The sequence below is a fragment of the Harmonia axyridis genome, chromosome 1, assembly GCF_914767665.1.
Source record: "Harmonia axyridis chromosome 1, icHarAxyr1.1, whole genome shotgun sequence".
In the NCBI taxonomy this organism is placed as follows: Eukaryota; Metazoa; Arthropoda; class Insecta; order Coleoptera; family Coccinellidae; genus Harmonia; species Harmonia axyridis.
This window is the reverse complement of record NC_059501.1, coordinates 6,290,920-6,351,867: the sequence shown is the minus strand read 5'-3', so window position 1 is coordinate 6,351,867 and position 60,948 is coordinate 6,290,920. Positions and strand designations below refer to the sequence as shown.

The 60,948-nt window shown below is 37.7% G+C and overlaps 11 non-coding genes across 11 annotated transcripts; 5 read left to right on the top strand and 6 right to left on the bottom strand.

Moving 5' to 3' along the window:
* Positions 1-19,324: 19,324 nt before the first annotated feature.
* Positions 19,325-19,397, bottom strand: Trnaf-gaa. Its single transcript has one exon. It is a non-coding gene; the product is annotated as a tRNA-Phe (tRNA).
* A 568-nt stretch (positions 19,398-19,965) lies between these two features.
* Trnaf-gaa lies at positions 19,966-20,038 on the bottom strand. The gene has a single exon. It is a non-coding gene; the product is annotated as a tRNA-Phe (tRNA).
* A 1,516-nt stretch (positions 20,039-21,554) lies between these two features.
* Trnaf-gaa lies at positions 21,555-21,627 on the bottom strand. Its single transcript has one exon. It is a non-coding gene; the product is annotated as a tRNA-Phe (tRNA).
* Positions 21,628-30,963: 9,336 nt separating this feature from the next.
* Positions 30,964-31,036, bottom strand: Trnaf-gaa. The gene has a single exon. It is a non-coding gene; the product is annotated as a tRNA-Phe (tRNA).
* Positions 31,037-31,573: 537 nt separating this feature from the next.
* On the bottom strand, positions 31,574-31,646 carry Trnaf-gaa. Its single transcript has one exon. It is a non-coding gene; the product is annotated as a tRNA-Phe (tRNA).
* Positions 31,647-32,122: 476 nt separating this feature from the next.
* Positions 32,123-32,195, bottom strand: Trnaf-gaa. The gene has a single exon. It is a non-coding gene; the product is annotated as a tRNA-Phe (tRNA).
* A 1,338-nt stretch (positions 32,196-33,533) lies between these two features.
* Positions 33,534-33,606, top strand: Trnaf-gaa. Its single transcript has one exon. It is a non-coding gene; the product is annotated as a tRNA-Phe (tRNA).
* Positions 33,607-33,992: 386 nt separating this feature from the next.
* Trnaf-gaa lies at positions 33,993-34,065 on the top strand. The gene has a single exon. It is a non-coding gene; the product is annotated as a tRNA-Phe (tRNA).
* A 385-nt stretch (positions 34,066-34,450) lies between these two features.
* Positions 34,451-34,523, top strand: Trnaf-gaa. The gene has a single exon. It is a non-coding gene; the product is annotated as a tRNA-Phe (tRNA).
* Positions 34,524-34,912: 389 nt separating this feature from the next.
* On the top strand, positions 34,913-34,985 carry Trnaf-gaa. Its single transcript has one exon. It is a non-coding gene; the product is annotated as a tRNA-Phe (tRNA).
* Positions 34,986-35,519: 534 nt separating this feature from the next.
* Positions 35,520-35,592, top strand: Trnaf-gaa. The gene has a single exon. It is a non-coding gene; the product is annotated as a tRNA-Phe (tRNA).
* Positions 35,593-60,948: the final 25,356 nt, after the last annotated feature.

The window sequence follows — 60,948 nt, the reverse complement described above, 5'->3', positions numbered from 1 at the left end:
TTTCCTAGCACCATATTTAGTGATAACCAAAAATAAACACTTTACGAGATATTTGATTTCTTGTGATGTTAAAAAGATTTCTCACCTCACTTTACTTTTCGTCAATTTTCTCTACGTTGACCAAATTTTATTATAATTTTGTTCGGATCTAAAACCGTTAGAATAGATGAAGCAGCGAGAAAATTTAGAGTGAATTTCAGGCGGAAAGTAACAACTAAAGAAATAAGAAAGAGGGAACGTGCTTGCATAAGGAATAGTGGAGGTCATTTCAAACATAATTTATGAATACATTTCAAATTTAAAATCAAGTCAAGCTCAAGCCAAGTAGCTTGAAAATCAAGCCAAGCCAGAAATCCCTAATATCAGGCAATGGGCAAGGATGACGATCATTCAAATATTCAAAGATTCAAAGGAGCTGTCAGTAAAGTCATGTGGACCAGCATGATAGCCAACATCCACAGAAGAAGGGAACCATCAGAAGAAGAGAAAGGAATTGCATACGTTTGTTTTTACGACACCTTAAAACTTCAATAAAAAAACGTCAAATCACCGATATACGTCCCCTTATCAAACCGGGACCGTCCCAGATAGCTAAAGGCTGGAACCCACCGCCAGACCCCGCCGGAGCATCCTAAACGTCATAATTCACCCCCTTAATTAAAACGGTAGTTTAATTGGGGTACCGGAGGGGTAGAGGGGGGACGTCTGCGAGACGCCGATATAAGTTCGGCACTTGAGGAGGAGAACCGGGGGGGTGGTGGATTTCTCTCCCGGATTGCCGCTGCGGTTTCGGAAACTGCGACGGGGCTTAACCGGTCGGTCCTACATGCATAATGAATGCCCCCGAACTTGGCGGAGAGGCAGTTAAACTTAAATGCCGGCTGGGAGGTGGCCCGGGTCTTTTTACGCCGTTGATTGGGGCTCTTCTGGAGTGGAATTTCATTAACAAGACTGAAGGATTCGTAAGCTTTCTCCCGGCAATTAACGTTTATGGTCGGCTGGTTCGAATTTCGGGAGGCGGGAGGATCGGCGGCGGGGGATTACGGTTGGCGGCGTGAGGTTGTTGCACCTGCCGTATCCGGTTCGAGGTGGTACTGTTAGGGATTCATCTAGCCAAGTAGCTTGACATTTTAACCAACTACTTGACTTGAAAATCAAGCTCGTGAAAAATTAAATACTTGAACTTGACTTGACTTGACTTAAGATATCAATAGCTTGACATAATATCAAGCTACTTGATATTACTTGAGTTTGATATGCAAGCGTCGCACGGCATATATTTCTGTAATCTCGTGCGAGCTCAGACTGAATAAGGGGATTTTTCGAGCGCCGAAAGACTGAAGCAATCGCCAGTGTGACTTTATTAGTACTTTTCTCACATTTTTAGGAAATCTATTGGTAGATTTTGGTAGTTTCAGAATTATTTTTTCAAACTTGGCCGAATTGGCCAAGGATCAACGCCAAAAAACGCAGCACCTACTATTTGAAAGAAATGCAGAAAAAAGAACATACCTAATGCTGCCTGGAGTGACCTTATTACCTGATCTTCGATTCAGTTGTCATATTGAGGAAATTAAGAAGAAATTATCAAGAGCTGTTTTCACTGTGAGAAGAATAAAACAAATAGGTGGGAAAGATTCTGCGTGAATTGCAGATTTCAGCCACTTCTACAGTGTTATCTCTTATGGTATCCTGTTCTGGGGAGGGAGTCCTCATTCGGTTGATGTATTTGTTAAACAAAAACGAGCTGTTCGAGCATTGTGTGGAAAGGGATATCGTGACAGTTGCAGTTTTTTATCCGAGAGTGTAAACTGACCTTGCCTTCTCTTCTTGTATTGGAGTGTGTTCTTTTTGTTAATGATAATATGGAGGAATTTCAGAAGAACAACTTTCACCATTCCTATTCTACCCGAAATGCGAACGATCTTTCCCTGCAACATCATAAAATGAAGGCCTCTCAACAATCTCAACTTGTTATCAATCACACAGACATGAAAATATAGAACAAGCTAATCGACTCATGCCCACCGCAGATTTCAGGAGCTCTCTGACCCGGGAAGCTGAAACCTGTCGAAGGTTCCCTGTCCAGGGTAACGGACGAAGCCGTGTGGAAAGCAGCTCAAGAATTCTCCCACCGTAGCTCTGCGGATCGTAAAAAGCGATCAAAGGCCGTTTCCCCCACGACACGGAGGAACCCATGAATGATGGTGAATTTAAGGAATAGGAATATAGAGCCGCTGCCTGAGGTTCGTCAGGGCGTGTCTGGAGCCGGCGCTGGACATGACAGTATGCGGGACGTCGGTGACAGAGTGCTAAGGAGACGGGCGTCTGTCGAACAAAATGCTACGCCTCCACAATCTCAACATTCTAGGAGAAGAATAACATGAGTTTCTCCGACCGCTGAAGGTGCTGCGCAGGATCCCCAACCAGCACTCACCCAAGCAGGTCTACCAAGAAGACGCATGAAATGGACAAGTTCGATAAATGAAACGATCATGTGCATATATTATGAAGTGACTAATATGGAAGAGAACAAGCTATTATTATTATTATTATTATTATTATTTGAACTGGGGTCCTTTTGGTTCGGTTAGCCTTCCGGGAACTGCGATCATGCAGATCTTTTGTTCACTACCCTACTCATTCATAGAAACCCAGGGAGGTCGTCAACGACGTTAATAAAATTGACAACCTCCTTGGGGGCCTTGGCCGTTACCTCTCCGGTATCCAGGATCGGCTTATCCATGCGAATGGTTCTTAGGCCAGCCAGCTCCGGACACTTGCATATCAAGTGTTCGGCTGTTCCAGCTTCCGATCCACAGAGCTTGCAAATCTCGTCTGCTGACTTTCCCATACGGTACAAATGATGTTTGTACCCACAGTGCCCCGTCAGCAGTCCCACCATCACCCGAAGCTCGGCTCGCGTCAGCTTCAGGAGCTTTTTGGCGTAGGTAGGTGAAATCTTCATGAATTTCTTTGCCTGAACAAGTCTAGGAGTGCTAGTCCAGTGGATTGTCCTACTGTTCAACTACCATAGCTGGACCGCATCTTTATATTGGTCTTTTCCTATCCCACAGAAAGGCTCAGGTCCAGCAGATCTTAACCTTGATGCACTTTTTGCATGTTCATCCGCTCTTTCATTTCCTTCAACCCCATAGTGCGCTGGTACCCATAGTAGAGTCAACTTATTTCCTCTGGCCAGTTGCTTTATGGTGTTACGGAACAAGCTACCTTTAGAGTTCAAAAATATGAGAAGAATAGTACTCAAAACAAGACTGAAGGAATTACTCAAAAAGAAGGCTCACTACAAAATATATGAATATCTTCAAGAGAAAATTACTATTTAATGTGGAACTGTTTGTTATAAATGTATTCTTTATTTTGTTTTATTTCATCTTATTCAAGGAAACATATGACACCCATTTAATTTTGATGGGGAATAATAATCCCCAAATTGAATATCTTGGTGGATAAATAAATAAATAAATAAGTAGCTTGGAAATCAAGCCAAGCCATGAATTCTGATAAAGCTGAATTTATTACTGGTTTCTTCAAAAGAAACATTTAAGGATGAGATAAATTGACTTTCTCCTGGTACTTCCAATTGGATACCTAAAAAAAAATTCTATTGTTTCTTTGCAACATCTTCACCGTTTCAAAAAACAAAGCCGACATCACTTCGATTATGTTATAAATCGAACCTTGAGACGCCCTACGCCCCATTCCCCGATTTCGATTCGTGAATCGCTTTCTCTCTACCTGACATCCTGAATTATTACGGACCCCAGTCGGCCACCGAGCGGTCCCGACACACAAAAGTAATAATTCTCTCACGAAAAAAAGCCTTGATACTAACGACCATTCCAAACGTCATAACCGCAACATCGGATACGTATAACGATTTCGTAAGCATCTTTTTCGATGCGCATAATGGGATCTACGTGAATTTACGAGATACGTGTCTTTCCCCAGCATTGAAAAATTGAGTCGTTCGTTTACTGCCGGACGTCATGTTAATTATTATTTTTTTTGTTGTGTTATGGCCGACGTTTGAGTTGTGGGTTAATCTGCAGTTTGGGGTTTTTCGTCTTGTCAGGTTGGCCCCGACGGGCGTGTTGGTACACCGTTGCGTGATCTAGAGGCGTGGGCCGATGTTGTATAGATTGTCTTCTGTCGTTGTCGTGATAATAGAAGGTAATCATATTATGTAAATGACTTACTTTCGTTCGTTTTCGATAAGGTTAGTTACTTGTTACGTTATCTGGTGTTGTTTTGGGGGAATTTGGGTAATTATTTTTATGTGAGGATGGTTTTGAGATACGAAACGAAAAGGAGTGGATCCACCTACAAGGTGTTAATGGTCTGAAAATTTTGCTGTGTCTTTTTATTATGGCTTCATTTGGTTTTTATTATCAACTGGTAAAACGAGGAATCGTTATTCTAACCAATGATCTGCAGACGTGACACCAATATTTAAGTGGAGAATCAATGAAAGTGATACTTTTTTGTGGAAAAGCATTCATCCATATTTATAACTCGAAATTTAACGATATTCTTTCTATTTCCACTTCTTAATTATATAAATGGTATATACTTGAAAGATCCAATGCACACAAATGTGACTTGGCGGACGCCAGTACGACGTTGCCTCTGTGTGCATTGGACCTTTAAAGTACCTAGAAGAGCAACATAAGTTTGTGCCACGTCCTCGCCTGACGTTTTTTCAGTGTACTTTTTCCTCATCAGCATAAGTTAAATGGTCTTCGGTTTGGGATTGAGTTTTGCCTTCTGAAGACGTCTCTCTTTGCAGCCTGTCAAACTCTTAATTCCATTTCGTAATGTTGATTTGCTATGAAGTACAAATGTATAGGGTGTTTTTTTTCGAGGTATATAACTTTAAGTTGGCATTACTGTTCAAGATGGCGACAGATTTAACAGCTGTCAAGTGATTTATTCTCAGTTGGGTTTGGCAATTCCTCATGAATAGACTCACGCCTGAACAACGCTTGCCAATAGTGCAATATTATATCGAATATTTCCCTCCTGTCAAAAATTCTATGTATCTGGAGAACAATTATCGAAAATTACAGCGATAATTGCATTGTAGGAAGCGAAACTGCACTGCGATAATTGTTCTGTTCATAGACGCTTAGTTTCTATGCATCTTACACAGTTCGAATCTAAGGCAATTCCATTCTAAATCAGTTTGACAGGTAATGTTAAAGTTTATTCGGGAAATATTCCCCCGAATTACACTCGTGCATCAAAATTACCGGATAATTTCGCATTCCAGCGTGTTTTCTTTGAAAAACTGCATTCGGTCATTTTCAAAAATGAAAATGAACTCATGCAGTTTTTATGACAACACGCTGTCATGCAAAATTATCGGTAATTTTGATGCACTTGTGCAATTACCTACGAAAATAATGGTTCTGAGCGAAATACGTATCGCGCACTGCGTCCATTAGCGATGAAGCGCACTTCTAGTTGAATGGCTACGTCAACAAACGAAACTGCCGCATTTGGAGTGAAGCTAATCCTCAACATCGAAACACCGTTGCATCCAGAAAAACTGACTGTTTGGTGGGCTTTATGGGCTAGTGGAATCATTGGTCCGTACTTCTATAGAAACGATGATGGCCAGAACGTTACAGTCAATGGTGATCGGTATAGAGCCATGATTACTAACTTTTTCATTCCTGAATTGAACAAACATTATGTTCAGGAGCTGTGGTTCCAACAAGATGGCCAACATGTCACACAGCTTTTGCCACAATCGATTTATTGAAAGACACGTTTGGTGACCGCCTAATTTCACGTTTTGGACCTGTGAATTGGCCTCCAAGATCTTGTGATTTAACACCGCTAAACTACTTTCTGTGGGGCTATGTGAAATCATTGGTCTATGCGGATAAGCCACAAACCCTTGACCATTTGGAAGACAACATTCGCCATGTTATTGCCTATATACGGCCACAAATGTTGGAAAAAGTCATCGAAAATTGGACGTCCAGATTGGACTACATCCGAGCCAGCCGTGGCGGTCATATGCCAGAAATCATATTATAAATGTAATGCCACAAGATTATCTTGCGGATAAATAAAATTCATGTCAATCGAATAATCCATCGTTGTTTTATTGCAATTTAATGTTCTATAGCTCTAAAAAAACCCTTTATCTTCTTGGCCTTTTATAGACATTGACTCTTATCCCAGAAATTCCAGATATTTGCCTGGGTTTTTCAAATACGGTACCATATTTGACATTATTGAACGTCGGTCTTTTATTCTAGAAAATAAAGCTTTAACCATTTCTTTACTCAATATAGAGTTATAATGTCTTTCCAATTAGCTGATTATGAATCGTAGTTTCAGCAGTAACTAGTGTTGGATCTTCGTCTGTAACTTATGAAAGGTTTATTGCTTTCTGGGACGTTTCGAAAGACGTTTGCGCTTTTATCGTCTAATATGCAATTTCAATATTGAATCCCGCATGGAAAATCCCGCAATTTTGGCCCGCAGAATTTCAGAGGGATCTCGCATTTGTCGTATCAGATTCCCTAGTTTCGTTGCTTGTGTGGCAAGTGGCGCAAATAAACGTCGTCCACATCAAAAAAATCATGAATCATGGTTCGTTAGCGTTATACCTTCACTGTAACAGTTGTACCAACCTGATTTTCGAATAAGTAAGGTCCAATCACACCATCAACCCACTTTGAGAATCTCACATCGCTAACTTGTTCCAACAGCTAAAATTTTTCCAGCATTTTGACTAATGTTGGTCAAGAAGATGTTTCACGACAACCCAAAAGTGTTTCGAGTTATGCAAACTGTGACTGCAGTGTTGTCACCATTTTTATAAGGAATTTCAATGCGTTGTCGGAACTTTTCTTCGTAATGGCATAATCTCTACTTGTCAAATGTACAAAAATGTGGGATTATGAAGCGTCTAATTTCTGCTTTCGATGCATTGGTGGTAGCAGTTTTGTTGGTAAAAACCTTGCACTTGCAAATGAGGAAAAAATAACAAGAAAATAAGAAAAAATCCAGAGATGTCAAGTCTCATGATTTCATGGATTCTTAAGCTAAGTAAAAATACTGAATAGCTATCGATATTCATGAAAAATTTTCTGAAATTCTTATAGGTAACGAGGGATGTATAATATATACATATATATAACCACCGAAAACCTCGAAAATACCCCTGTATACAACATTCTGCTCAAGGGCATGTGAAATTGGTATAATTACAAAATAAGTTTCATTATGTGGCGATTACAAAATTAACTGCGGTCATTTCCATCGAGCTCGAGGTAAGCAACGTGTAAAATTACATAATAATTTACTTAATTCGCGTGAACAAAACGAATAACGTAATTAATTAGTGCACACACTTGTTTCGTTTAGTGAAATGGAAACTATTTGGTTAACTGAAATTGGTGGCGGTTTTATCTACACGAGTTTTTGGCATGTTTGGTTGTTGTTTTATTTTTCTGATAGGTTCATGGGGCATGTCGAAAGAGTTATTGGCATTTTTAGCTTTACGAGTTTAAGAGGTTCTTTATGTTAATTTAAAAAAAATACATTGATGAGAAGCAATGAATTTCCAGGAAATTTTTTAGGAATTGTTTTTCTCTCGAAGTTAACATAACTTCGGGGTATAATAATGTAATATTATAATAATGTATATGTAGCTGAAACTCTGAAGTTATGGCATTTAGGTATAGGGAACATTACATCGAAAATATTCGGTATTTCAAGAAGATTTCAAAAGGGAAAAATAAAGGGTGTTTTTTTTCGAGGTATATAACTTTAAGTTGGCATTACTGTTCAAAATGGTGACAGATTTAATATCTGTCGAGTGATTTATTCTCAGTTTGGTTTGGCAATTCATCATGAATAGACTCACGAACATCAAGTAAGGCGTAGATTCGTCGAATGGGCTTAAAATGAGATTGCCGTTGTTCCCGAGTTTCATAAGCGAATTTTGTTTAGCGATGAAGCGCACTTCTGGTTGAATGGCTACGTCAACAAACAAAACTGCCGCATTTGGAGTGGAGCTAATCCTCAAGTGTATGTCGAAACACCGTTACATCCAGAAAAACTGACTGTTTGGTGCGCTTTATGGGTTGGTGGAATCATTGGTCCGTACTTCTTCAAAAACGATGATGGCCAGAACGTTAGTCAATGGTGATCGGTATAGAGCCATGATTACCAATTTTTTCATTCCCGAATTGAACAACCATGATGTCCAGCAGCTGTGATGTCACACAGCTCGTGCCACAATCGATTTATTGAAAGACACGTTTGGTGACCGCCTAATTTCACGTTTTGGACCTGTGAATTGGCCTCCAAGATCTTGTGATTCAACACCGCTAGACTACTTCTGTGGGGCTATCTAAAGTCATTGGTCTATGCGGATAAGCCACAAACCCTTGACCATTTGGAAGACAACATTCGCCGTGTTATTGCCGATATACGGCCACATATGTTGGAAAAAGTCATCGAAAATTGGACATCCAGATTGGACTACATCCGAGCCAGCCGTGGCGGTCATATGCCAGAAATCATATTTAAAACGTAATGCCACAAGATTATCTTGCGGATAAATAAAATTCATCGCAATCGAATAATCCATCGTTGTTTTATTGCAATTTCTATAGCTCTAAAAAAAACCACCCTTTATTTGATATCAGTCGTCATCATTCTGAAAAATATTTATCAACAATGTGAATACCACCATACCACAAGATTCTTGCACATAAAAATCTAGAATAATTGATCGATCCGTTTCAGAGATAATTGAGGCATTCCATACTTTAAACTCAACTTGTGTGGCATGATCTTGTCAAGGAAATTTGTATTCCTTATTCTATAATTGTATAAATTACATAATTGTATGAACAACAATGGCCAAACAATGTAGATAAACTGCTCGATTTTTCGGGTTACTACTAAACTTTAATTGTCTGAATATTTCCCTCTTTATGACCTATTTGAAATCTTAGTGAAGAAACACCAATTTTCTAGAACAAAATAGCCTCTGATATTAACATCCCTTCTCATTTACATCCCTAGTGCTTCTTAGTGAAATTAAGCAGAGTAGGTAACGAACAAGCTCTGATAAAGTAAAGTCTCCTCCGTTGATTGAATTAATCAGCTAATGGTCGAAAAAAAACAACTTGCCAGAGTTGGGTCGTTTGAAAATTGCTTCGCGATATCCAATTTTCTCCTCGACATAAACGACTAGAGATTTCTTTCTTATTATAGAGCAGTTTTAAGTATTGCCAATCTCTGAAGTAATTTCGGCATAATTAGTTCGTCTAATTTCGAGGAAATGAATTATTTTTAGAAAGGAATTAGTTGAATGGTACTTATGTAACCTAGCTTTCGGATGTGCTGTCCTACTGTAATATTCTACCAAAGGTCCTGTGACATCATATATGTTGGGAGGAAATAAGATATTTTTTCTTAAAGAATCGACAATATAAAGTGTGTTTTTTTTAGAGCTATAGAACTTTAAATTGCAATAAAACAACGATGGATTATTCGATTGACATGAATTTTATTTATCCGTAAGATAATCTTGTGACATTACATTTTAAATATGATTTCTGTCATATGACTGCTACGGATGGCTCGGATGTAGTCCGATCTGGACGTCCAATTTTCGATGACTTTTTCCAACATTTGTGGCCGTATATCGGCAATAACACGGCGAATGTTGTCTTCCAAATGGACAAGGGTTTGTGGCTTATCCGCATAGACCAATGACTTTAGATAGCCACACAGAAAGTAGTCTAGCGGTGTTAAATCACAAGATCTTGGAGGCCAATTCACAGGTCCAAAACGTCAAATTAGACGGTCACCAAACGTGTCTTTCAATAAATCGATTGTCGCACGAGCTGTGTGACATGTTGCGCCGTCTTGTTGGAACCACAGCTCCTGAACATCATGGTTGTTCAATTCAGGAATGAAAAAGTTAGTAGTCATGGCTCTATACTTCTATACCGATCACCATTGACTGTAAAGTTCGGGCCACCATCGTTTTTGAAGAAGTACGGACCAATGATTCCACCAGCCCATGAAGCGCAACAAACAGTCAGTTTTTCTGGATGTTACGGTGTTTCGACATACACTTGAGGATTAGCTTCACTCCAAATGCGGTAGTTTTGTTTGTTGACGTAGCCATTCAACCAGAAGTGCTCTTCATCGCTAAACAAAATAAAATGGACGTAGTGCGCGATACGTATTCCGCACAGAACCATTATTTTCGAAATAAATTTGCACTATTTGTAAGCGTTGTTTACGCGTGAGTCTATTCATGATGAATTGCCAAACCAAACTGAGAATAAATCACTTGACAGCTGTTAAATCGGTCCCCATCTTGAACAGAAATGCCAACTTAAAGTTATATACCTCGAAAAAAATCACCCGTTATTTGTCAACACAGTCACCTTTAAGAGTGATACATGTACTTCAACGCTGAATGATACTCATCAAGCCATTGCTTTGTATTTTTTTTAAGCTTACTTGGAGGAAAAAAGTGGTACTCGAAAGGAATTTAATGACTGCACAATTTACTCAAGATATCTTATGAAATCAATAATAACTTCAACAGGGCTCTCCCACTGAATGATGGTCTACAAAAATATACCTTTGTTCACAATGAGAGTTAATCAAATATAGTTTATAAATTATGAATACTCTTTTATTGTACACATCTACAACAAAATCCTTACAGTTAGACGAATTAATTCCAGATGCTAGATATTACTAGATATTTTGCGAGTCTAAACATCTTTTATGGATTAATATCTTTAAGTTGAGGCAATATTCTTCGATGTAAGGAAGACATATTTGTTAGAATTGTCACAGCCTTCAAATATTGACCAAAGGACAATGCTCCTGCTCCACAATCATAGTAGTTGTGCATGGGAGTATTGTCGTTATATTATAATTGAAAAAAATATTGAACATTACTCACCACAACACCATCACTTCCATATTAAGCTGAAAATAAAAAGATCTTTTAGTAATTTGCAAAAGAATGAAAAAACTTTTGAGAAGTAGGTAATTGACTTTCGTGATGGTCCTTTACTTCAATGCTACATTTTTGTTCTGTTTTATTATAATTTTTTGTATTTATAAATGAGTTATTATGATTGTTGTTGGAAAATTGCCTTTTTTTTATTATTTCATCAATCAGATTGTGTTTCTTCAATCGAAATGTAAATGAAAGTTGAATTACAATTGACGTAAAATTTGTTGAAGTTCACTCATTAAAAAAAAATTTTTTTCTTTAAAAAACATTCTTCAAGAATCGAAAATTAAGATAGCTGCTTTTTTTTCAGGACGCATCAACCAAAGCCCATATTTTCATCACAAAACCCATCTAAAACCCCACCGGCATCACGACATAAGGGAAAACAATCAACCCAAGCACCCATATCGAATTATACTCTCATCAAGCAACCCCTCTCAAACAGGCAGATGGGGGACACCGCCATCTATCACAATTTTTTCCATATCCGCGCCTAAAGACGTTACAGAGCGGCACCAGTGGCGCACGGGGAGCATCCCCCAACTGCCGCCCCCTGGTAAGATTTACACTGTTTTCTTACGGTCCTTTGGTACATGTGTTACTGGCTCGGAAACGGAACAGAAAGAGGCCATTAGGGTGATATTGAGGGCCGTATTGCCGATCGCAGGAACTTTTTGTGCGCTTATTCCAAAAGAACAAACTGTAGACTATAATTTTGCCAGAATGGATGTAATTTTCGATTTTTGATCAGAGAGTTTGCTCTCTCGAAAACGGTAAGACTTTTATAATAGGAATTTTGTCATAGCAGGTGGGTTATTCTTTGATCTACATTTTCCCTCGGTTTGACGTGGTCTTTACGGGACACCCTGTATACGAGTACACTTTAGCTTCCGCCGTAGTTTACCAAGATTTGAAGCTTTATTGTAAAAAAACTGGTGATACATCTATGATTAATATTTCAAATAAATAAAAATTGTGTCTCACTGAAATGATTGTAATTTTTTTTTAATTTCAAATTGAGTGGATCGAACCTTATGTATTGGAAAAATTCTAAAATTACATTTAGTGACGAAATGACAGATTGGTTTGTTCGTTGAAAAATATTGATACTACAGAACAGTGTTGGAAAATCTCCATGTTCAGAATGTTCAGTCATGTCTCTAGACTCTACAGCAAAGTGCTCTTGAAAATATTCGGTCGAAAAATTCCCACAATTGCAATAAATCGGTTTGAATCACCCAGTATAAATGCGATATAATCTCTCTGTCAGACCGAAAGGCCACCTTAATTAAAATGCCTTCCGATCTGACATTTTCGTCGTATTTGAATCGAGGAATATTTTCGTTCTAGTATTCCAAGAATTATCACTCACGAATGAAATGTCAGTGTCTAACCTTTATCTGGTTATTTCAGAAATAATATATGATACTCTGGGCTGTCGGGCGTTTCTACGGAATGACCTTTGATAGGTTTTAGATTCTATCTTCGGTATTGATTGGTGGAATTCTTAGATTCGGTTGTAGAAGCTTGAAGTCATTAAAGTGGTTTTTGATGGGTTAAACTAAGCTTTTAGATAAATTGAAGATAGGTGTGATTGATGATTTTATAACTAATGGTTTGCACATAAGGTTAATAGAAGACTTAATTGATTTGTCAAATAGGCTACTATATTTGTTGAAACGTAAAAAGAAAACATTTACAAGATCATTTAAGGTAATTTGAACGAATTATACTGATGAATTTTTTCAATAAAATTATCATTAATGGGTTTTCCAATGGCGATGATAAAAATTAAAAAAGTACAAAAACTATTTAGGGAGGCACAATTTATTTTTCGATTGAAAGATTAAATTATGCCATTATGTAAACAGACTTGACTCCTGACTTGTGGGCCTATATCCTATATATGTCTCTTATCAAGACGCCTTACCAAGAGTATTCGGATTTCCTCGAGACAGCCAAAAATGTTACAGAATGAAATGTCATTTTGTTTAAAATAAGATCACGTTTATAACGAGTATTTTTTTTCGAGGTATAAAACTTTAAGTTGGCATTACTGTTCAAGATGGCAACCGATTTAATAGCTGTCAAGTGATTTATTCTCAGTTTGCTTTGGCAATTCGTCATGAATAGACTCACGCCTGAACAACGCTTGAAAATAGTGCAATTTAATTTCGAAAATAATGGTTCTATGCGGAATACGTATCGCGATTTTCATTAGCGAATTTTGTTTAGCGATGAAACGCACTTCTGGTTGTACTGCCGCATTTGGAGTGAAGCTAATTCTCAAGTGTATGTCGAAACACCTTTACATCCAGCAAAACTCACTGTTTGGTGCGCTTTATGGGCTGGTGGAATCATTGGTCCGTACTTCTTCAAAAACGATGATGGCCAGAACGTTACAGTCAATGGTGATCGGTATAGAGCCATGATTACTAACTTTTTCATTCCTGAATTGAACAACCATGATGTCCAGGAGCTGTGGTTCCAACAAGACGGCGCAACATGTCACACAGCTCGTGCCACAATCGATTTTTTGAGAGACACGTTTAGTGACCGACTAATTTTACGTTCTGGACCTGTGAATTGGCCTACAAGATCTTGGGATTTAACACCACTAGAATACTTTCTGTGGGGCTATGTAAAGTCATTGGTCTATGCGGATAAGCCTCAAACCCTTTACCATTTGGAAGACAACATTCGGCGGGTTATTGCCGATATACGGCCACAAATGTTGGAAAAAGTCATCGAAAATTGGACGTCCAGATTGGACTACATCCGAGCCAGCGGTGGCGGTCATATGCCAGAAATCATATTTAAAATGTAATGCCACAAGATTATCTTGCGGATAAATAAAATTAATGTCAATCGAATAATCCATTGTTGTTTTATTGCAATTTAAAGTTCTATAGCTCTAAAAAAAACACCCTTTATTATAGTAAGAATAACATCATTCAAATGACCACCACAACTTCTGCGTACATACCTAGTGCATTCTGTTCACCAAATTTCTCACTTTTTCACATAAATTTTGCTGAATATCACTAATAGTATGAACGGTCAATGCTTATTTTTTATTACTCAATTGAAAGAAACTCCAAAAAAAGAAAGAAAGATCACACGACCGTATAGTATACTCAAGTAGAGAATTTCTCGATGAAATTTTATCAACAAATTTTGTTTTTAACAAATCGATTATTAATGTGGCTGTGTAGGAGGTGGCACTGTCTTGTTGGAACCACATATCCTCCAGATTATTATCAACAACAGCAGAAAAACAAATCATTTAACATTGTTCTGTATCGTACTCCATTGATTGTTTCTCTTCGAACATTTTCTTCAAAGACATATGGGGCAATAACTAGCATGATCTGCACACCACACAGTGATTTTATCTAGATGTAATGGTGTCTCAACAGTTTTGTGTGGAATTTCAGAACGCCAAATTCTGCAACTCTGTTTGTTCACATAACCATTTAACGAAAAATGAGTTTAATCACTGAATAAAATTTTTCCTTTTTGTTCATTTTCAAGATGTTCAAGAGCACGACGATTTTGAATGACCGTAAAGTGAAGTTGCTCGAGATAACAAACATTGTGAAGATATCATCTGAACGTGTACATCATATCATTCACGAATATTCGTACATAAGAAAGCTGTGTGCAAAATGGGTGCCGCGCGAGCTCACAATCGATCAAAAGCAACAACGTCTTGATGATTCTGAGCAGTGTTTGAAGCTGTTTAAGTGCAATAAACCGGAATTTTTGGGTCGATATGTGACAATGGATGAAACATGGCTCCTTCATTTCACTCCGGAGTCCAATCGACAGTCAGCTGAGTGGACTACACACGATGAACCGAATCCAAAGCGACAAAAAATAAAACAGTCAGCTGATGGCAAGGTTATGGCATCACTATTCTGGGATGCGCAAGGTATAATATTCATTGATTACCTCCAAAAGGGCCAGACCATCAACAGCGATTTTTATATAGCGTTATTGGATCGTTTAAAGGATGAAATCGTTAAAAAACGGCCCCATTTGAAGAAAAAAAGGTGCTGTTTCATCAAGACAATGCGACGTGTCACAAATCAATAAAAACAATGGCAAAGTTGCATGAATAGGGCTTCAAATTGCTTCTGCATCCACCGTATTCGCCAGATCTGATTCCCAACGACTTTTTCCTGTTCTCAGACCACAAAAGAATGCTCGCTGGATAGGAATTTAGCGCCAATTAAGAAGTAATCGTCGAAACTGAGGCCTATTTTGAAGCGAAAGACAAAAAAAATGGTATCGAAAAGTTGGAAGATCGCTATAATCGCTGTATCGCCCTCGAAAGCAACTATGTTGAATAATAAAATCGAATTTTGCCAAAAAAACGTGTTTTACTATGGTAGACCGAGGACGTTTCAATTGGCCTGTTATAACCGTTTGAAATTCTATAAATTCTTTCAACAATTTATTCTTGAACATCCATATTTAAACTGAATCTAACGAAGCTCATCTCATTTGAAATTCCCCCTTTATGTAAGCCTGCAAATCAAGAAAAAAGTCAGATTTTTCCGCTCCGACCCGCTATATCGCGCGAATATTTGCATTTAATTTATTTTTTAATGAATTTTAACTACCAACCCCTCCAACCCCTCCCAACTTGTACCGCTCGTCGTTAAGATGAACATTAGAATTTCTTCCGAGCCATGTTTAGGCATCCTAATGTATCTTGTTGTTTGTTCTGGCGCTCGGGGCGAATCCGAATTTGCATTTAGAGTGGGTACAAAGTTTCGACAACAAATTCAACTTCGCACAGTCTTATTTGGGAAGTTTTGAATTCATCGCCTCTAGCGGCGTTTTAGTCACTTGGGATTCCGATGGAATGAGTTTTGTCGTTCGTTTCATTGGTCCAACGGATACGGAGGAGATACACGCTGTTTCCGCCTTTTATAGGGGATATTTTCGAGCGCTCGTTCACCGTTCAGGACGCTCTATCATTCCCTGACGAAGGTAACGGGTGTTTTTTTTCGAGGTATATAACTTTAAGTTGGCATTACTGTTCAAGATGGCGACCGATTTAACAGCTGTCAAGTGATTTATTCTCAGTTTGGTTTGGCAATTAATCATGAATAGACTCATGCCTGAACAACGCTTGCAAATAGTGCAATTTTATTTCGAAAATAATGGTTCTGTGCGAAATACGTATCGCGCACTACGCGATTTTCATAAGCGAATTTTGTTTAGCGATGAAGCGCACTTCTGGTTGAACTGCCGCATTTGGAGTGAAGCTAATTCTCAAGTGTATGTCGAAACACCTTTACATCCAGAAAAACTGACTGTTTGGTGCGCTTTATGGGCTGGTGAAATCATTGGTCCGTACTTCTTCAAAAACGATGATGGCCAGAACGTTACAGTCAATGGTGATCGGTATAGAGCCATGATCACTAACTTTTCCATTCCTGAATTGAACAACCATGATGTCCAGGAGCTGTGGTTCCAACAAGACGCCGCAACATGTCACACAGCTAGTGCCACAATCGATTTATTGAAAGACACGTTTGGTGACCGCCCAATTTCACGTTTTGGAGCTATGAATTGGCCTCCAAGATCTTGTGATTTAACACCGCTAGATTACTTTCTGTGGGGCTATGTAAAGTCATTGGTCTATGCAGATAAGCCACAAACCGATGACCATCTGGAAGACAACATTCGCCGTGTTATTGCCGATATACGAACACAAATGTTGGAAAAAGTAATCGAAAATAGGACGTCCAGATTGGACTACATCCGAGCCAGCCGTGGCGGTCATATGCCAGAAATCATATTTAAAATGTAATGCCATAGGATTATCTTGTGGATAAATAGAATTCATGTCAATCAAATAATCCATCGTTGTTTTATTGCAATATAAAGTTCTATAGCTCTAAAAAAAAACACCCTTTACGTTTCGTAATGTTACGTTACGTTGCGTTACGATGCGTAACGTTGCGTTACGTTATGAATTAAGTCGACGAACTTATAGAAAATTCAATTACAAGCGGCATTACTGTTTTAATTGAAAATCCCACATTTTAGCCACTGTATCCTAAAAAATTTTTTTGTAAAGTTGTATTCTGTATTGTGGAATGGGGTTATGTGAAGTGATACAGCCATAACTATAAACCTCAGCCTAAAATTCGCAGCGCCCCATCGAAACGAACATAAAGCCATCGTCTTAATCGTCGAATTTCCTCAAACGCAAATAACACCCCCAAAATGTAATCTGTTAGATTGCGTCACCCTCCAAAACATCCCCCGGAAGATTTAATAAAACTCCATCCCTCATTACGCCCTAGAAGACGCATCTGCGAGCTCTAATGCCATATCTCGCGACTCCGCTGATTTAACGCCCCCCCCTGGAACGCCGTTTTATAAAAGTTACCCCGATCGGCATTCCGGCCCTTAATATCATCCTAATGGTGGATGGCCTGTCTCTGCTCCGCAGTTCCAGAGCCAGTAACACATGTAGCGAAGAACCTCAAGAAAATGAGAAAAACACTGATATGAAGTGAGGGGTTTTGGCGCGTTTTTTAGAATTCTTATCTTCGCAACTAAAGCAGTTTCCAATAGAATTGATGTTCACGACTTGACTTGATTTTCAAGCTACTTGCCTTGAGCTTGACTTGATTTCAAGTCAAGCTCAAGTCAAGTAGTAGTTTTTCAATCTCAAGCTACTTGATTTTTAGCAGTTTCATTGTGTAATGTGACATCAACAAAAAAATGATTAAATGAGGAGGAAGCTTGCAAAAAACATTTTTATATATCAACTTTTTTGAAATAGAAACATAAATTAAATCACTATAATTCATAACAAAATAATAAAAAAATAAAGTTTCTCAATATTGACAAACCTCCAGGCTTTTTCGATTTCATAATTTTCCATCCAGGATCTAAGACACATGAGGTATCTAATAGATTTGTCGCCTAACCTATTGCGGGTTTTTGTAACTGTAAGAGCAGCTCTGAAAAATTGTCTTCCAACAGGAGCTGAAGATGCTGGCGTTAATAATAATCCTTGGCCATTTTGGCCAAGTTTGGAAAGATAGTTCTGAAACTATCAAAATCAACCAATAGATTTCATCGAAATGTGAAAAAACTACTAATAAAGTGACACTGGCGAATGCTTCAGTCTCTCGGCGCTCGAGGAATCCCTTTATTTAGTCTAAGCGCGCAAGAGGTTGCAGAAATATATATACCATGCGACGCGTGCATATTAAGCTCAAGTAATATCAAGTAGCTTGATATCAAGTCAAGCATAAATATCTGAAATCAAGTCAAGCCAAGCTCAAGTTTGTAATTTTTCACGAGCTTGATTTTCAAGTAAAGTAGTTGGTTTGATGAATCCCTACCTGTTACTCTTTCAGGTGTAGAGCGACAAAGGCAGTATATTGTATTCAAATTATTTGCTCGAAATTAATGAATTCGCGAATTAGTTCAATCACCTCGTATAATATATTCTAATACGGAAGAAAGATCTTTCGGACAATATTTAAATGAGCTTCAAACATCTTCAAACTGAGGAATAACTGAAGTTGCATACCCTAATATGAATACAATGCCAATTTAGAAATTATATACATATTTAATTTACGAAAAACTCCGTTGTTGTAGCAGAAAGTGTGAAATAATATATAATCTTATCTCTAGAACGACCAATAAAAAGCGTTATGAATTCGACCAAATAGTTGAAACAATGTTTTTATCGTTTTAAAATATTCTGAATTATGACCTCATAAAATGATATCTTTCAGATAATCATGCTAAAACTTATAATTCACAAAATTTAATTCATAATGGTTTCAGAGCTATCAACAGTTTTTTATTGCATAAAATATTACCTCCTAGAGCAGCTTCAAAAGACAGATATAAATAATTCATATGTGCTGAAAAGACCAACTTTGTTCTGGTTAGCCGAAAATGATGATTATTTATAAATTTCACCAAGTGTTGAGCGAGAGATCTATTTCTTTGATGATTATTTAATTCACTATATGATGTCCAACTAATTCCTTATTCATTTTAGGGCAAAAAACAATAAATAGTCATATTCAACAAACAAACAAATTTATTACTGCGATATTCATTTGGGAGACAACCTGAAACGTCGAGAAAGGAAATACCGCCTAATTTTTTATTCGTCAGTCACCTTGGTCAATTTTTAAATTTGATGGATTGTTCACAATATCCATAAAATTAAATACGAGGATATTTTATGGTTCGTTACTATGAGCAAAAACGAATAAAAACTTGTGCCGAAACCCGGGATCGAACCAGGGACCTTTAGATCTTCAGTCTAACGCTCTCCCAACTGAGCTATTTCGGCTGCATAGATAGGTAGCTTTCTCACTAATATGACAAGCGGATAACTATCGAAGTGATCATGTTCACAGAATCAAGTGATTAGATTCACACCGAACAAGATCAAGTGATTTTATTCACATACATGATACTTTAATGTTATTTCTTGCGGAAATCATCATTTTTCAGAACGTATAGTTGAAAGAACATTAGAAAAATATATTTTTAGAGAAGCTGGTAGATTCATGCCAATATTGATTTTATTCAAGGAAGAATAAGCCTTTTACTAGCATTTATGTTGTTTTCAAAATATTTCATTCTGCTTTATAAAATACCGTTATTAATTCTGAGCAGAACTGTCAGAGATACTATCGGAAAGTATCCAAAGTTACATAAGATACTTTCTGAGATTCTGGGTTTAATAAAATCGAAAAACAGTTACTTAATTTAATACACTTCTTCAAGTAAACAGATACAGGTCCTTTTGGAAGTAGGTATGTGAGATACTAGTTATTTTTTTGCGAAAAATAAAAGTAACTCCAAAGCTCCGATTCAGGGTTCAAGGTTACAGAATGCCAAAAACTAAAAATAACTGCCGAAACCCGGGATCGAACCAGGGACCTTTAGATCTTCAGTCTAACGCTCTCCCAACTGAGCTATTTCGGCTGTTAAAGAAAGATAGCAATCCGTACCATCATAACTGGGTCACTCTTCAAGTGATCCTGTTCACACGATCAAGTGATGATGTTCACATCTTCTCTATGTTATTTTTGACTGAGTCATTAATTCAAAAACGAACTGCCGGACGGAGCTCTTCGGAAATGAATATCTCGAATTTATCTTATAGATTTACTGCAAGTGATCGTGTTCACACGATCAAGTGATTGTGTTCACATCTTCTGTATGTTATTTTCAACTGAGTTATTTTTTTCAAAAACGAACAGCCCGACGCAGTTAATACACTTTGGGAATGAATATCTGTAGAAAATCTTAAAAATTCACGACTTAAAGGCGTATATTATTCAATTAAATTCACCAATACAATAACCACCAAATTAATGAATAAAACTTTTGACTCCTGTTCTTGCAATATTTGCCTTGATCAACCTTTGTTATTTTCAAAATATGAATGCTCCATGAGCTTTCAATTAGTACCACAGTCAATCAGCGCTTCAAATTAGGAAAAAAAGCATTGCCGAAACCCGGGATCGAACCAGGGACCTGGTTTCTATATACTATATTATTTTTAACTGAGTCATTATTTTCAAAAATGAAGAGGCGGACGGGAAGCATGCTCTTTGGAAATGAATATCCGAAGAAACTCTTATAGATTTACGACTTTCACGCGTATATTATTCAATTCAATTCACCATTAAAATAATCACCAATTGAGGGATAAAACTTTTGACTTCTGTATTTGCAATATTTGGTTGATTAACCTTTGTTTTTTCAAATTATGAATGCTTTATGAGATTTCAATTATCACCACAGTCACTCAGCGCTTTAAATTAAGATAAAAAGCAATGCCGAAACCAGGGATCGAACCAGGGACCTTTAGATCTTCAGTCTAACGCTTTTGCTTTTATAGTCTTTATTATATTTTAATATGTACATGTTATAATGGTTTACATCATTTGTTGTTTGATATTTTAGTAGTTCTCTCTCCCAACTGAGCTATTTCGGCTGATGAAAATAGTTACTATCCCTACTGACTAAACTACTACTTATCTAAGTGATCCTGTTCACACGATCAAGTGATTATGTTCACATCTTCTCTATGTTATTTTTAACGGAGTCGTTATCGAAAAAACAGATAATCTGACAGATATAATATACATTAGAAATGAAAAGATCTGTTTTAATACTGGAAAATGCAAGTTAATACACCAATAACCATCAGTAATCACTGGATTGAAGTTTTGTTTCAATTATCAAGGTGTAATGAGCGTTTCGAACATAAAAGTAGTGTTTGAGATTGTATAAATGTTTTCTTAGCTCTGTCAATTAACACCTTGATCAAAGTATGTAAGCATTCACAACATAAGTCATAAAAAATACAATTTTAAACCTTCGTTATTGTCGAGTTGAGTTATATTGAAATAATGAATCCCACATGATGTGCTTCAATTACAGTATTGGATTGGAGTTTCTACCCAGTGTTATAAACTTGGAAAAAAAGTACTGCCGAAACCCGGGATCGAACCAGGGACCTTTAGATCTTCAGTCTAACGCTCTCCCAACTGAGCTATTTCGGCTGTGTGAAAAAGTGATTTGTATCACATAAAATTAATAAAAACACATTTAAGTGCACACCGCATAAACTTTTTCTTAAAAAAGTTATTGTAATGCTGAAAACTTTTACTGCCGAAAATATTAGAAAATCCCGGGCTATTTAGCCGTGTTCTAGTCGATTTTTCACCTGAAGTTACGCTCACTACTGCGGTAAGCATCTTCAGAGGTTTCTTGTTCATAGATTTTGATTTATACTTTATCCGCCAGAGGGTGCTGGCTATTTGGTTCATCCCTTCTATCTTTGAGAACTTTAATTTTTGTGTGATCTATTGCTGGCTATGAGTTTTGGTGTTTCATCTATTTTGTTGATATAACTCGAAATTCTGTATATTTAGATGGTTTCTATATTCATTCAGCTCTTGATATTCGAGATAATTTCTATGTTAGAGAATAAGATGTTGGGTCTGTCAGTTAGTGCGGTTTGATTCAATCGGCCATACCTTTCTTGTTCCTGCTTACTTTTTCACAATATCAAGGTATCCTGCATACACTAGATTTAGAAAGTAGATTAATTTCAACTTTTGCATTTTTTAAAATTTGGCCTAGTTTTCATGTTGATTTGCAAATTGGTTCTGTGTTTTGTGTTTTGCGAAGTTTGTCGGTCCCTGATGGTATTAATGTCAATTTCTATTGTGGTTGACGCTGCGACGAAGTGGCCTTAATGCTAGTTGAAGAAAAGGTAAAATTGCTATATTAGACCAGAGTCACCTCCCATACCAGAATCCCCGGGGAAGTGCACCCAACTGGGACCGTTTGAGATTCTCTGGTTTAATAAAGCCGACGGGGAGAAACCAACCCCCTCCCCGCCCCAAAACCGCATTCGGCTCGTCTCTAATTACATTTACACAGCACGGAATGGATACAATTATTTTATGCTCTGATTCGATGTTCTTAATTGCATCTTAAAACATTTAGGAGCATGTGTTTCATCTTGACGGAGAGCGCAAACTGTCGTCCTGCGAAACTTCTGGCAAATTTCAATTAAGGACGTGTCTGCGGAGGAATTTCGAGAGTCGCGGCGTGCTGGATTGTTTAGACGTTGTTGGGGAAAACAGCGGAAAAACGGAAACAGCGGGGAATGTTGAAATTCTTAATTGGAACGCGCTTCGCATTCGACGGAAAGTTTCGTTGATTGTAGTTACACTTCGTCTATTTCGTTAGCGATTCACAACGTATCACTTATGATTCTCGAAAATATTCAGTACAAGAGAAGCCTATAGGTTTAATATAATGCTTCTGCCAATAAACGAAATTTGAAGGATCATAGCTGATACATTTTTAATTCAAAAGTTTCAGCTATGATCCATTAAATTTCGTTGAAAGTTTCGTTGATTGTACTCACACTTCGTCGATTTTGTTAGCGATTCACAACGACAGTTATGACTCGAAAATATTCAGTAGAAGAGAAGCCGATAGGTACAATGCAATGCTTCTGCCAATAAACGAAATTTAATGGATCATAGCTCATACTTTTTCTTCCAAAAATATCAGCTAGGATCCATTAAATTTCGTTGAAAGTTTTGTTGATTGTACTCACACTCCGTCTATTTCGTTAGCGATTCACAACGTATCAATTATGATTCTCGAAAATATTCAGTACAAGACAAGCCGATAGGTTTGATGTATTGCTTCTGCCAATAAACGAAATTCAATGGATTATAGCTGATACCTTTTTTTTCAAAAGTATCAGCTATGATCCATTGAATTTCGTTGAAAGTTTCGTTGATTAGATAGATAGATAGATATGTTTATTCGTTCTCATTGAAATAATTGTACTCACACTCCGTCTATTTATTTAACGATTCACAACGTATCACTTATGATCCTCGAAAATATTCAGTCCAAAAAAGCCGATAGGTTTAATGTAATGCTTCTGCCAATAAACTCAGATTTTAATGGATCACGAAATAGCTGATACCTTTTTTTTTCAAGATATTCAAAATGTCGACTTTCTTAACGTAAGTCATAATGTTGGAGCTAGATTTCACCGATGTCACTCTTACGTCCGGACGCGAGTGTACAATAGAGTATATTAAGCAGTATATTATAGTATAAGAGTATATTTTATCGATTGAAGACAATTGTTTGGAGGACAAGCGTAGGGATTCATCAAGTCAGGTAGCTTAACTTTTTACCAACTTTTTGACTTGAAAATCAAGCTCGTGAAAAATTACATACTTGAGATTGACTTGACTCGATTTCAGAAATTTATTGCTTGACTTGATATTAAGCTACTTGATATTACTTGAGCTTGATACGCACGCGTAGCACGGCATATATTTCTGCAATCTCGTGCGCGCTTGAACTAAATAAGGAGATTCTTCAAGCGCCTAGAGACTGAAGCATTCGCCAGTGTGACTTTATTAGTAGTTCTTTCACATTTCTATAAAATCTATTGGTAGATTATGGTAGTTTCAGAAATTTCTTTCTCTAATTCTGTGGTTATTCCGTTCATTCTTCCACATCTTGTAGAACAAAATCGTGCAAGAATATATCAGAAACGCACAGTTTTCATGGTTATATTTTATTATTCTATGTTGGCACTCCGAACTTTCCGCCACGACTTTATCTGTCAATTCATCAATTTGCCTTAAAGAAATCAGTTCTGCCAACCAACATTTTTCAATGCAAAAATCACTAAATGATATTTATGGAAATGTTTCATTAATTTCAATAAAAATGCAATGAATTAGAGAAAATAATGTATAATACTCGTACAGAAGGCTCATTCTACCACTCGTTCATTCCAAAACTCGCCACTTCGTGGCTCGTTTTTGAATTTTGAACTCGTGGAAGAATATCAATGCCTTCTGCACTTGTATTATAAATAACTATTGCAAACTTGGAAAAAGGGCCAAGGATTTTTTATCAACGCCAGCATTTTCAGCTCTTGTTGAAAGACAATTTTCCAGAAGTGCTCTTACAGCTAAAAAACTCGCAATAGGTTAGGTTAGGTTAGGCGACAAATCTATATGATTCCTCATGTGTCTTAGATCCTGGATGAAAAATTATGAAATCAAACAAAGCCTGGTGGTTTCTCAATATTAAGAAACTTCATGTTTTCATTATTTTTCATTTTGTTATGATTTATAGTGATTTAATTATTGTTTCTATTTCAATAAAGTTGATATTTTCGGTTATTTCATACAATAAAAGTTTAATGAATCAAAATGTTTTTCCCAAGGTTCCTTCTCATTTCATCAATTTTTTTTTATTGATGTGACACTACACAATAAGACTGCTAAAAATCAAGTATGTAGCTTGATATGATTCAAGTACTTGATAAATAAATACTTGACTTGAGTTTGAAAAACTACTACTTGACCTGATCTTGACTTGAAATCAAGTCAAGCTCTAGCCAAATAGCTTGAAAATCAAGCCAAGCCGTGAATCCCTACTTGAAGGATGTCATATAGACGAATAAAATCGAATTTTCAAAAAAATAATGTGATTTTTTCTGGTTAGGCCTGAAACTTATTGAGTAGAGCTTCAGTTCATCAGGTAGCAAAAACCCCAAGAATAAAGCCACTAAAAACCAGCGTCACCATCCCGGACGACGATGAATCTCCACTTTTTCCCCGTCCCAGCATCCAACCCGGTCCATTCGGATGCAAACAGCCACGACATCATTCGCCCACTACACGTCTGCTCAAAATTCAAAGGGCCATTCCACATTCGAGTCGACCGGCCGACAGGAGATACGACTTGGATATGGGCCTCCCCCCTAACCCCCCCGAAATTGATATTCTATTCAAATATGCAAATCTCCATGGAGAGCCGGTAGGGTCCAGGAGGGAAGGCGGCATCTCCATAGGAAAGGAGAAGCGGGTCTTGAGTTTTCGGGGATTATATAAAGCTGCATATTTATTAGCGGGGATATGGCCCGAAAGGGCTTAGTTGGGTAGGATTAACACACACTCAATTCCGGAGTTAGGTGTCTTGCTGGAGAGGTGATGGCGAAGAGATACGGTGTTAAGTAGTTGGTAGGGTGTTTGGAGACAGGTTTGGGGGGATGGGATTGGTCAAGGATTGATTGAGGGGTGGGGGATGATGGTACTTAGTCGGGGTAAGTTGGGGTGATACGATCGATATCTGGAGGAGGTTGTATATTCTGGAGATGTGATGAGTGGAAGTCGGTAAATCAACCTGGAATCCAAATTTTGTGGGAAGAGTGGTGAAATGACATATCTCATTTTACTGAATTCCCAGAAAAATCAGATGAAAACACTCGAAGTAACTAAAATTTTGCTGGAACTTTTATATAGTTGATGAATAATTAGTTCTTGAGACATTTGAGATAGAATAGTTTATTAGTCATCCCTTCAGACATAACATTAATGTATTAAAATTTACTATGCTTTTAGTTTAATGCTTCAACTTTTCTATTTATGTAGTTACAAGGTTTGATTAAATTTCTTCGTACGGTTTCTGTATCTTCTAAACCTATTTATTTATTTATTTATTGCCCATTTAGGATACAAACAGTAAAAAAAAAAATTTACCAACAGAGTATCCACTTAATATTATAATAGGTACAGAAACAACTCGCTGAAATAAAAGGAAAAAAAAAAAAAATCCCCCTAACCCGACATGAAAAAGTGTTTTAAGAGTTTTTTGAACCTTGTAAGACCATCCGAAACAATGTCAATGCCACTATTTAATTCAAGACTATTATAAGTAGCTTGAAGGCGCCGCATCGGAGAGTGCTGTCCTGTGTTCGTCCTACGAAATATGACGTTGAAGAGAGTTCTATCTCGCAGATCTCTTCCCGGTACATGCAAATTGATTTTATTAAGGAGAAAAGGTGAATCAATCCCAGAGTGTATAATTTTATGGAGAACACAAAGTTCCTGCACCGACCTACCATCCTTCAATGCTAACATATGATATTTTTTTCTTATAGGGGTATAATCTCTATTTTCTATGATGGTATGAGTTTTGAAAGCTAAAAATTTTAGGAATTTATTTTGAATTCTCTGGATTCTTTTTATGTGAACCTCGTAAATAGGATTCCAGATAACGGATGCGAAAGACAACTTACTGTGCACAAACGCGTAGTACAAGCCAGTAAAGACTCTAGGATCTCTGAATTCTTTGCAACTTCTGTTGATAAATCCAACCATTTTATTTGACGCGCTAATCATTTTTTCGATGTGTGATCGAAATGACCATCTTTCATCAAGCGTCACACCCAAGTCAACAATTTCACTAACGTATTTCAACTTTTCGTTTCCAATTTTGTATTCATAAATGATTTTTTGGACTCTCTTAGTGAATGAAATATGAAAACATTTCGACGGGTTCAGAACTATATCATTGAGTTCACAATATTGGACCAATCTATCGAGGTCCTCTTGAACCCCATGACAGTCACCCATCGATCGAACGACCCGATAGATCTTCAAGTCGTCCGCGTAAAGAAGTATCCCACAGTGTCGGAAGCAACCCTTGATATTGTTAATATAAATAAGAAAAAATAGAGGACCCAGATGGCTACCCTGAGGAACGCCAGATGTAATATAGAAAGTTTCAGATCTGTGGCCACCTATCGCGACAAAGCCAGCTCTTCCTGTTAAATAGGATTTACACCATTCTACCAACGATTCGGGTAAGCCAACATCCGCGAGTCTTCTCAATAATTTCTCATGACTGATCTTATCGAACGCTTTACTAAAATCTGTGTATATCGTGTCTAACTGACCCTGGGCGTCTATCTGTTCTGTTACATGCTCCGAAAATGAAAGAAGATTAGTTTCTAGGGATCGCCCAGGAAAGAAGCCGTGTTGTTCCTCTATGATAATATTTTTCACTGAGGGTAGTACACGATTATATATGATTTTTTCAAGTAGTTTGCCGAAAATGCATAATTTGCTAATGGGTCTGTAATTCTCAACGTTATCTCTTTGTCCACTTTTGAAGATAGGCGAAATTTCAGCTGTTCTCCACCTAGATGGAAATGATGCGGTTTCGAGTGAAAGATTGTATATTAATTGAAGTGGCTTAATCAGATTGCTCATACATTTTTTTATAAATAATGGTGGTATGCCGTCGGGACCACTACTCTTGGATATATCCAATTCATTTATTACATTCTCTATCGTTCGTGAATTTATTTTTTCGACATAACTTATTTTGGGACATTCGGTATCCGGGAGAGCTCCCTCTACAGGCGGGACATAAACATCACGAAAATATTTGGCGAAAAGCTCGGGGACCTCTCGGCCCTTAGCGCGTTTGTTGCTCCATGAGACCGACTGTGGTATGTTAGCTACGCTCTTTCTTTTATTTGCTAAGTATTTCCAAAGTTGTTTTGTATTATGAGAAATCTCGTTCTCGATATTTTTTATATATGTTTTGTAATCTTGTCTAATAATTTTTTTTGACATACAGCGAAGCTCACAGAATCGATTATAAGCGTTAAGATCCTTGTATTTTTTATATTTCTTGTGGAATTTATTCTTTTCTTTTATAATTTTTATTAGTTTATGGGAAAAATAGATTGGAAAACTACCACCAACTCTACGGGTTGGAATATAAAGCTTAATGATATCATTTATGATTGAGTAAAACTTGTCAACCACCCGATCCACATTTTGACCCGAGAGCTCAGTTCTCCAGTCAATCTGGGACAAATGATGGTTAACAGCATCAAAATCGCCCCTTTTAAAATTATGATGATAGTTTTTTGCGTGAATCAATATCTTTGCAGGAGTTAAATTCAAGATAAACTCTAAGGCATTATGATGTCGATTTTCATTGACTAGAAATTCAGTTGGTCTAGTCAGATTTTTGATGTAGTCAACTTCATTGCAAAGAATGAGATCCAGGATCCTACCAGCGTCATTACAGGTAGTATTGAATTGCATGAGTCCCAGGTAAGCAAAAGTGTCAACTATTTCAGAGAATCTGTTCCCACTTAAGGTGGGTTCCAGAAAATACTCTCCTTCAACAGATTGCCAACTCACCGAACTGAGGTTAAAGTCGCCTACCAACAGAACAGCACCCTCCTGGAAAATTTTTTCGTTTCTACACAAACCGTCCTTAAATTCGCACAGCGAACCCTCGGAACCCGGAGGCACATATGCACAACACAACAGGAAACGACCCTCTCCATTTGTGTCGATGGATATCCAAACATCCTCGGCATCGGTCTCAAATTCAGTGCATCGAGTCGAGCGAATTGAAGTCTTCACCGCAATCAGCACCCCACCGCCGTCAGATTTGATAGAGGATGATGACTCTCTGTCCCTGCGATAGACCATATACCCATCTCCAAAAAGCTCACCAGAGAATATGTTTCCATTGAGCCAAGTTACGGTTAGGCAGATGACGTCGTAGTTACAAGACAACAAGTTCTCATAAAAGGTTTGCGTTTTAGTTCGCAAGCCTTGCGTGTTCTGATAATATATGTGCAATCCTTGAGCCATGATAGTTATAGATTTTTTTTTTTTTTTTTGAACCAGGATCTTATAGGTCACCAAGAGTATTCAAGGACTTTACATGAATAATGCGGGATGAGTCATCCTGCCGCAGAAAGATCATACCATTTTTGACCCAAACATATTTGAAGAGTTTCGTCTTAGCTACGGATCTTGCTTCTTTATAGAGAATTTTATTCGCCAAGGTGAGATGTTCATTGACAAAGAAGCATTCAGACAGACCAGGTATATTCATTTTAGAAGATCCTTTGTCCCCCCTCATTCGTCTCTGTTTCGATTTTGCCAGAAAGTCCTCTTTTATTTTTCTACTGCGGAATTCAACTACAATACTCTTTATTTTAGTTTTATCAGATTGTTTAGGTTTGATTCGGTGTACATGTTCAATCTCGTTTTGGTTTACATCGATGTCAATGTATTCTGCAATTTTCTTTACAACTTCGATTAAATTCTCATTGGACTTTTCCGGAATTCCCTGAATTTCTATATTCCTCGAACGAGCAGATTGCTCCAATTCACTCAGTCTGGAGTCCAAGGAAGAGACGCTGGCCTTAATATCTGCGTTTTGTCTGAGAATTCTATCTGTTGCCCGCATCCATTCATTAATCCGGTTCAGTTTGTCCTCAAAATCAGAGATTTTGTCTGAACAAAAATTGACAGAACTCGAGAAAAGCGATTGCTGATCTTTAATTGCTTTGAGTTCTGAATGTATACCGTCCAGTGCAGCGATCAAATCTCCACGACCAGCATTTTCCCTCGCCGCCGCGAAAGATCGCGTAGTCGGCGGCGAGGGACCGCCGACCGCCGAGACAAGCGAGCCGCGAGTGTTGGCGTCAACACCGCGACAATCCGAGCACCTCCACGAGATCCCGTCCATTCGAAGAGCGTCGAGCTGTTTATTAACAAGTCCAGCGCACTGTCCGTGGAAAAAACGGTCACATGAGGCGGCACATTGTATACCAGGTTTCTTTTTATTAACAGTTTCATCACAAATCGCACAATTTTTACTCATTATTCGTAACTGATTGGGTTCCCGATGAACACACGCCAAAAATTCAGTTACGTATTTATCAGTCTATTCACTGGTACAAAAATTAAAATTTTTTCTCCACTTTTCACGGATAAACTCGGATAATTCGACGAGAGCTCTGTAAACAAGACCATACGTGTGAAATTTTCTGACCTATGTTCTCAACACAACATTTTCGTAACATAAAATTCATATACGTTTTATGATGAATAAATTTCCGTATTTACGTTATTGATACTAAAGCCATAGCTTATTGTGAAATTTTTGGTGGTTTACAATTCATCTCAATACAAATACACAACCAATAGTATCAGCACATGTTTGTCATTTTTACGATTTTGACTTATTCCATTTCGTTTTCATGGTACATTTTGCATAAAAACCTTCAAATTACAGGTTTTGACAGTTTTTGGTATTGCGAGATATGAAGCTAGCCTCAAACGCTATACCAACTGACCTATTTCGGCCATTCTTAGCTTCGAAAGCAACCAAGTATCCATATACCTACCGGTCTCCTAATTCTTGAGGAAATTTTCATTTTCCAAAAAATACAGTTGAAAGAACCTTAGAAATTAATATTTGTAGAAAGACTCATCAGTTTTATCAAAAATCAAATGGGTTTTTTGTTACGGATCAAGTAAAAGGTAGGCATATAAGATATATTTATTTTGAGAATTATTAAGATATCAGATGCATTTTACAACATCAAATTAAAAGGACCAAAAATACAGAAATTCAATACTTCAATATAAATAAATTACTAGAAAGCCACTAAGATTATTTTAAGGCAACTCTGTTTCAGAGTTACTGAATGCTAAAAAATTAAAAAATTCTGCCGAAACCCGGGATCGAACCAGGGACCTTTAGATCTTCAGTCTAACGCTCTCCCAACTGAGCTATTTCGGCTGATGATGAAGATAGACCATCCCTGTCAATTTCAGTACAACAGTTTTAGTGATCGTGTTCACACGATTAAGTGATTATGTTCACATGTTCTCTATGTCATTTTTAACTGATTCATTATTTTAAAAAACAAACAGTGTGACGGAGAGAATACACTTTGGATATGAATTTCTGTAGAAAATCTCATAGATTCACTACTTTCACGCGAATAACATTCAATTTAATTTGCCAATGACCACCAATTAATGGATGAAACTTTTGATTTCTCTTTTTTATGATCAAGATTCATCAAGCGTTTCAAACACAAAATGGTATTTGATATATGGATCTATAAATGATTTGCTCAGCTCGTATCATCTGCCGCCTTAATCAAATTAAGGTGCAAAAACATACAAAACATAATTCATGAACGATCAAATGTTAATTGAGGATAGATGATGATAGATTACTGCAATACTTGCGATTCTAAACACGAATGCTTCATGAGCTTTCAATCAGTACCACAGTCACTCAGCGCTTTAAATTAGGATAAAAAAGTATTGCCGAAACCCGGGATCGAACCAGGGACCTTTAGATCTTCAGTCTAACGCTCTCCCAACTGAGCTATTTCGGCTGATGATGAACATAAACTATCCCTGTCAATTTAAGTACAACAGTTTTAGTGATCGTGTTCACACGATTAAGTGATTATGTTCACATGTTCTCTATGTCATTTTTAACTGATTCATTATTTAAAAAAATAAACAGTGTGACGGAGAGAATACACTTTGGATATGAATTTCTGTAGAAAATCTCATAGATTCACTACTTTCACGCGAATAACATTCAATTTAATTTGCCAATAACCACCAATTAATGGATGAAACTTTTGATTTCTCTTTTTTATGATCAAGATTCATCAAGCGTTTCAGACACAAAATGGTATTTGATATATGGATCTATAAATGATTTGCTCAGCTCGTATCATCTGCCACCTTAATCAAATTAAGGTGCAAAAACATACAAAACATAATTCATGAACGATCAAATGTTAATTGAGGATAGATGATGGATTACTGCAATACTGAATGCTAAAAAATTAAAAAATTCTGCCGAAACCCGGGATCGAACCAGGGACCTTTAGATCTTCAGTCTAACGCTCTCCCAACTGAGCTATTTCGGCTGATGATGAAGATAGACCATCCCTGTCAATTTCAGTACAACAGTTTTAGTGATCGTGTTCACACGAATAAGTGTTTATGTTCACATCTTCTCTACATTATATTTAATGGAGTTAGAATTTTCAGAAACTGATAGCCCTACAAAGAGTATATACAGTAAAATGAATATATGTATAAAAAGTGATAGATAGATAACCATCGATTGTTGCAGAAAATTCACAAAATTGCATAGGTATTTTAGTTTTCAAAACAATATAAATAACGAAATACGTCTCAGAGTGTTGAAGAATACTAGTGGTTTTCTCAAGTACGGTAGCTATAAAATATACTATCCGCTTCTGGTAACATTTCCGATATAATTAATTAATTTACATTTGGACCAAATACATCCCAATAAAATCACATCGACAATCGATAATCAATCTAAACAGATCAATTATTAATCCGATCGTTCGGACACAAAAAACGATGAACCACCACCCTCCACCCCCCACCCTATATCCGTCATCGACCACCCAACCGCCCAACGCCTACTATAATAACCATAAAACGTCAAACGCCCGATACCGCGTCATAACCGCCCGCAGTATAATATGAATATACGGCACCGGACGCCACCTAACCCGTTATATTTATAAATAAATATGTATATGTATAATATTCGCTCGAATATTGCGCGGTTGCGTCCCTCCCAGCGTTGCCGACCGACGGCCGGCCGTAAATCCGGATTTACGTGCTTCGATGACGTTTTCCGAGGGCACCTATGGGAACTTTTTCGACGCCCGGGCGGTCGTATGTGCACGCGGAGATGCGACATCGATGGGCGTCCGAATGGCGTCGTAAAAAGAAACGGTTTCGGGGGTTTTTGGGGGGTTAGGAGGGGGTTGTGCGATAGATCGACGTTGGAACGGCGGTCGAGGGTAATGAAGGGTGTTGGGATATTCGATTTCGAATATGTTTTTTTATGGGCAGGTGTGTGTCCATTGGATTTTTTTTTGTGTTATTTTGTGTCGTATTATTGGTTTCCTGTTGAATGAGCAGGAGACTCAGCTAGAGGTAGACTTCCGTGGAAAAATTTGTGTTAAATATATTCCTGCAAATATACATAAATAGGTCCATATGAAATTGAATGTCCGATTTCTTTCGTCTACCAGCACTTTCCACAAAATAATTCACTATTTAAGTTTGCGTAGGATATGCAGATATTGCGATATAGCTCAGTAGGAAGAAAGTTAGAAATAACTGAATGTCTAATCGCAATCACTTGATCGTGTGAACATAATCACTTAAATGAGGTTTGTTCTTATACTGGTAGGGATGATAATCCTCTTAGCTATATCGCCGAAATAGCTCAGTTGGGAGAGCGTTAGACTGAAGATCTAAAGGTCCCTGGTTAGATCCCGGGTTTCGGCAATGCTTTTTTAATCCTAATTTAAAGCGCTGAGTGACAGTGGTACTAATTGAAAACTCATGAATCATTTATGTTTTGAAAAAAACAAAGGCTGATCAAGACAAATATTGCAAAGGCAGAAGTCAAAAGTTTTATCCCTTAATTGGTGGTTATTTTAATGGTAAATTGAATTGAATAATATACGCGTGAATGTCGTGAATCTATAAGATTTTCTGCTGATATTCCATTCAAAAGTGTATTATCTGCGTCGAACTGTTCGTTTTTGAAAATAATAACTTATTTTAAAATAACATAGAGAAGATGTGAACACAATCACTTTATCGTGTGAACAGAATCACTTGTAGCATGTCACAGTTATGACGGTACGGATTGCTATTTCTACTTATCAGCCGAAATAGCTCAGTTGGGAGAGCGTTAGACTGAAGATCTAAAGGTCCCTGGTTCGATCCCGGGTTTCGGCATTGCTTTTTATCCTAATTTAAAGCGCTGAGAGACTGTGGTACTAATTATAAGCTCATGAAGCATTTATGTTTTGAAAAAACACAAAGACTGATCCAGGCAAATATTGCAAAGGCAGAAGTCAAAAGTTTTATCCCTTAATTGGTGGTTATTTTAATGGTGAATTGAATTGAATAATATACGCGTGAATGTCGTAAATCTATAAGAGTTTCTTCAGATATTCATTTCCAAAGAGCATTTCCTCCATCCGGCTCTTCGTTTTTGAAAATAATGACTCAGTTAAAAACAACACAGAGAAGATGTGAACCTAATCACTTGATCGTGTGAACAGGGTCACCTGAAGAGTGTCACCGTTATGACGGTACGGATTGCTTTTTTTATTTATAAGCCGAAATAGCTCAGTTGGGAGAGCGTTAGACTGAAGATCTAAAGGTCCCTGGTTCGATCCCTGGTTTCGGCATTGCTTTTTATCTTAATTTAAAGCGCTGAGTGACTGTGGTGATAATTGAAATCTCATAAAGCATTCATAATCTGAAAAAACAAAGGTTAATCAACCAAATATTGCAAATACAGAAGTCAAAAGTTTTATCCCTTAATTGGTGGTTATTTTAATGGTGAATTGAATTGAATAATATACGCGTGAAAGTCGTAAATCTATAAGAGTTTCTTCGGATATTCATTTCCAAAGAGCATGCTCCCCTTCCGGCTCTTCATTTTTGAAAATAATGACTCAGTTAAAAATAATATAATATATAGAAAATATGTGAATATAATCACTTGATCGTGTGAACAGGATCACTTGAAGTGTGTCATAGTTAAGACGGTACGGAGCGCAACATTTATTTATCAGCCGAAATAGCTCAGTTGGGAGAGCGTTAGACTGAAGATCTAAAGGTCCCTGGTTCGATCCCGGGTTTCGGCAAAGCTTTTTTATCCCAATTTAAAGCGCGAAGTGACTGTGGTACTAATTGATAGCTCATGAAGCATTAATGAAAAACAAAGGTTAATCAAAGTAAATATCGCATAAATCTATCATCATCTATCCTTAATTAACATTTGATTATTCATGAATTGAGTTGTGCATGTTTTTGCCTTAATTTTATCAAGGTGTCAAATGACAGAGCTGAGAAAATCATTTATAGCTCTATACATCAAATACCATTTTTATGCCTGAAACGCTTGTTGGAACTTCATCATAAAACACAGCAGTTTCCCATTAATTGATGATTATTGGAAAATTGAATACTATAAAAGTGAATGTCGTTAATCTATAAGATTTTCTTCAGATATTCATTTCCAAAGAGCATTCTCTCCGTCCGGCTCTTCGTTTTTGAAAATAATGACTCAGTTAAAAATAACATAGATAATATGTGAATATAATCACTTGATCGTGTGAATAGGATCACTTGAAAAGTTTCATACTGAAGACGGTACGGATTGCAATCTTTATTTATCAGCCGAAATAGCTCAGTTGGGAGAGCGTTAGACTGAAGATCTAAAGGTCCCTGGTTCGATCCCGGGTTTCGGCATAAATTTTTTTGAAGTTCTATCATTGAAAACGGTTGTAACAAAATGTTAGGTTATAGTATTTTATGTTCTTGCAATACTGGATTACTCTATTTCAGTTCTTTTTTTTTTTGCAAAAAGTAATTAATATCCCAGATATATTAAAGAAGATGTTGATTTTACACTTGATCTGTAACAAAAGTCCCATTTGATATTTGAAAGAACTGAACGAATTTCTTACACATCTTTTAAAAACAGTAACTCAAGTTGAGTAAGTATACGAATATAATCTTGATCTTGCTCATATGTGAATATGATCACTTCATTGTGTGAGCATGATCACTACAGTTACATCAGCCCAAATAGCTCAGTTGGGACATTTCGACTGAAGATCTAAAGGTCCCGGGTTTTGGCAATGTTTGTTTTAATGGCAAAAAGGCTAGCTCAAGTTGTCACAATGGCAAAAAGAATAACCAAAAAACTTCACCTAAAAAAGTAGTAGTCATATGAAGGTATATCGTCAAAAGTATTAGGTAATTATATTTTTATTTAATGTGTATATTTCAGCTTTTCACATATACATTTGTATTCCCTCTTCAAAATCGCAAAATTTCTTAGATTAGAAATAACTTGGAGTGTAAATGAATTCATTCAAAAGTGTCGATGCGAAAAACGTGTGCCAATTGTGGATTTGTATTGGGATGAATTGAAATGAATTATTTCTACTTTTAAAGCTCAAGAAATTTCTCAATTTTTACAGTTGTTGCTCTAGTATAAATACCAACATGGAATTTCATTCATTATAAAACAATAGAGGCAAGATCTCTCCAGCATCACCAAAATATCCACCGAAATTCCCCCGAAAAATTCCAACGGACACAAAATATAATTGCGTCTTTTTCTTCACCCTCCCGTCATAATGGGAAACTCATATCCTTCGCAATTATCCCAACACACGCGCCCTCGGGATCTCATAAGACACCGGATGAGCCAACCTTTCTCCCCCCCTCCCCCCTCTGCCCCCGGGGGTGGTGGGGTAGGAAAAAGCGTCGGCTTTCGGAAGAGTGGAGAACAAATATTACAAGTCGCATGAGTTGAGTTCCTTACGTGCAAGGAATAGGCGGGATAAGACAAGATGGAAAGGGCAATTCCGAAGGGCCATTAACCCAACTCAGGCCCGCATAGCTGAGCAGACTAGTTTTCCTTCTCTTTCCCCCGCTCCTCGCCCCCCGCGGAAGACGGCCGGGGGCGGCGGACGCCCACCGACTGCACCCGTTCGCAATCTTATACTTTTTACGGACAGGGGTGGATTCGGGGGTTTGGGATGTAAGGGCGTCATTGGTAAAAGGATATTAATTTTTTTGGTTACACAAGGACCTATAAAAATGAAAACCAACTACTTCGTCAGTAACAGAAATATTAAAGAAAAGATAAAGAAAATGAAGTTAAATGATTTCAGTTAGACACCTGAGATGCCATGTCAAGTGTTATTTTGATTAAACTCGTTGGAGAGAGAACAGCACTCAGAACCACAACACATTAACACATATAATTCATCCACCTAAAAAGCTTCACAACTCACCAAATGAGTTACTATAGTGGTAGACCCGAATAGAAGATTTTGACATAAAATTGAAGACCTTGAGGATGTAGAAAGCATGTTCCACAGCCCTTTCCAGAAAATTTCCAACACAGAGAGAGATCGATGGAATGTTTGAACATGTGTAGAATTACTTATAAATGTGGAAGTTAACGCCATCGAAGTATTTAATCGATTTGTGTCTGCATCATAAAGATATTCTCGATTAAACATGACAGCTTACCAGCAAAATTCTTGTCATTTACTGGAGGTTTTAATTGTTTGCTTTAATATGAAGAAATCTGCGGCTGAGGCTCATCGAATGCTCTCAAATACCATTGGTGAGGCCGCTATTATTGAAATAACGTGCCGAGAGTGGTTCCAATGCTTCAAGAACGGTGATTTTGATATCGAAGACTAGCATGGCGGTGGAAGAGAGAAGATTTTTAGAATTGGAGGCATTACTCGATCAAGACTCGTTTCAAACGCAACAAGAATTGGGATCATTAGGAGTGACGCAACAAGCCATTTCAAAACACTTGAAAGTCATGGTACTGATTCAGAAACAAGAAAATTGGCTGCCGTTCGAGTCGAAGCCGAGAGATGTCGTTTGTTTGCTTGTGAACCGCTGCTTTCAAGGCAAAGACGAAAGGGATTTCTGCATCACATTGTGACTGGAGGCGAAAAATGGCTTCATTACGATAATCCCAAGCGCAGAAAATCATAGGGATATCCCGGCTATGCTTCCACGTCGACGGGCAAACCGAATATTCATGGTTCCAAGGTCATGCTCAGTATTTGGTGGGACCAGCTCGGCGAAATGTATTATGAGTTGTAAAAACCGACTGAAACAGTCACAGGTGATGTTATCGAAGGCAATTAATACGTTCAAGCCGAGCATTGAAAAACAAATGGCCGTAACACAACGAGGGACATGATAAAGTGATTTTACAGCATGACGATGCTGGTTCTCATGTTGAGAAAGTGATTAAGAATACCCGCCGTGTTCTCCAGACGATGCTCTCTCGGACTATCACTTTTCTATTAATGGCACACGGTCTGGATGACCTTGTCATTCCGGCCTTATGAAGAAGTAAAAAATTGGATCGAATCGTGGATCACTTCAAAAGATGATCAGTTTTTCCTACGCGGGATTCGTACGCTGTACGAAAGATGGTGGAAAGTAGTGGCCAGCGATGGGCAATACTTTGAATCATAAATGTATAACCAGTTTTCACAATAAAGCCCCGAATTCCGCAATAAAACGGAAGAAGTAAAGTTGTACGCCTATGTATTTTAAATATCCGGTATTGAGTGAATGTTCCCCTTAGGGAGGAGCGAGAAAGCCTATTACGAGGGTAGATTTTTCTCTTACGCTGATAGACTAAATAGTCCAAGAAAATGGCCAATGAAATACGAATTTTGAGGTTAAAACTTGAATTTTCGATATAAGTTACTTTGAAGCATCTAAAAACGAACTGTGAAAGGTTTTTTTAAATTCACCCCGGGAAGGGGTGAAAAAAAATAAAAAAAGGGGTTTTTTTGAAATTTTGGGGAAATGGTAAGTGTTAGAAAAAAAAGTTTCGAATAAAAGTTGTAGAGCGTAAAATTTTACATAAAAATGTTCTCACAACTTTTTTTTTAAAAGCCTATATTATAATTTATAATAACATAAACGTTAATAGTTTAGGCTTCAGAGCCTGTACGCGATGTACAATTGAGACAGCTGAAATTAAAAAAAAATTGAATTAAATTCAGTTGCAACACATCTGGCGGAGAAGAAATTTAGCGTGTATATAAAGAATAGAAATTCCAAACTTCGTGCAAATTGTCTCATTAATAGTGGCTTGAGAACCGTAGAAAATAGTACTGAACTGAACTCTCCTCTAGTCCCACTCGCTGGTTCAAACGTATCGGGGTAAGGTATCGACAATCCCCTTATTCTCGGCATAAAAATTCACGTCGGTTCTTTTCTAATTTTGATCTCTAAGCTGAGTATGTCCTGTGTGCTCTCAGCCTTCATACAGCATCCTCCTGCTACGTCCCTGCCTTCCACCGCCGGTATCTCGCAGGCACAGGCGATATCTCCCTTGGAACGGCCGTTTCCGCTTCACTTCCCAATCCCAAGGACTTATCCCGCTTCTTCCCGACGCGATCCCTGCCGCGGGCGCCCTAAGCCTTCCGCCGACCGTGCACTTCATTTAACGCGGGTAACGGCGTCGCCTCCACCCCCTCCTACCCCCTTTACGCCACCCTCCCCCTCCCCCGCAATTGTCGCGCCGATCGCGAAGTGCGTGCGAATCCGGGGCCGGGGGATAATGAAGACGAAAACAAGTAGGCTACGGCCGTTTTGGGGTTGAGTTTCCGGTTTAACCTTAACGCGCCCCCGGGCCGATAAACGGACTTTAGACGTCATAACCCTATTTTAGGGGGCGTTATGACGGCGCCCGCTAAACTTCGGGCGATATTGGCTTAATCAAGGTTTAATGGGCGTTATCGCCGGGGTTGCAGGGATTTCGGGTAGAGTGTGTGTGATTCCTTAATTTGCATGATGGCCGGGAGATGTTGATGTATCCGGACGATTGGAGGTGATTGAGGGGAGTTTACCTTCGGGGAGTTTGATTGGAATGGCTGGCAAGGCCTCAAAATCTCTTTGTACGTGTTTTTAATCCAGTTTAAGTCTGGATAAAATCTGGGGATATGTTCGAGGCCATTCGTTCAGTCATGTCTGGGTGTACGCAGACATGCAAATGTCAATCCTCTTCGTAGGTGTTTTTGAGGCCATGTCTGCGATTAGGCTAATGTTCAATTTACGAGAACTTTCCTCTCTACATCCCTTTGTAAATCTTTAGAAAGTTCAACGCCAAATTATGAGCCTAAAGCTGAAAATCTCACGAAAAAATCTTGGTTGAGAGTTAGGTAACTATCAGGAAACGTACTACCATTGAAGGTGATTGCGTTAGACTCATTTAGCTCATCAGTATCACACAAACCAACAACAACAGCCTCTGTTTTCAATCGATTGTCATCGATGTTGGGTTCAGCGATATCATATTAGTGTCGTACTATCATAAAGCAACTGGCCAGAAGCAATAAAGTACCTCTGCTATGGGTATCAGGCATCATGGTATTAAAGGAAATAAAAAAGCCGATATACTAGCGAAGAAATCATCAAGATCAACACCTGTTGGCCTTGGGCCTTTTTACGGGCTTGGACCAATATAAGACCAACAATGTTGCACCATAGAATAACCCCCTGGAAGAACTCTCCTGGTCTTGAAACCGACCTATACCAGAAAGCTCTTGAAGCTACCACAAGCTAAGCTTCATGTAATGGTGGAAATGATGACAGGACACTGTAGGTACAAATATATTCTGTACCGCATCGGTGAGTCAATAGATGAAATTTGGAGACTGTGGAACGACGTTAGAAACAGCTGATCAAATGGTTCAGGACAAATATTCAGTAATAGGTTTTGATCAATGGAAAACCCTGTGGAGAAGCGTGCCTCGACAAGATCCCACATCAAGAAAGTTAACTGAAGTTGTTCCTCCAAGAAAGTTATTCGACCTATGCTTTCGATGTAAAAATTAGATCTTGCACTTCAACAGGTAGACTCTGCTGTTTCTTAAAGCTAAAACTATTTGGTTGTTATTGGACGACCAGGAATTCTAGATCCAAGATGTAATGCTACCATATGCTAGCAACCCTGAGCTTGATGTATGTAGTGGTTGAAGATGCATTGCTAATCTCCTGCCTTGAATTCAAAGTCACATCAGATTGGACTAATCTGATTGTGTTCTATTCATCAAACACTACGCAATATTCGACAAACTCACCACGACGTTTAATCTACAAGTAACAGAAAAGGAATGTTATATATGTCTTCTACCAAAGACTGCCAGATGGTCTTTTTACACAAGTGGTATTGCCAAAGGAGTAATGCTGGTACAAAATATTATTCTGTTACAAATGTGCAAGCCAGAAGATGGAACTTTCAGGATCCGTTGATGGGAGAAAAAAATTGTCAGGATTATAACATACAAATGTCAAAAAGTAACCACCACAGAAATTATACCTCTTGGTATACTAGATCCAATTCATTAAGACCAGATAGACGATATTCAGAAGACGGATTGAATATCGGATCAAAAAACAAAAATAGTCGAAGATCTCAAAGGTTGAACCATTGCCAATAGTCCCTAATATTAAACTGAAACAATTCATCAAGTGATTAGGTAATTGAAGCCTTTATTGTCAGAAGCAAAAGTTACTTTATCAAAGACATCAATATGAAATATTTAAGTCGAAAGTGGTATGAAGAAGTTTTAAACTTTTACCAAGTTTTCAACTTCTGAAAACCTCTCGACAATTAGACTACTCCATCATTTGAAAAACTCCACATTCAAACACCAATATCTAAAGCATAACGAACAAGAAACGAAACAAACCTTCGAAAATGTACCCACAAAAAAAGACCCACTCAAGACCCACAAAGTCCGCACACCCGCACTTCACCCACTCAAACGGAGGCCGAAGTGGCGGATCGACGTCGCAAAAAATATACGATTTTAATTAAGAGGTATACTCCACGTTAGAGAGGAAGAGAGAGAGTCCTAACGTCCCAATTAAAATCCTTTGTTTTGCAGCAGGGAGAATAACGAGGCCCAAGGATCGGGTCCTCGCTGACAGGACGAGGGCAAATGAACTGTGGACAATCGGAGGGGGGATCAAGGGTCGAGAAGGGGGAGCGGATCCCCAGGTGCGGATTGCCCTAAAAGACAAACAACGCTATGGGGACGTTGCCGTAATAGATCACGGGGTATCGTTATGAATAAGGGATGAATTGAAGAGTTGGCTTTGATGGGAAATTTTGAGTATTTTGATGTTTTCCATTGAAAGGCAAGGCACGCGTGATTTTGGGAAATCATTCATTTCAAGGTTCATGCTAGGTCTGATATTGTATTGTATGTATTATCGTCATCAAATGAGGAAACCACTGACGTGAAGTTCTTGATAGTATTCTTTCGATATAGAGAAAATCACAAATCCAAAAAGTTTCACAATTACAAAGGAAGGATGTCTCCTTGATCCATGCACTTTTTATCATAGATATATTAGGTCAATTGAAAAGTTCCCGGTCTGAGACACAGATGACGGTGCTAGTATTAAATCCATATGATTTTTAGTTAGTACCAACCTTCAAACGTTACGTGTCAAAATTTGACAGCAGTTTGTTAGTTATTGCGTTGTGAGTGTAGCTACTTTTGTTATCTGAAAAATATGGGAGAAAAAGAATTTCGTGTGCTGATAAAATATTGCTTTTTGAAAGGAAAAAAATACAGTTGAAGCAAAATCTTGGTTTGATCAAGAGTTTTCGGGGTCTGCACCAAGAAAATCAACCATCATTGATTGGTATGCTAAGTTCAAACGTGGTGAAATGAGCACCCTAGACGGCGAACGCAGTGAAAGCCCAAGAGAAGCTGTCAATCAAAATAATTTACAAAATAATTTTGAATGACCGTAAAGTGAAGTTGATCGAGATAGCAGGCATTGTAAGGATATTATCTGAACGTGTACATCATATCATTCACGAATATTTGTACATGAGAAAGCTGTGTGCAAAATGGGTGCCTTGCGAGCTCACAATCGTTCTAAAGCAACAACGTGTTAATGATTCTGAGCAGTGTTTGAAGCTGTTTAAGTGCAATAAACCTGCATTTTTTGTCGATATGTGCCAATGAATGGAACATGGCTCCATCATTTCACTCCGGAGTCCAATCGACAATCAGCTGAGTGGACTGTACACGATGAACCGAATCCAAAGCGAGGAAAAATACAACAGTCAGCTGGCAAGGTGATGGCATCAGTATTCTGGGATGCGCAAGGTATAATATTCATTGATTATTATATAGCGTTATTGGATCGTTAAATGGATGAAAGCGTTAAAGAATGACCACATTTGAAGAAAAAAAAGGTGCTCTAGCATCAAGACAATGCGCCGTGTCACAAATCAATGAAAACAACGGCAAAATTGCATGAATTGGACTTCGAATTGCTTCTGCATTCACCGTATTCGCCAGATCTGGCACCCAGCGTCTTTTTCCTGTTCTCAGACCTTATATTCTAGTTAATAAGAATAAAAAAACCTATTTTTATGCGTTAATTCTTTAAAATGAAGAATTCTCAAGAAGTTGTGATTTTCAGATAGATATAAGGTAAATGTCGTCCATAACACTCCCTAAATGCGTTTTCCGTGCATGCACGCAAACAGAAGAGCCTATTTTCACGACTCCTAATAAAATATACTATTCGAGAAACCTCTAGAAATCCGACAACCGATTGTTGTCAATTTTTTACGAATTCTTTCTTGAAAATCCTTCATACTATCATCCATAAGTAATTGTTATCGTCTCTACATACTCCGAAACTCTAACGTAGAAAATATTTCCCTCGTAGAGAAAAAAAATTGACAGTAATTCCCTTTATCTCATAAACATACCGCTCCTGAATGCTATAACCATACCGTCGAGTATATAAAAACACCATAACACTACGAATAAGACATCAAAAAACACCCTCTCGTATCCTATACCCTTCCATATTGTCCTTATCACCCCTTTCCCTTTCATTCCATCTTCTGAATTTACATGTAATGTAATTTTTCTAGATAAGGCATCTTCTGCACGATACAAGAGCTGGACCCTGAATCCTGATATCTACCCTGCCGCTGGAAGTTGGGAAATGTAGGTTTATGAAAGAATTGCTTTGGAACTGGATGGCTGAAAATGCTAAAATTGAGTCCATAAAAATCTAGGCTGCATTAACACTGAACCAGGGTAATGGATAAAATCAAAAAGGTTCATAAAAACAGAACAAGGGACTTTGAAAACGTGAACGAAAAATGGAGGTATATTAACATCACATTCTTTCCTTTAAAATTGGGTATAAAGAACCACATTCATTTCAATAAATAATTATTTAATGGATTCGGTCCTTACTTGGCGGAAATTCATTATAAATAAAATAAAACGAAGTAATTTCCACTATGTTATTTAATTGTTAGCAACAATTGTTTCGCCACACTGTGGCTTCATCAGGCTACATTTCTGAAATGTAAAAACGAAGATCTTTAGAAGTGAGCACTCTATCTTGCAAACCGAGACACTAGCTGTCTATACTTGCGCCCAAGAGTATCTCAAAAGAAACCTTGAAGGGACGCGTATTTACATCACTACGGACAGCCATCCACTCTGAGATCCCTGGAGATCCCAGGGGTCTTTACTGACATGGTAGTGCCGTAATACCATAAAGCAACTGACCAAAGGAATAAAGTAACTCTAGAATGGGTACTGGAGCATTGTGGTATTGAAGGAAATGAAAAAGCCGATTAACTTGCAAAAATGACATTAAGGTGAACATCTGTTGGTCCTGAGCCCTCCTGTGGGCTTGGACCAATATAAGGCCACGGTCCAACAATGCAAGTGGAACGATAGAAAAACCCTCTGGAGAAACACTCTGGGTCTTTCTCAAGCGAAGAAATACGTAGTTCTTTCACCGACCTATACCAGAAAGCTACGATTGCTACGAAGCTACCACGAGCTGAGTTCGAGTAATGGTGTGACTGCTGACAGGACACTGTCGGTGAAAATACTTTTTGTACCGCATGGGTAAGTCAGCAGATGTGATCTGCAGGCTCTGTAGAAAGGAAGTAGAAACAGCCGAACAGTGTGTGAATGTCCAGGACTGACTGGCCTAAGAACTACTCACATAGAAAAGTCAGTTCTGGATACTCACGAAGTAATAGCCAAGCCTCTTAGGATTTCTGGGTTTGTATGAAAAGGTTGAAAATAAAAGATAAAATTGGTTTCAGTTCCCAGAAGGCCAATAGAGCCGCAACGACCCCGATTCAGTGAATAATAATGATAGATTCAGCATCCTAAAAGGACTTAGAAGAGCAGATTGCTATACACCTACCCAAAATTCTCAAGACTTGTTTCATGGTCTCATGGTCATGAGAACAACGACTAGGTTTCTCTGAATGTAATCCAATCATCCCGGTTGGGATGAAGTTGTGGAACACTATGCTCCTTTTATGCAGTGTTGCACTATTATGTTGCCTCTTGCGAAAATCAAAAAGGGACATGCTTTCGTAAGTAATCACCTTTGCCACATCTCAGGAATAGAATCCTCATAAACAGTATCTAGATTGGTTCTACATTCTACAACAGTCTCCCACATTCGGGAACATCAATGTTCAGGAATGGGAAGTAACAAGAGAAGAGGACGACATAAGAAAAATCCAAAGAGAATCTAGAAATCACTGTTTTTATTTGGAGCTGAGAATCGAATTTTCGCATAACATAATTTTGTGACAGCATCTTGTGGCTCTAGCTGATGTGCTTGTTACTATTGGAAGAAAACATGCCAGTCTCTGGTATCTAGAGTTGAAATCATTGACGCGAAGTCAGGAGCTTGTAAGCGCTAGTTTATTCATTCACCGAATGCAATCCTGGAAACCAAGAATAGGTACCTATTAACAGCTATGTGGTCTCTTGACATCGGCCAAATCAAACTTCGATCTTTATGAACTGATATCAATAAAACCGACAAATCCAAAACATCACCAAGTGTAGTATTCATGAAGTCTAGTAGCTCACATGAGACACAAAGAAGAAGGAAAAGATAACAATTCAGACGATCCTCCACCAAATCCCTCCAGTACACCCCTGCGTCCCACACGGACAACTAGATCGTCCGACATTTATACGAGGGTTGTATTTGTTGGAGCGATAACGCGTGATGGACGGCTATGTCCTCACATAACCACATATCCAGAGGGCCGTGCTACGTCCTCTCTCGGTTGAGAGATCGAGCGGAACATTGTACTGCCGGCGGTATAATCATATATCGCCAAGAAGATTGGACCGGCAGAGGTGGGATTAGGATAGGGGTCGCTGTCCGGCGGCGTAGGGGGGAAGACTGCGTCAAATTTCAATTCGGCGACAAGTGGATGGAGGGTGATCGTTAATCCCGAAAGGGTTCGCTGCGTTCGGACCGATGTGTATGGGTGGACCGGGGGGTAGTAGATGGAGTGGTGTGAGGTTGTAGAGGGTTGATCGAGGAGAGTTCAATTTTTGGCGATTGTTTGGGGTGATGGAGTGATGAATTTCACCCTCGTTAAGCTTAAACTTTGGTTTACTTTTTAGATTATATTTGGCGACTCTGAAAACCTAATCTTGATCAAAAGTCAGACATATCTTAATGTTGAAATCAGCTGCACTAAGTTTGGTCAAACGGCATGATTGTGCATCTTAACGTATCATTAATTAATACGATCTTTTTATGTTTTTATTTTATTCATTATTAGGGAGAGCACCTACCTAAAAATACGAATTATTGTTGATTAATAACATGGAAATCAATCTTTTAACTTAACCATTGCAGAAACTGAACGTGATTTCTTTGTTATACTAACTGATAAATAAACACCAAGAAGGAGCTGATTTTTTTTTTATAAATTTGTTAATAATGTGTTTGTCCACTGCAATTATCTATACTCTCTTCAACACGTCTCGGCATTGATGCAATAAGTTAGTCTATTTCTTTTTGAGATATACTATCCCAAGCTACCTCTATGGCAACATGAGATCGGGCATTATCTTGCTGAAATATTGGATTCTTGAGATGGTTAAGGTAAGGGAGAACATATGGCTTCACTATTTCTTGAAGTTAACGCAGCGTTGCTATGTTACCTCGAATGAAGGCTTAAAGTGACCCACTTGCATGTGCAATAGCACCCCATAGCAACATCAAACTGAGGTTCACGTCTTTCTCCTCGACGTCGTCTTACCCTTCTTCGGCCATCTTGTGCACCCAAGGAGAATCGAGATTCATCAGAAAAGAAGACCTGATGCCATTCCACATTCCAATGTTGACGTTCTCTGCACCACTGTAATCGTTGCCGGCGATGCTCAACCGTCAGAAATAACACAAGATGGGGGTCAATAATGCTGAGCTGATTTACAGGATGGCCTTGTTCTCCTAGCAACTCATTAGCCAAATATCAAGTTATTGCAAATCGGCCTCTAATGATCATAACTCTCAGACGTAGATCTTGAACTTCATTTGTGCCCCTTCTTCGATTTTGGGCATTATCAAACCCCGCTTGACAATATCTCATAACAGTAGTTGGATTTCTGTTCGTACGGTTAGCGATTTCTCGAAATGACAACCCCGTCTCCCATAGACCAATAATTCGACCTCTTTCAAATTCACTCAGCTGGCGATAAATTCCGCGTACACGTGCTCTAGGCATTTTAACAACAACTGAACATCGACTTTGGATCTCCTCGGAGAACAGCTGGTTTGTTGTAAGATATGAAAAACTTGCAAATCCTATTAATGAAGTAACTGAATTGACGTCCTCTCTTGTGAAAATTTTGAATTTTTCTGTTTTATATCAAACATCGTTTTCCTGATAAATATTATTAACCCACCACATTTGTCAATTTCCACTTTATTATCAACACTTCTTGAATATTTAAAAAAAGGTATATGAAAGTATTTTAGTTACTTTGTACTCTTTGAATAGTAACTTCATTACTTTAGTATGTGATCTGATTTACTGTATTTTATAACTGATTTATTCTTGAAGAAAAGTTTACTTTTTGTGAGGTTTTTTACTTTGTTAATATAATTTCTTCATTTTTAGCCTTCGAAATGAATGAATCGCATTATTGGACTAAAAAGACCAATGAAGCAGGAAAACTACATAAAAGATTTTTGTATAATATAACGCAAAAGGGCAGGGTCACAAATGCGATAGTCCAATAGACTGAAATGACACAATAGATCAAAATGGATGCAAATAGTTCACTATATAGAAGCCAGAAATCAATAGGTGTATCGATGAAGATAACTAGTAATCTAGAACGATACAGGGTGAGTATATCTAGTTGAAAATATTTAACAAACTAAACTCACCTTTAGGTACTTGTTACCAACCTGACTATCCTAAAAGTAAGCCAACGACTATTTATCGAGCTCAAAATTCCCACTCCAATTAACTTCTTCAACAGCAAACAATGGACCCAATTCCGCTTTATAGTCATCCCCTCAGGATCAGAGTGGGGACGAGGGAGGTAAAAGGGTTGGAAAATCCAACATGGCATATAAATAACGGCGATAATTTGATCGCAGAAATTTCATCTGAAATATCTTGCCATTAGGACGTCGAGATAAACCTCTCCCGATTACTTCCCAACCCCCTTCAACCCCTTTACAATTCGGATCCGCGGGGGTTGCGTTGTTTCGCGCTGGACAAACCCGGGGGGGTCGTAAACTAAGGGGGTAGTTGAGAGGGTGGCGGTCGTGGTCCTTGATCCGGATTAAAATCCTCGAAAAGGGTTGATTCTTGATTCGCGCGTTCAACCACCCCCTCGTATGGTCCGATCGGGTGTTTTTGCGGGTGGAGAGGTGGAGGCGGCTTTAGGGGGTTGTTTAATGTCTCGGAATAGAGTGGATGGGGTATGTTGTCCGTTCCGTTTATGGATTAAAATTATGGGGGGTAATTGAGTTATCTGTGATTCGAGGGGTTGTTGGAGTTGCGTGTGAAGAAATATAATTTCGGATCGAGTGTTGTTTTGGACGGAGATTGAATTAATGTTTGAAATTTCGCAACGCTGGCATAGAAAGAATGAATAATATTAATTAATAGATGTGTTTATGTTCCAACCTCTTCTGAAAATATTCTTCGAAATATATTTCTTTCTTCTCTTGCTTGAAAAAATGCTATGAGCATCACGAACGTCAAGAATTAACCATCTCAGACAAAAATTTTTCACTCTGGTTAATTATTTCCTTCTGCTCAGGAACTATTTCCAATCTGAAGATTATTCAATTAAAATTAAGTTGTGGAAGGGGCAAAAAATGCAAATTTCGCACAATGGTTTATAATTATAAATATAAAATTATCAATTTAAAAAATTTCGAAGAAAATCCATATTGGGAATTCTAAACCCCTAGTTCGGAAATGAAACTTTCAAAAATATATTCAGATCAAAATATTGAATTTGGTATAATCGTAACAATTGTATATTTTTAATTTTATAATTATGTGCTGTTAATTTTTTCGAGGAATGATTTTCTCTAATCTTTTCCCATAATCTTACGTTTCACAAATTCATGGATCAAATTCTCGAGCTAGAGAAATCAATATGGTGTACCATCAGATTTTTACACCAAATTTAATGTGAAAAGCTCTGATTACAATTGTCGAGAAAATCTAATATTAACATTATATTAAAAGGGGAATATTGAAAAAATCATATCTCCGAAACTAATAGAACTAGAAAATTTCATTCAGTACAACGATATCATCACTAGATTGAAATTTCATGATTCCATGATATTAATTTAATTGAATATGGATTTTTCTAAATTTGTGTCCTTGAATTTTTGCCTTAAAAATTCTTGGATTTTGATTATGAGCTTAAATAATCAACGCGATATCGAAAAAAATTTTTTTATCAAATTTCATGGGAACATCTTTCCGAATGCTGGTTTTCTTTTATTTCAATTTGCTTTTTATTGAATAATTTTTTGATTTGAAATATTTTTCGAGCAGAAGAAATAATAAAGCATTGTACAAAATTTGCGGCTTTTATTCGATTTTTGAATTCTTAACATTTCCAAAGGTGAACTTTGAAATTTCAGGAGAGGGGTTTATTTTTTTTTTCTTGTACATTTCAAAAATGATAAACCAATAGGAAAACCAAATAAATCATAGCTTATAATTCGAAATCTTTCAAAAAATTACAATATTGGGCGTAGAGAGGGGGGTTTATTAGGAACATAATCCCCCCATTGTTTAGAAGAAATTCTAAAAAAATGGAAACAATTAAAAAAAAAGGAAGATTTTGCTTTTTCAAAGTGGGGCTAAATCCCCCTCCCATGCGTCGACTCTAGCTACGCTAATGAAAATGACCGAAAAACCTCAGAAGTTCAGATAATCCCCCAAAATCAACATAAAATCGCTATTTCCACAGCATCCCATCAATTTCATCACGCGCCAAGTACAAGCCAATAAACCAGCGACAAAATCATAATCTCAACAAACAAGGGCCGTAAACCAAACGACCGTAATCGTTCCTTTTCCAACAGTCATCCATGCTGGTCTAAGAACGACCATAACCTCACTTCTCGGTCCCCCGGGGGGGCCGTAAACGGACATTGACGAAACTACGAGTTTAAGTGATCGTAAACTCCGATGATCGTAACCGTTAATAACTATCACTCGTAAAATTGATTGTTGTCACTGGGATTTTTTCCGGGAATGAACAGAAGGCGTGAATAGAACGATATTTTATTGAGGGAAATTATGTTTACGGGTCGTAATTTTTAATATCTTTGTACGTACGACCCTTGTTGTCGTCTTGAGTGGCCTGCGATTGTATATTGGGACGGAGTTGATTCCGGTAGTTTTGTTGGTTTTATGGAGATGCTGTGTGTATGGTTTTATGGGGGTTTTATGGGTTTGTGGATCCTTGTGGCGTGGGGTGGTTTGAGGGTATGATGAATGGATGATATTGTGAAGGGTTTGTATGGATTGAATAGAATCGCAAAGTAATGAAGTTTATCTGTAGATACATGCTTAACAGGACAATTGAAACGTCCACGGTCTACCATAGTAAAACACATTTTTTTTGGCAAAATTTGATTTTATTATTCAACATAGTCATCGCCTTCGAGGGCGATTATAGCGATCTTCCAACTTTTCGATACCATTTTTGTTGTACGATTTGTCTTTCGCTTCGAAATAGGCCTCAGTTTCGGTGATCACTTCTTCATTGGCGCTAAATTTCTTTTCAGCGAGCATTCTTTTGAGGTCTGAGAACAGAATTAAGTCGCTGGGGGCCAGATCTGGCGGAAACGGGGGATGCAGAAGCAATTCGAAGCCCAATTCATACAATTTTGCCACGATTTGTGACACGGCGTTTTTTTTTCTTCAAATTTTTTCAATGATTTTATTCTTCAAACGATCCAATATCGCTATATAATAATCGCTGTTGATGGTCTGGTCCTTGGGGAGGTAATCAAAGAATATTATACCTTGCACATCTCAGAATACTGATGCCATAACCTTGCCAGCTGACTGTTGTGTTTTTCCTCGATTTGGATTCCGTTCATCGTGTGCAGTCCACTCAGCTGACTGTCGATTGGACTCCGGGGTGAAATTATGTAGCCATGTTTCCTCCATTGTCACATATCGACTCAAAAATTCTGGTTTATTGCACTTAAACAGCATCAAACACTGCTCAGAATCACACGTTGTTGCTTTTGATCGATTGTGAACTCGCGCGGTTCCCATTTTGCACACAGCTTTCTCATGTACAAATATTAGTGAATTATATGATGTACGCCACGTACACGTTCAGATGACATCTTTACAATGTCTGCTATCTCGATCGAATCTACTTTACGGTCAGTCAAAATTATTTTGTGAACTTTTTTTCGTTCTTGACAGCCTCTTTTGGGCGTCCAATGCGTTCGTCGTCTTCGGTCTCATTTCACCCCGTTTAAACTTAGTACACCAATCAATGATGATTGATTTTCCTGAACTACGGAATCTCTTCATCAAGCCATGATTTTATTATTAATATCATAATTATTTCGATTATTATTGATGTACATTTCCTTTGGGGTGAAAAACGATCAAACATTGATAAGACGGCCAGATTAATTTCTACGGAGGCTTTCTATAAATTTATTCGAAGAAATGTTAGATTTGTAGTCAGATTGAGTAAGGTAAAATGAGGTTATTCAATTGAAAATTACTATACACACGAAAATCTTCATCAAAAATATTTTGAAAAAGCACGGTCATGAATAGAATTGTCACTATGTGTCCTTTGTCAACTGAAAATTGTATATGTATTTTGAAATGAGTTCAAACAGTGATCTGCCATCCATCTGATATAGAGAAAGAAGCGCTCATGTTTATTCAGGACTTGTGCTAGATAAATCACAGAAGAAATACCAAGATATATTTGTGAGGTAAGAAAAATGGTGCAGTGAATAAAAATCCTCAAAAGAACCAGCGAGAAAAAATTATTAATAAATTTCAATGAATTGAGCAATTCTCAGAAGCTCTCATCTCTTTGACGTTATTATTCAATGTTGAGAACAATTATTTCGATCAGAAAGAATGTTGATATCATGAAATATATTGAGTTCGTAGCATTCCCGCAACAAAAATTGGATGAGTATAAGCCTAAAAAGTCCAACGTATTAGAAATAGGGATAAAATAAAATTTTTATTAGAGGCTGCGGACGAAAGATTCTCCTGCAATCTGCATGAAGGTAAATTATGAATATTCTTTTTGAGCTTGATAATAATTGCTGCAACGATTATTCTAGGTGATTTGAATATGTATGTGAGAGAAGATTATGCCTTCAAGTCATAGTACCAATTACCAAGACAAAGTTGTGTAGGGACACCAGAAAACAATAAGGGTTTGAATCTTTATTGGATCAACCTATTGCTACAAACACCAAAGAAATGCACTGGGCAGTGTTTTCGAAGGTCTTCAAACTCTTTCTTGCCTGATTCTGGAGCTGATCTTTCGACCGTTATAAGACATAGTGGCTGAAAATCTAAATCAGTCGCTACATCGAAACTTCTATTGAAAACAAAAAACGAACGCCTATGATAATTCTAGGTGCTACCATCTTTGGTAGCATCTAGAATTTTAATTGCCTTTGGTAGACATCTTTGTCTTCCTAACAGCGGATAATATTGCCTTAACATCTGAAGATATCAATCCAACAACATCTACATACCTAGACGTTTACAATCGAAACATATCTAGTAAAGGCATGTCAGCATCTTATCCAATTGTAAGGATTTTTGCTACTGCTTACAATAAATGAATTCTAGTATAATCGTATTCCGAATGTTTCTAATTTTAAACTGTTGACAGTTGTAGAGATATAGTGTTCTGCCTTTATCCAGAGTTTGCAGTGCAAATTTTACCGCTAATGCTTCTTGAAATACCAACGCAACAAATAAGTACAGCATCACCCTGTATACCCAAAAGAACCCAGCAACCGCCATGAATAATCCGAAAAGTCCCCCCGGTGATCTCACCCCAATAAATCCCCAATACACGCATAAAAAACGCTGACCACCGAATTAACTCGTCTCCCATACCTGTTCCACCTATCACCGCGCATAGAAGAAAACCGACCGCGCGGTGATTTAATAGAAACATCAATCGCATCGGACCCAGGCCTAAAAAACGGGTCGGTAAGGTCGAGAATTGCCCGTCTGGCCAGAATGGCCGTTCCACGGCCATCCGTCTAGGGATATCTCAATCTTTTATGTCCCCTGTCGAGGCTGGGGCAAGATCGTTCGTCATCTTGATAGGTTTATAATAATGAGAAGAGGAGAAAGGAATTTCGGGACGGCGGCGATGAAATACTGGATCTTGGTTCTTGGCCGGGCGTCGTAAATAAGGGGAGATATGCTAATGGCGGATCGGATGGTGGGTAAGTCCTATAGAGGAGGTTTTTTTTTCGATGAGAGAATTCTTGGCGGAATTTGTTTTGATGGGAATCTGGTCGAGGTTTTAACGGAATGCGATTCTGATGTGCTTGGAATTCTACGCAGAGTTTGAAATCGTTGTTTCGTATCAACAACCAAAATCTCAACTCCTTCGGTTACCTATGTGGTCACGGAAATTTTTTTCGATAATCTTCTTAAAGTTTCTATGAATATTCGTGTACGAAGCTTCAAATTGTCATCAGTGTATCAGCTCCTATCGTTTGAGATGATTCTCAGCTCGAAATTCGAAATTATCACGAAAAGTATTATTAGGTGTATTAAAAACAAATCCATTATTTTTCCAATAGATAACTTCAGTTATCTGTATTTCGCGTTCTATGAGTCCGAATAAGATTTCGTACTACAAACAATTTTTTAGCAGTTATGGGAGTAGTTCATTCAGTTTTCGGTAATTTCGATGTCCAATATGCCCCACGCACGGAAAGCCAATTATCGAAAATGCCGATAAAATCATGAACCTTGTCGAGTCCGACCTGTTCATGTTCATGTCAGCACTGTTTTGATTGCCTGAGAGTTAAAGATTGCACAAAAAACCGTTTGAAACCATTTGCAGAAGGCTGGTCTCACGAAGAAACTCGATGTATCATCATGGACCAAATTTCCATCTGTGAATCGATCTGATGGAGAAAAGTGGATCACTTACGACAACGTCAAGCGAAAACGGCCGTGGTTGAAAAGCGGTAAGCCGGCGGAAACTGTGGCCAACGCCGGACCACACACAACGATAGTGACTTGCCTGAAGCTCCGGGAGCTTTGTTGGGAGGTTCTTATGCATCCACCTCATAGTACGGACCTGGCACCAAGTGATTACCATTTGTTCCTGTCCATGGCAAACAATTTTGCTGGTAAAAAATTCGCTTCAACAAAGGCTTGTGAAAATCGACTGTCTCAATTTTTTGCCAATAGAGACAAGGGCTTTTATGAGAGAGGCATAATGATATTACTTTCAAAATGGTTAAAAGTTATCGAACAAAACGACGCATATTTGACCTAAATTGGATCATTCTAAAAAATAATGGATTTCTTTATCCGTACCATATATTCTTGAATAGCAAGTACAATAAGAAACTCTTGCAGAATATCGAAGAATAACGCCCTACCTTATATTACCATAATAACTTAGCTTAACGGCTTAGATTGGAATTTAATCTGTACCTGTATGTAAAAGCACTCAAATGTGCTTGTCGATCATAATTGACATCTCATATAGGTTATAAATATGTATATTAATTATAATTGATTTGTAGTCTCCAATATAACGAATGTATGAGCGCTCGAAATCACCTGACACTTATTTTTTTTTTATTTATCTATCAACAGTTAATTTTAATTTGGTTTTTGGCTTCAATTCGTATATTGAACACTATATATCCAAATGAAGTATCATTGATTCATCAGTAATAAAACTCATTGGTGGAAAATACGGTGATTCGAAGCCATTAGATGAGGAAATTACCATGCAATGAATAGTTTATTTATTATATGCGGAATACATTATAGTTTCGTGTTGTGCTGATTCATTTAGAATTTGATTTCTGGATTTTTATGATGAATTCTATAAATGTGATGAGAAATTACAAACAATTGAATAAATGGGTAAAATAATAATAACTTATATTAAAATCGATTATGAATCCATCTGCTCCTTCAAGTGTAGAATGGATTTATTTTTCATTATCTCTTTTTGATACTCGTCATTTTCTGCTAGACTCATTCTCCTGAGGTGTTTCGTGAGGCGACAATACCCTGTAAGGAAACCAATGAGGAAGTGTATCACATTCTTGCTAAGATCTAGATACTTCTTAGATCTCGCAGTATCAATATTTCGATTAAACTTTTTGGAATAGGACCCAGGAAGATTCCGCCAAAGTTTTCCTTTCTCTTGAAATATTTACCTATACCAGGTGTTCCTTTTCTGGTGTGTCAGCCTCTTTATTTACTTCAATTCCCGAGTGAACGAGAATATAAGATGTAACTCGTTTAGGATACTATATTATTAACGTACTAAAGTCATTAAAACTTTCACAGTCATGCGTTGAAAATATCTATATCCTATTTGTTACGTGAAAAACTGTTAATTTGTTATTATAACTGAGAATTAATTTCTCAATTTGTCGATTCCTTTAACTTTAAATCCGTTTTTCTTATTTTCATTTTTTCTAAATTTCGGTAATAATATAATAATTCTTCAAATTCTTGCCTGAATGAATTAAAAAATCCACTTATAATATTGGAAATAGCGATAAGAAAAGAATAATCAGACTTGTTGAAAACATTCAAAACCAAATATTTACCAAAATCAATCATTTCACCAAATATTTCGGCCACAACTGAATGCATCTTCAAAAAAATTTCAGCCTACTATACCCAACCTTTTTATGTCCCAGATTCTCAATTTTTCTAGAATTTGCAAAGAAACCGCAATTTTCGGCGAACATCAAAGAAGACCGTCAAAGGCATGCGGCCATCTGCAGTCATCCGCGCGCAACTGCTCGATCGGCGAATAAAATTACAGTTCCCATTAAAACCGAGGGCGATTTATGTGTTTGTTCAAAAAACCCGCTTTGTTTGCCAAAGCTGCCGGATAATAAAAGCCCAGAGGGAGGAGAAGAAAATGAACTGAGAACTGTGCGAGCGACGGCTGGTTTACGAGTCTGTTTTCTTTGCTTGTGCATTTTGCACACACAAAGAGAGAGAAAAGCGTTACGGCGCCCCGGAAAATCGAAAACGGGAAAATCATATCGGGTTGAGATATTGCGGTTCGGGGGAGTTTTTCCGGGGAGGAGAATTATGACCGTCGACTTGGCAGTTTCGAAGGAAACAGTCGGAAAATGGTTTATTAAGATCGGGAATGGATTTTGGTTCGAGCAAAAATTGGGGAAAACGCTGATGTGAAGTCGGAAGCTTTAAAGCGCTTGTTCCTACATGCGTCAAATGGTGACACATAACTGTATATAAAAAATGAATAAACTTCAGTCTTACCCGAATTTATTTCCAATTGTATCCTATCTCCCAGATACTAAAGGGTGTTTTTTTTAGAGCCATAGAATTTTAAATTGCAATAAAACAATGATGGATTATTCGATTGACATGAATTTTATTTATCCGCAAGATAATCTTGTGGCATTACATTTTGAAAATGATTTCTGGCGTATGACCGCCACGGCTGACTCGGATGTAGTGCAATCTGGACGTCCAATTTTCGATGACGTTTTCCAACATTTGTGACCGTATATCGGCAATAACACGGCGAATGATGTTGTCTTCCAAATGGTGTAGGGTTTGTGGCTTATCCGCATAGAAAGTAGTCTAGCGGTGTTAAATCAGAAGATCTTGGAGGCCAATTCATAGGTCCAAAACGTGAAATTAGGCGGTCACCAAACGTGTCTTTGAATAAATCGATTGTGGCACGAGCTGTGTGACATGTTGCGCCGTCTTGTTGGAACCACAACTCCTGGACATCATGGTTGTTCAATTCAGGAATGAAAAAGTTAGTAATCATGGCTCTATACCGATCACCATTGACTGTAACGTTCTGGCCATCAACGTTTTTGAAGAAGTACGGACCAATGATTCCATCAGCCCATAAAGCGTACCAAACAGTCAGTTTTTCTGGATGTAACGTTGTTTCAACATACACTTGAGGATAAGCTTCACTCCAAATGCGGCAGTTTTGTTTGTTGACGTGGCCATTCAACCAGAAGGGCGCTTCATCGCTAAACAAAATAAAATGGACGTAGTGCGCGGTACGTATTCCGCACAGAACCATTATTTTCGAAATGAAATTGCACTATTTGCAAGCGTTGTTCAGGCGTGAGTCTATTCATGATGAATTGCCAAACCAAACTGAGAATAAATCACTTGACAGCTGTTAAATCGGTCGCCATCTTGAACAGTAATGCCAACTTAAAGTTATATGCCTCGAAAAAAAACACTCTATATGTAGTTTATTGACTATCTTGAGAAAAGTCATTAGCAGTGAGTTATTGTACCGATTGAATGCAGAAATGAAAGAAAAACTTCCTCAAATGTAAGAGAAAAAAATCTTCTTGCACCAAGACAATGTTCTTTGTCACAAATCTATGCAAAAATTTTGTAAAATTGAACGAAATGCGCTGCCAACTGCTTGACCAGGCTTATTTTCTAGATCTAGTCCCCACTAGATTTTTGCAGACCTCAAAAAATGTTTCAGGAAAACAAATTTGCCTCGAATGCAGAAGTGATTGCCTAGATTGGAGCCTATATCGAAAGCAAAGACGAATCATTCCACAGAAAAGGCATTGAAATGTTAAAGGAGTGTTAGATTATATTTATCATATTGGGGAATAGAGTCGAATTTTTTAGATGAAATGTGTTTTTACTGGTTAGGCCCGGGTTTTTTCAAGTGAAGTGGAGAGTGTGGAGATGTTTCGAAAATTATCATGGTATCAGTAGAATTAAATTCCTCTCTACAATCTCATAACTAACTCAACATGTCATATCAAATGATCCATGATATTTGCAAAAACAGCTTTATTTACTGTTTAATGTATTGGAATTCGGATCTTATTTGTTGGAAATTCATTATCGAATGATTAATTTCTGAAAATTTTAATAATAATTGTTTCGTCAACATTATTCCTTTGGTCTGTCGAAATGATAAATTTCCCTGAAGAAGCTATAATGTTGACCAAACAATTCTTGCACTTAACTAAATATTGAAAAAAATTTGTAGGAATCAATTTTATTCTTATTTCATTAAACCCTCCTGTTGCGTGAAAAATCATCGAACACCCCCCCATCCAATTCAAACAGAGACCGATCACCGGATGATCGAAAGCCTCAATATCCATTCCACAGCCGCCTTCGCATACGAAAAAAAAACCTATAATTCCTCGCATTCAAACCAATAAAGCCGGATTTGAACAATAGCAATCCGCCGCCTACTTAAAATCCGCCTATAGAGGGGGGCTGAAATTTAATTTCGGGACTCTCATCATTTGGAATTATCGCCGATCCTTCCGACGCCGCCTCCACTTCGAGGATTTTTTAATCAAAACGGAGTCGTAAATCTGGGCCAGTTTACAATTTCAATACGCCATCGTCATCGCGGGGTGGGCTTATTGAAAAATTTCGGATCTTGGGGGGGTGAGAGGTTGAGGGGGTTGGTTGATGGTAGATGGCGTTTTCATTTCCTCCGTTCGGAATTTTGTGGGGTGAAAACGGCTGGGCAATCAATTAGGGTGCGATTAAAATTAGGAGTTTTGAGATTCCGAGATCGTCGGCGGCTATGGAAATCCATTGTGAGACTGATTTTGGGGGAGGGGGTAATGTGAGATTTGCTGTTTAGGGGTGGAGTGGAAGGAATAATAAGAATGGGCTATAAATATTTACAGTTCGAGAATGGTTCAATTTACTGACAGCTTGCGATTCTCAAATTTCGAGCTGAAAGTGTTCATGAATTCAATGAAATGTTCATTGTATCAATGAATCGGGGTTTCATTCTTAAACCGATGAACAGAAGCATTAATACAGTGAAATTGATGAATTTTTTTCAACTGTAACAAGGGAAAACTTTCATTACACCAATGGAAATTTCATTATTACAATTTTTGGTTCATTGTTCATTATCAATAAAATATTACTTGTTCATTATAATTTTCCGAAGCAGTTGATGAATGACTTTATACATCTAATGGAAAAAAGTTCTTCTATCCAATGAATGTTTTATCGAAAGAAAGAACACTCAACATCAATTGAAGAATCTTGATATTTATGAACATGGATGCACAATATTGATCAATGAAATTTCATTATAATGATGAAAAAGTATAATGTATCATTGGAATCGAGTTGATGACTACCACAGGAGTGCCTGATTGGTAAGATTTCATTTCAAACAATTCATATGATAGAGCTTCTATTTTTGGAGTAGGTAATTCGGAAATAATTACGTTGTCTGTACAAATCACTTGTTTTTAATTGATCAGAACAGAGTATGAATATTTTTTTATTACAGATGATCCTGGAACGGTTCTTTTCTGATAAAATCAATCGTTTAAATACCTTGGTCCTTGGAACAACATCTGAAAATGGAAAATGTTCTTCACTTCGTCAGTGAACGAGTTTGTTAAATATTTCATTGATACAATGTACTTTTTCATCAATATAATGAAATTTCATTACGACACCTATTCAGTGATATTATCAACCCCTGTTCATCAATATCACTATTCTGATATTGATGTTGAGTGTTCATTGATTCGTTGATATATTCATTGGATAGAAGAACTTTTTTCATTGGATGTATAAAGTCGTAAAATAATTGCTTCGGACAATTTCATTGAACAGTAATACCTACATTCTTGATACAATGTACAACCGATCGAATAATGAACCGAACACTATAATAATTAACATTTCATTGGTTCAATGAAAGTTGTCACTTGATATAATGAGAAAAATTCGTCAATATGATGAACGTTTTTTCGTTATATTACAGTTGTTGCTACGGTTGAAAAATGATGACTCTCATCAATGAATCAATGAACTTCTTCATTGAATTTATGTACACTTTTGGTTCAATGATAGTAAGATTCATTATTTGGAAATGAAAACTTTCATCAAAGACTAATCCTCCAATATGATATGTTTAATGAGAATCAAAAAATCCATTCTCTCGAAAACAATGTCTGATCTAAGCATAAATTTACCATTTTTGACCTCTCAAATCATCTCTATCTACTGTGAAAATATCATATCGTTGAAAAATGTCGATTCCGAGCCTTCAATACTCGTCCTGATATTGATTCAAAAGCACCATCTTTTTAGCCACTTTTGAATTAATCAATTTCATCCATTGTCTTTCAAGCCAAAAATGAGTTCAGGAGAGTACTTGTTACTTTTCAAAAATAAATGACTTTGTACAAAAAACTTTCATAATTGGGGAGTGCGAAGTAGAAAGTCATGAAAAGTTGCAAACTAGTTTGGAGCAACAGGCCCAAGCATCACTCAACACATATTGTTGAGTAACGGCATATTTTCATCGTCAAAATTTGACGAAATGCAGAATGAGAAGTTGCAATTGGTCTCTGCAATGCGAAAATGCAAAAAAAACAGAGAATCCCTTTTACGGACGAAAGACTATTCACATATTGAAACACATTTTTTTTAATGTCTTACAACATCCCTCC